At 38.7% G+C, this 72,089-nt stretch overlaps 2 long non-coding RNA genes across 2 annotated transcripts; both read left to right on the top strand.

Moving 5' to 3' along the window:
* The first annotated feature begins 25,338 nt into the window (after window positions 1-25,338).
* On the top strand, window positions 25,339-44,031 carry LOC107309555 (uncharacterized). The gene is made up of 5 exons (XR_001553228.3): window positions 25,339-25,399; window positions 27,858-27,956; window positions 28,828-28,925; window positions 31,704-31,803; window positions 43,886-44,031. It is a non-coding gene; the product is annotated as an uncharacterized LOC107309555 (long non-coding RNA).
* Window positions 44,032-45,778: 1,747 nt separating this feature from the next.
* On the top strand, window positions 45,779-49,910 carry LOC146761997 (uncharacterized). The gene is made up of 2 exons (XR_014942796.1): window positions 45,779-45,959; window positions 46,486-49,910. It is a non-coding gene; the product is annotated as an uncharacterized LOC146761997 (long non-coding RNA).
* The last annotated feature ends 22,179 nt before the right edge of the window (window positions 49,911-72,089 follow it).

The raw sequence follows: 72,089 nt of genomic DNA, 5'->3' as shown, positions 1-72,089 counted from the left end.
ACTCTTCTCAGAAAGGGATCTGGGCTATCTCTGTTCCCCTACCTGGGTGACTACTGTTGGCTGTATGTCAGTACTAGCTCCTGAGCAGTGTGCTGCTGTTTGAGAAGGCAGAATCAGGTCACCACCCCCAGGTGAACTGCTTCTTCCTACCATGGAGATGCAAGGAAGAAAGACAAGGAGACATGAGTTTCATAACCATTCTTGTATATACTGGTGTGTGTAGCTGGTGATAAAAGGCTGTTCATAAGGGTTTTGAAGTCTGGGCATTTTTTTTCTCTGTATAGGTTGCTGGCTCTTATCTTATAACTGCCTTCCTGTTGTCTTTTTCCCCTTGACATCTCCCCCCTTCCTTTTATCTTAATGGATATCCGCAATGGGAAGTCAGAGGAGGGTTTAACCTGGGGAAAAATGTGTCTTTTTCTTGTCTGTGCAGTTAAGGAATATCACAGAATGTCTTGGGTTGGAAGGGACCTCAAGGATCATCAGTCTCTAAACTCCCTACCACCAGCAGGGCCACCAACCTCCGTACCTAATACTAGACTAGGCTGCCCAGAGCCCCATCTAACCTGGCCTTGAACACCTTCAGGGATGGGACATCTGCAACCTCTCTGGACAGCACCTCACCACACTCTTGGTAAAGAACAACAGTCCTGCTACCCTCAAACTTCATTCCCATATCTTGTTGTTATAGCTTTAAAATACTACTCACTGTTTTAGAAATAAAAATGAATTTTAAAGCCACTATTTTCATTATTTATGCAGATACACATAGACAATATACCTTTTGATAATCGCCTTGTGTATTTCCAAGCTTCTGATGTACTAATTTTCTAATGAGACCTTGAAGAAAAGGATTGAGTTTAATCTGGGGAAGTATGTATATTTTGTTTGCATGTACTGATGAGGCATATAAAGCGTGAGAATGTGCAGAGCCACTGGAAGATGCTTAACACAAAGGATGATTTCCAGGTGCCTTTGCTGAGCATCTTTGTGAGGAGAAACAAAAATATCTCCCTTTACAGCTGCAAAAATTCACATGCTATCCTCAGCCTAGGTGTGCTCCTGAGGCCACTGGGGTATGAAATTTGTATGCTCTGCAAATGAGCTTTAACTGCTGGGAGAAGCAGCAGCAGATGTAGATATCTTTTTGGAAAGCAACCAATTCCAGGGGGACTAGATGTGCTCTTCCAGCACAAGCTCACTGATGCTGTCTCAGTGTGTCTTGGCACATTCTCTAATGCAAGCAGGGAGGCAGTAGAAATGCAGGACTCTTTTTTTTCCTTCCTTTCTTAAGAATAAAGTGTGCTTCCTCCCACTTAGGGAGGATGCTGATAGCAGTCTTTTCCTTCTATTTCTCAGATGGAGAAGGAATGAGGAAACTTGCTGAACACACAGAGCAAATACTTCCCTGTTAGTGTTGGCAAACATGAACTGCTTCTGAATAATTAGACTGCTAATAAACCTTAATTCTCCAATCTCAACAGGGCCAGTAAAAGATTGTGCTTGGTACTGGTCTCACTATATTGTCAGTATCACAGTGTACGTCTTACAATCCTGTTTCAGTTAAAGCCTTTCTAGTAAATGTAAAGCTCTTGCCCTAATATATTCTCATGTTTATCCTTATTGTTGGAAGTATTTGTCTGACAGCAGCAAATGTGCTTGCTTCAGCAGTGTGGCAATTGCTTCTTGTGACTTATGGAAGCCCTCTGATGTGCTGTGTGTCTGCCCTCTGTATGTAGGTCATAAATTCACTTTATACCTCATTCATGAAGAATAAATATGAACTCCCTGTTTTAGCTTCATGTACTGCCTTTTAAATGTTTGTCTGACTTTTTGGAATTCTGGTCAAAAGCACAGTATATCAGATTTCTGGGAGAAGGACTGATGAGTAGAAGGGTAGTGAGCTGTATTGGATAAAAAGCTGACTCCTGTTATGGCAGCTTGAAACGGGTAGACCAAAGTGGTCTGCAATAGCAAAACTGCCCAGAGATAATGTTCCAGACTTCCTATGTATATGGTGTTCCACAGATCCCAGTGAAAGAGTAATCCACAATATCTTTCCCTTGTCATACCACAGAGCATGAGGATCAAAGAGAAGGGATGGTTCCAGTTCCATGATACCTTGTTTCTCAAATGTAGGTCTTTCTGTTATTTGCTTTAAACATGCTTTCCCAGGTAATAGCTGTACTGGTTTAAAGAAATAAAAAACATATATAAACCCAGCAGAAATATGTACAAGCCTACTGAAATGAAGTAGAAACTCCAGGAAGGGGAGATGGGATGTGACATGAGGAAATAAATCAAACTCTATAACCACAGAGTAGTTACAAAGCAGGTATGTTTAATCAGCAGCATACACATACTGAATGCAGGGGAATATTTCCACCTAGCTTGCATAACAGAGGGCAAGAAAGGTATATACTTGAATAGCAAGTTGTCTATATATGCATTTGATGTCAAAGAAAAGGCTGGGTTATTACAATGAGTCCCCAAAATGATTTATGTTCCCCTTCTCATCCCAAGTCTCAGCTCTTTTACACGTGCATATCTCTTTGTGGTCTTTCTGATGAAGGTCATCATCTTATTTTCTTGGACTTGGGTTAGGATGGAGGTTGCTTGTCTGGCTCTAATTGGTCATCTCATCAGCCACAACTCTGATCACCAATCCGCTCCTGCTTTGTTAATTTGTGGTTTGCTCTTCTAGTCTACTGTCTCACATTCCATAGATAGGGGAGCTAACAGTGTTCTTTGGGAGCGAGAAGAGACCTGCTGTCTGCAATAATTGTCTAAGTCTGTAGCAAAGCATTTGTTATAAGTAGGGAGAACCTGGCTTAGAAGGGTCAAATCTGCAGCGGCCGATTCAATGCCTCACATAACTTTTAATCTAACATACATTCCTTAATTCAGATGTGACTATGGACTACATGCAACAAACTTGGATCAGTCAGATGGTTATTCAACAGGAATCTGAAGTGCTGACAAGGTGCTCTTCAAACACAGTAGGACACAAAGTATGCAGGCAGAGACATGGCTATTTGCCAAAATGAAGTGAAAAAGACAATTAGCTAAAAGCTAAGGGAGTGAATGATACTCTGGGAGGACTACTTCAAAATGGGAGAGAACAGTAAGCAAGTCTGGCTGTTATCACAGCACAGAGGAATAAAGCAAAGCTGAGCTTATCATAGAAGAAAAAGACTACCAGTTTTTGCATTTGGTCTCTAGAGGAGCATAGTGGTTGGGCTGATTTGTACTCAAATCTGTCTGTGATTTAATTACACACTGGTGAGAAGAGCTGGGTAGATATGAGGTTCATTTAGGAACCTGCAGCTTTCACAGTAAGAACTGTAGCATAATGCAGCTCTGCCAGGAATCAAAGCTGTTGGTTGAACTTCAGAGCACCTTCTATTACCTCAACCTTTGCTTGCTGATTTGTTTTAGATGGTAATTTGTAGGTGCCAGTGAGTCAGCTTATTGCAATTAAGGTATCAGTAAGCCCATAAATGTTTGTATCTTCATGTCAAATTGCTCTTCCTCTGTACCAAACAGATACAGAGTTGTCATCTGCACAGCTGCTGGTGTTCTTCCATTTTGCTGAAAATTGGTCTCTTGCCCTGATGGACCAATCTCAGTTTTCTGTTCTTAGGGCTCTTCACTTCAGCTGTCCCCATAAAAACTAATAAGCTCCCAGTTCTCTGCAGCTGAGTCATCTTTTACCTTACCTCATTCCCTGAAAGTGGACATCAAAATAGATACTTCAAGAAGATGTCATTGAAGTTGCTGTCTGCCTTTGATTTGAATTGCCAGCGTGTCTTTTGCTTTTATTTGTGACAAGCTGAGCACATTGCTGGATCCAGTCAAATAATTTTATTCTTAATCCTTTAAAATATTTGCTTTGTACAGTAGAAACTGCCTTTGAACTCTGACTGCTCTGAGTCCACTGAACTGTATCTTTTATATTCGCTTACGTTTGCAGTGTGGTTTGTCAAAGGATTTCTCTCCTAGTTGAGGGTTATGAGGGGCTGGGTACAAAGCCGCAAAGCAGTGCAGTTCATGTCTCACAGAGCTTATGATCTAGGCAATCAGATTCAACAAGGGGGTGTTAACAAGTGAACATAAAATGCTCTGCCCTTGAGTTATGGGCCTGCTGAGAACTGTGCAAAAGAGCATAATCTCCTGTGTTCTTGTCAGATCGTGCTAGGTGGCTGGCTAGCAAACTCTTCCAGTTTTCCTTCAGAAGAGTATGAAGACAGTGGTTGTTTGTGTCTCTCCGCAACTGCTGTTGCAGTTTCACACAATCATTAAGTTTGGAAGCAACCTTTAAATTCATCTTATCAGCCATCCACCTACCACCAGTATTGCCTACTGACCCATGTCCTATTCCGATCCCTGAAAGCAGGTTGGATGGGCAGCCTGATCTGGTGATTGGAAGCCCTGACAGTGGTAGGGGGATTGGAACTGGGTGGGCTTTAAGGTCCCATCCTGCCTAAGGCATTCTACGATCTACATGTTTCTTTTAAGGATGAGGACTCTATCACTTCCCTGGGCTGCCTGTTCCAGCACTTGATCACACTTTCAGAGAACTTTTTCCTACTATCCAATCTGAACCTCCCCTGGAGGTGCTGCTCTGCTGCAGCCAAGCAAAGGAGACAGCTCACTACTACAGCTTCTTAGGGAAATAGGACTTGGTGTTACTTCCAATGAGGGACCTGCCCCTAGGAAACACTCTCCTATTTTGAGTTAGGACATGAGCCTATGGAATCTTTCAGTCTGTTTCTGCTGCTACAGGAACAATGTTGATGTATTTGCGTTGAGACACCTTTCTATATGTTTACTTTTCTATATCTTTCACACATACTTCATTGCAGAGAGATGCAGTTTGTGCGTGTATATGCATGATCTTTAACCAGGTCAGCTCAGTGCTAGTCCCTGTCCATCCAGGTGGATTTAGAAGTCTGGCACTGGAGGGGGGAGGAAAAAAAAAAAGGCAATAGTAGGTCTGAGTGAGTCATCCTAACTCCTGTTCAAGTAACACTGAACCATTATTGTTATTTCAGATGGGTGTGTTGGGTGTATGCTGACACATAAATAAACCTGTGGTTCTAACTGCATGCTACTGAAAGCTTCAGTGGAGTCACCTGTCAGACAAGCCAAGAGTCAGGTAGATTAAAAGGAGAACATGGAGAGATGTATTTGTCTTTATTTTATGACAGTGTGAAATAGCATCTCTCATCTTTCTGAAACCTAGTTCATTAATAATCTTCACTGTTTCCTTCCTCGCCCCCTCCCTCTACCTTAATATTAACTGTGTCAAAGATTTCTAAACTTATCTGGGAAACAACCTCCCACTTCTTGCTTTTTGTTTCATGGCCTTTAGTTGAAAACAGCCATGAGGACAGCAGTAGCAGCTTGTCACCAGTGGTATCCCTTTTCTCTGCAGAATTGTCTCTGAGGGAAATCTGATTTAATGACAGCTGCTGGAGGGACTTGGTCACAGAGTCCTGGATTCTCTGGCTTATGGCAACACCACATGTAGGATTACATGTGTTGATTTATTTACTTCCAGCAACTGAGGAAAGCTCATCTCTGATAGAAGTCCCTGGTCTGATGATCTCAGTGGTAAGAGCATATGGACACTAAAGTTGGCCCTAACAGGAAGCTTGAGGTTTGTGAGCAATAAATGATTAAACACTCACAGACTCCATTGTTTCTACTCAGAGGTCCTCCTACCTGTCTGAAGGCAGTGTCTGCCTGCTGTGTTTCGCTGTTTCTATGTCTTACAAGCTTGCCTGTGCTATTTAGGTGAGCAGAGAAAATACCTGCTCTTCAGAATACCTGAAGTAAAATCATAGATAACGACTCACTTTCAATGAGAAAAGAGTTGTTTGTTTTAGAAAAAGATGAAATCTTGTTCTTTGACAAGGAAATACACTGCTAAAAAGCAGTTAGGCTTCCTTTGTACCTCTGCAGTGTTACACTCTTTTGGCAGACTGGAGACAATGAGCAAGACCAGGTGAATGAGGTAAATCATTTATTTCAGAGCACAGTCTAAAAGTAGACTTGCTTGAAAACTGGGGTGAAGTACATGGTAGGGTGTTATTTCCTTTTCAGCTCAACCATCTATGAGCCTGATTTCTTTCCCCTGCCGCTCTGTTGCTTTAAAGGTGGTACTGGCTGTTGCAAGAGAAATGAAAAAGGACAAGCTTGTTCATTATGATTCCTGATTAAAAAAGAGACTGGACAATTTCCACACGAGATTCTCTGTAACACAAATTGATCTTACAGTTCTCATGGTGCTTAAAACTTTCAGAGTGTATCAGGCAGTGAAATCAGTGTTTTGCTTGTGGGCTTATGAAATAGAAATGGGCCTGCTATTAAAACTGACACTGCCATCAGCTCACCCTCATATTTACAAGGCTGAAACTGAACTGTAATTTCTAATCGTATCTCCTTTTAGCAAATGATAGTAATATCCTGAGTTTCAGCTGCACGATGCCCAGGAAAAACATATGGACAAGGCACGATCTTCCCAGAGGTGTACTGAGACCGCTGCAAAATGCTCAGTCCAACAGCACCCTCTACATCCTATGAGTTTAAGCACGTCTCAGTGCATCCCTTATAGATGTGAGCTGTGTCAGGTGGTGATGTCACTGATAATGCATTTTCTGGGCAACTTTTTGTCTGATCTCAACAGCACACAAAGGTTAAAAGCAATTATTAAGCAGAAGAGTAATTAAAGCCTTGTTGAACAAAATGAATTCTGGAGGAATAAAGCTTCTTGAACTCTCTTGGATCTAGAAAACCAGTAATCCAGGCAAAAGAACAGAGACTGTGATGCATTGAAGAGTGCATTATATAGAGTCTGTGAACATTTGAGGGAAGAAAGACATTATACAGTGGTGCAGGCATTACATGGTGGGCACTACATGGAGGATAATTTACAGAAGTATTACACTGACCATATGTATGGCGCTATATTAGTCTAGATAACTGATTGTAATTCTTGTTGTAAATCTGCATGCCAGTTAATGTCTCAACAGCGTCATATACATATAAAGCATTATTCTGTAAATAATCCTTCTTGTAATGCTCACCTCAACATAACACTCAGTCCTCCCACCCTCTTCAATATAACTGTCCTCCATGTGGTGTCTGCACAGATCCATATAACACACTATTTATATAATAACTCCCTGATAATTGCCTTCATACAATCTCAGTAGCACAGAATAAATTATCTGGCAGTGCATGCTAAGATAATATAGATCTTAAGTTTCACATTACACAGTCCTATAATAAAAATGAGACAGAAAGCTTCGCTCTCAACAGAAAACAATGTTTTTCCATGTTCCAGTTCAATTTCTATCATTAAATAAATAAACAAACAAATAAATGAATAGACCATAACTGTCATTTCCGTCTCTAATTTATCATCTCTGTAACACCCATCTAAATATATTGCCTATCCCCCCATATTATGCATGCACCTCAATAAAATGCTTCCTCCAAATAACAATCCACTTTGTATAATACTTCATAAATAATCTGCCATGTAATACTTAAAATGCTCACCTCAGTATAGTGCTTGCCCCTCCATTTAACACACGAACCTCAGGATAGCACAACCTTCTATATAGCCTCAATATAATGGAAAAATTCATCAGGTTGTGCACTATAAGCTAATAGAAATATGAAGGTTCACATTTTACAGTCCAATAATTCACATTTTATGGTCCAATAAATAACTGAGACAGAGTTGTGGTTTAACTCAGTAGGCTGCCTGTGGGGTTTCTCCACACACGTAAAACTACATGGTGTTGCACGGTGTGTAGGCACTTTATCTGTTCTCTTGAGTAGAGAAATTCTTACTGCCAATAGCTGAGATACTGATCCAGACAGGTGAAGAGCAGCACATACTGTTTTTGAATTGCTGGAACTTGTCAAAGGGTTTGCCCACAGCTGAGACACAAGCACGTAGGGAGGAAGAAAGATCTTCATATTGTCTGTGTAGACTAGGCATTTCATTCACCATTGGATTTGCTTCATGTTTCCACCCCTGCCAGGAGCACAGCTAAATTACTCTCACCTGTGCTCCCACAGCTGACCTGACACTTGCCTCAGCTGATTAATCAGAGGTTCAGGCTGTGATTACCAATTTCCCATACGCTCTTAAAATATTGCCTAGCATACAAAGTACTTATGATCACTTATCCTTTTTTTAAAATATTTGTGAAATTGGAAATGAACAATAAGAGAGAAGAAGAATCACGGGAAAGATGCTCCAGAACCTTCACTCATTTTGCAAACCAATCTTCAAGTCTGATCCCTGTGCTTTTGACTGGGTCTTTCTTTCCAAGAGTATTTTTCAAGGAAGCTCACAAGGTGGTGCTGTATCATCTTCCATGTCAGAGCTAGGAAAATTGTTTCATATTGACCAAAATCAGAGTGGAATAGATTCACCCTTCCAGACTGATTTCAGCCCACCTGGTCTGATTTTGGTTTGGTGTTTTGGTGGGTTTTCTTTTAATTTTTTTTTTCTTCTTGTTTTCCTTCGTTTTCTTTGAGCCTCTGAGAACTGACTGCTGTACAGCTCAGCTCTGATGAAAGGGATTTACTCTTCTTGCTAACCTCTGAAGTGATGGTGTACAAGAAATTAAATCTGATTTTCCTTGGGATGCACTCAGAAAACTATGAAGGTTTTCCTATCTAGGCATACTCCTAAAGATTTGCTTACTACTCTCTTATTTTTGTTCCTTAAGGGAAATGCAGCATTGAATAACTGTGTGACAGAAAGTGACATTGCAGTCAATAGGAAAAAAATGCTGTGTACATTTGGATGGCAATAGGGTTGAAATTTTGGTGATGGGAAGAATGTGGACAGGCTATAGTTTAAAACTGTTTCTTCATTTCAAGATGTATTTGGCACATCCCAAAGTCTTCTACAAAGAACCTGCTTTGTCATTGAATGCTTTCAACACACAGGTTGTAGGCAAAGTATTCAATTCCTTGCAACACACTCATATCCCTCTCCTGGGGTAATTTCAAACTATTTCACTCCATGGGTTTCTTTCCATGTTACTTTTAGTATAATTTTACTCTTCTGTATGGGAAATTGGTAATCACAGCCTGAACCTCTGATTAATCAGCTGAGGTGAGTGTCGGGTCAGCTGTGTGAGCACAGGTGAGAGTAATTTAGCTGTGCTTCCAAAAGGGGTGAAGCTTGACTCCACCTCCTCTGGACCTCATTTAAGGGCTGACCACCACTAAGGCAGCATCTCTTGGAGATTGCTCCTTGGTGGAGATTGCTTCAGTGTTTCCTAGCAGACTGAAGGCTTCCATATGGGTGAGTTTTTTCTGTAAATAACCTTTTGGATTTTTGCTACCATCTTTACACTGTTGTCACCCCACAATAACCTTTTGGATATTTACTGCTATCTTTATGTTATTGTCACTGTACACACTTCTAACAGTTTTCTCTGTGCCCCTGATCCCCCACCCCACGTATATGCATTCTAACTCAGCTGATTTCTTATGTGCTACTAATTACTTTAAAAGAAAAAAAAATCAAGTGTTATGAGTGAGGCATACCTCTTACTCACTAAAAAAGGGAGTAGGCCATACATGCTCATAGAAGGCACTGAAATGCTTATATAATTACTGTTGTTTTAATGTAACTATTAATGTACTGCATCTCATGTCGTATCTTGCATTTTGGTGCTTTGAGGTTATAGGTAGAGTAGCTAAATAGCATGAGAGGAAAAACGATCTCTGTAAAGTCATTAGAAAAGGAGGAAACTGAGCCCTGAAATGTTTCTAGACTCATTCCTTTCTGAATGTGTTAATAGCTATTGTTTGGTTTGTGCTTTCTAAAGCAGCTATGGTTGACAAAATCCTTTCCAGCCTGGAGATGCTATGCAGCTTGCTCCTGTAGAGGTGTGGGCTAAATTTTGACACTAATAGTTCTTCTTTTCAACAGCATAAAGAAAATGCTTTAGTTAATGTTGTTAAATATTCTTTTGGAATGCTTTCTGTGTATGAAGAGTGTAGTTCCCAAGAAACACTAAGGGAAGAATGACTGTTTCCTACCAGGCAGCTCTGGGTACAAATGTGCCTACAGAACAACTTAAGTAAAATCATTTATGTCTAAAACCGTAAATCACCACAATCCACAGCTGTTGCTTAAGAATACCCTTCCTTGAGGACCTGCCATGTTTCTGTCCCTTGTTCTTATGAGAAATGCAGTCTGAGCTCCAAGAAACCTTCCCAGCAGGTTCTGGTTCCAGGTGTCTTCATCTTTTAATGTCAAGGCTTAGAAAGATTTTCCTTTAAGTCCTAAACTGTTTCTAATCATGATTTCAGGTGCATCACAAAGGCTCTAATTGAGATCAAAGAGGATCTACAAAACAGTGACTTTCTGATTTTGATTTGCAGTTTTCTTTCTCTGTTGCGCTTTTCTTCACATATTATTTTTTTAAAGTAATTCCCAGTGGGACATCATCTGTCCTTCCAGCATGCTCTAGAGCTCAGCAATTAAGATGGAGGGTGCAGTAGAATTGCCAAGTCACGGTCTGAACCAACGGTTGATCACCAGGTGAGAAGCTGTGGCTAATCCAGGGAGCTCAGATGCAAGTGATTGGAAGGGGTTAGCCAGGATACACCCCTCCTCACCTCTCATTTAAGGGTTAGCATCTAAGGGAGCCATGTCTTTCTGAATAGAGGTTATTCTTCTCTTGAGCTGTCACTGGTCATTGGAAGGGGTGAGCTGGTTTTGATTTGTTTTATTATGTGTTATTGCTCTGTAGTGCTGTACCCCATTTGAAGGTACTGCCATTGCTTTCTTTCCCTATATGGAAGAGAATGAGGCAAGAGCATGAACAGGGCCATTCAGTTCGACATTCCTCCTGGTGATGCTGTAGTCCTGTTCTGGCCTGGCCCATTTGCACCACTGGCCAAAAGATCAGTTGGTCTTGAGTCATTATCAGAGTAACTAAGGAAAGTAAAGATGTCACCTGCTTTAGGCTATAATAATTAACTGCTGATTTATTTTGTCACTTAATGAAGACCAAAGGCCCTGAAGAAATGTTCTGATCTCAATGAAAGTTCAGAGGAAATATATTCTTTTTAATAAAAACACTATCTGAGCAAGTTAAAGGTTGTGTTCAACAAATGAAATGTGGACTGCTTTTCTTTTTAAGTCAGTATTTACAGAAGGAAAAATATCATCTGAAAATGTGTCAGAAACCACTTTTTAAACAGTGAGTGAAACACGTTTGTGGCAGCAATTGAGTGTTTTGTTTCTACAGCTCTGTAGAGGTACATACTTTTATATTCTTTGAGTGTCTTTCAGTGGAGATTTACTAATGAGAAGGCTACAGCTGTTGATCAAAAACTAATATAGGAGACATTACTATAGCTGTTTTTTAATGGGGGGAGGGAGAGAAGAGAAGGGAGAAAGAAAACGTAAGCTATTAAAATGTTGCTGGAAGATAAATTTCTTTTAAAATGTCTGTTTTCAAACATTGAGCTATATTATACCAGTGTATTTCAGCTGTTGAAATATGATTGGGTTTTGATAATTAAGTAGGAGTTCATGGAAAAATAAGTCTTGATTTCTGCTATATCTTTTCTGCTGTTCTTTTTTTTTTTTCCTAACATTGTTTCTAGTATAGGGAATAATATTTTCACTCTGAGTTGATCGATGTTTTTAAGTAAGAAATTATTTCTGTTTAATATATTAAAGGAAAACAACAACCCTGATGGAAACTAATGATTGTATCTTTCCCATTTCGTAGGAAAACAAGAATTAAGCAACAAAGCTGTTTTCTAAGTAATGGCATGATTGATAAGCTGTAAAATTAAAAATGTGATTATTGAAATATAGTATTTTTGGTTTTGTTTTAGGTTCTTTTTCTTCTTTCTTCAAGCTAATTGCTTTCTTGCACTATTTCAGAAACCCGTTATTTGGTGATATGCAAAGACTACCTGATTCTCAGTTCCAGCTTCTGTTCAGAGCTTATTTCAAGCAAAATTGTTATGGTTATGGCATTATAGAAAGCTAAATATTTCACATGCACCCTTCTGAAGTCAGGCAGTTGAGTCCAACAAATGTTCTTGTGTTTATACATATGGAAAAATGTTTCACGATACTACTTAGGCTTGGAGTAGGAGGAGACCCCGTAATTGCTAGTGTATTGGCTTCATCCCACTGATTTATGTATGAATGCGTTCTCATCTCTATGCAGGCAGCTCTGAAAGTAATGTCTCCCTTTTATTTCTATGGAAGCTGCAACAGATAAAGAGTACAATAACACCATTTGATAGAGAAAATTCTCAGCTACAAACAGCTGCTTTTCAGCACAGTCACCACAGTGAGCTTTGAATTTTCTCCAGCAACAAACACAAGCCTCCATGCTGTGCCCATATAAACCTGCATCAGTGGTGGTGACCTACTGTCCCAACTGCTGAAATACACTTCTTGCTGTGCTCATGACCACTATTTGGTCTCCATAAACATTCACCAAATATTGATTAATGTCACTAGGTGCCATTTTTAACATGTGGAGGAATTGCATTACACCTTTTTGCTTCATACATGTTTCCATGTCAGAATCTAGACTGCCCCGCTGCTGCCACCTGTCAAATGGCAGCAAAATGTATGGTGGGAAGGTTCAACCTTTACTGCCATACACCATCATCTGCCACTGATGTTGTGGGCCAACATAATAAGATAGAAGGCATTTCTTTCAGAGCATTTTTTGTATGTGTGTGGGTGTATATATTTTTATAAACTGTAAGAATTTGGAGGCATGAGCAGTTTCTTTAAAATGCTGCAGAAGCTGTTAAACATTTGAGAACTGCCCCTTACAGGAAAATGTGCAGTCACTTCTTGCAGAAATGCTTTATCTTTTAGCTGTTTAATTTCTTTTTGGCTTTGGTCACTTTTAAGTTTGTATTGCCATAAAGCATGCAGATGGTGTTGTTTTTTTTTTTTAAATTTAGCTTTTATTAATGTCTGGTTAATGACATTGGTTTGTTGTTTCTGCTTGCTTGTACTTATATGCTGATTGAAATGGATTTAATTCATATACCTAGGAGAAAAATGCTCTGCACTGCTGTCCAGGATGCACGCTGTTTTTAATCAGTACAAGTTCTCCAAGTCAGTTTCATCACTCTCCAATGAACTTGCAGAAATTATGCTTTCTCCATCATACTTATCTCTAAGTTGTATTAGATTCAGCTGGGGACAGAATTGGTTTTTTTCATGTCTGATATGATGCTATGTTTTGGCTTTGTGTTGCTCAGTCAAAGAGCAATTCTCTATTACTTTTGCTTCTCTCCATGACCCATAGCATCAGCCAGGGCACTGGATTTGGGAGGGCTGGGCTGTGTCCCAGGATTCTCAAAACCCCAGGAGTAAAGGAGAGAAGACATATCCGTGGGTGAAAGCAGTCTCCTTTGCACTATTCTCTGCCCCTACCCACCAGCACAGGGTTGGGACAATGGCTTTCCCTGAGGAAAAGCAGGAATAGAATGAAATGGGGGAAGTCCCTGGGGTGTAAGCCTTGTCTGCAGGAACAAAGCCTGCATTTGGTTCCTAGTCTACAAACCGTAACTATTCTCCTTAAGATTTCTTTCAGAGCTGAGGCCTGTTATTACTAACCTGCGGGCGCTTTGAAATGGTTGGCATGCTTTAAGTCCTAGATGTTATCCTCTTGCATTTATAAAGTGGTGGTTTTCCTCATGGCTTATATATAAGAGTGTTCTTCCATTATTCGAACCTGTTCCCACTGTTTTGCCTTGCCTTTTCATGTTCATTTTGCCATCCTAATCTCGACTCCTTATTATCTGGGTAGGAAGCTTTGTCTAAATTACTCTGGTGTTCCATTTTCTCCCTTCCACCTCCCTTATCCCTTTGAAAACTTGTATTTTGTTTCTGGAACACTTCCCAGTGATTGCAACAGAAGCTATTTAATTTCTAGGTGAAGCAAATAGTTATTAGCCAACACAGGACTAATCCATCATACAAATGGGACAAATGCTTGCCCTCAGCAGGAAGACATTAAGAACTGTTCAACATTCTCCAGAGGATTTTGGGGATGACTTTGGAGAATTGCTTGTGAATCATATGCTAAGAACATCAATAACTGTAGCTTCCTTTTTGTTTTCCATATTTCATCCTTTCACTGATTACTGGCTTTTTGGTGTATGTTTGGTTTGAAGTAGCTTGCTGTAATACAGAGATGAAAGGTCCCCTTTTGTGATGTATTGAAACTGCATTTCCAATATCAGGGTGAAGTGTTCAAAAATGACTCATGCATGCTTTTAATCAAGGGCATAATTGTGTGAAGAGATTTGATCTCATAAAAGCTTGAAGGCCATATTTAAGTAATGAAAGGAACCTTTCCATCAATTTTGGTTGTTTTTTATTAGTTGGTTTATTTGCGGGTTTGTTGGTTATTTTTTGCACTTTGCTGCTAATGGCAATGTTGTGTTTTTGATAGTACTGTGAAAGGCAGTATAGCAAAACATCTCATGTGCAGGTTCAATTGTGACTCATTCTTACAGCTGAAAGCTACATGTGTGCTACCCAAATTTCTTCCTGAAGTTTTTCCCTTCTGAAACTTACTGTCTGCAATGCAGAAAATGAGAAGTCATGTTTGCAAACTAGGTCTTGAGGATTGAATCACTGTTATCTAGCAGCAGTTCTAGCTCCAAATTGGATACATGGGGAAATTAGTTTCTTTGCCCTGGAGATGAGGCTGTGTGCATGGCAACTTCAACACACACTGAATACTGGAAATTTTCAAGGTAGATTTGAAGCCTTTTTTCCAGTTAGCTAAAGAGAGACAACAGGAAATTCAGTCCTATGTGTCATAGAATCATAGAATTGCTGAGGTTGGAAAAGACCTTGAAGATCACCATGTCTAAAAAACAGTCTAAAACAGTGTGGACATTACTGCACAAGAAATCCTGCTGTGGATCACGTAGCTTATAACTCACAAATGCCTAGATATCAATGGTTATGGGCACTCATCTCAGAATTGTAGAGATTAGAAAGATCCCCTGACGATCATCTAGTCCAACACTCTGCGAAAGCAGTTTTCCTACAGTAGGCTGCATAGGAAAGAGTCTACCTTAGACTGTAGTTTCACTGTCACTTTAAAACAACAGAAATTGCTGCTGAAGCTGAGGAAGCAATCCTGTCCCTGTCCTATCTCTTTGCCTAAAAGGAACCCATTCATGGTGCTGTAACTACCTTCTTGTCAGTAAGAGGTGAGCAGGATTTGGGCAGTGATTTAGGTCCAGCATCTCTCGTGGCCTTCTGTAGAGTCCTGGGGTGGTAGCATAAGGAGAGAAGCAGAAAGATGCTGTTGACATAGCAGGGTGGATATTGCCTTAGGGTTCGTGCTGACCTGTTTGCAGTGTGGACACCTTTTGTCTTTGTAAGAGGAAGATCTGTGAAGACAGAAGCTTGAAGTAGTGTAAATGTTGGGGGGGGGCTGGAAGAGTCACCTTCTTGATGCCCAAGGAAAATCAGATATGGGTGCAATTACAATACTTCCTGGAAATACAGAGGAAGCAACCAAGTGAAGGTGATTCTCTGGTGGTAAAGTACATCAATTTTAGGTCCCAGCGTGGCAGTGCAAGTCGCTAAGGAGGATCAAGGGGAAAAAGTAACCCTCAGAAAATGTGTGTTCCACAAAGGTGTAGAGCCCTCTACAGCCGATTTCAGCAAACTAAGGAACAGAGCAATGAAAAGGGTGCCCTTTGTAAATATATATAATTTTTTAACTGTATTATTTTCTTACTCATTTTCAAGCCTTTTTAAAGCTGTATATTTCCAGGGAGTTAGTAATTACCCTCTTACTGTCCTTGATCTGTGTGAAGAGGGAACAGGAGCAAGCATTTCAGAAGCTGTAAAAGCTTTCTTTTGATTACCCTGGTTAAGAACATGATGTGTTCAAAGGAGTTTTTTAAAAGGCAAATGTAGTTTTTTTTCAGCTTCCATAATTGTTGTGACAGGCTTTTGTGTGGTCCTTGTCTTCTCTTGTTCTGAGGAAATAGAAAGTGAGAAGCCACTTAAAACCTCTTCTCTCGTTCTCTTCCTTCTTCCATATGTTAAATGGGGAAGCTGGCTAGGTTGCTGTCTAATCTGTCTGTTATGGCTGTTTTTCTCTATCCATCTCTAAGCTCTTTCCATACAAATGAATTCAGGGGGAATTTAAGCTTCTTATTGTTATTTTATGCATGCAGGTGCACTACTGATACATTACTTGCTGATTTCTACCAGCAAGTATTTTGTAAACCACGAAGAAAGCAGCTTATGTTATAGGTGGATGAAAGAGGCTTCATCCCACTTTAAAACAAACAAACGAAAAAAAACCCTTAGTACAGTATGTTTTTTTTATGCCTATTTTTATGCCTTTCTCTTTTCCCATGTTAGGCCGGCAGTGCTTACTTTTGACAAAATCCTTCTGCTTAGGGGAGTTAATGTATCTGTTTGTTTGGTGTTTTACTCAGACGTGTGAAGAAAGGGGTGTGCAGCACCTAACGTGGCAGTTTAGGATTAGATGAACTGCTGATTCTGTTGCTGCTTCTCTAGGCTAGCAAAGATATTGGCTGGCAGAAAGGATGCAAATACAGTGAAATTAACTTCAGAGTGGAGAACAAATTAGCTGGTTTATGAGGTTCTGGTCTGCCCTCTTGAGGTTCTGTCAAATACCAAAAGCAACAATAAGATCCAAAATTTCTAGAGATTCAAGAAAATGTGTGTGTGTAATATATACATATATATATATATGTATGTATGTATATATATTTGCACTCACATTAGCATGAAATGCAATTTCACTTGTTAATAGTCTCTACAGTCATTTAGTCCATAAATGGACAATAAGTAAACAAGAAGTCAAACATTTTCTAATGTCAGTGTCTGAAACTTGATGCTTTGTTATGTGTAGATCTTTATCTGCAGATGCTTTTGATTTGGGTTAGCCTTGTATAAAAATAAAAATTGACATTCAGAATGTTAATGTAGTATTTTTTTTGCTAAAGAGTAGTTGGCTTCTCATGTCTTTTGTTTCACTGAAACAGTAATTAAAATATAAATGTGAGATTCAGGAAGGCACGGCTTTATGATGATATAAAACTTGTATTAGAAGAAATTTATGGGAGTGCAGTTAACCACTGGCCTTTTTCTACGTTAAAGTTTAGTAAATTTTAATGATCTTAATTTTAGATTGCTGTTACAGGCAAATGCTTCATCTTTAAATTTTTATACCTATTTCCTGCTAAAAATAATGGAAATCAGGTAGAGCCGAGGGGTGGAATTTAAAAAAGAAAACTCTATAAAACTTGCCTGTATACGGTCCATGGGCTTAGAAATGTATGAATAATTCCTGCTAAACGGTATGCGTTTTTCATGGCCTATGTGATAAGAAGCATGTAGGTAGTTTCTTTATTTTTCTTGTGACAAAAAAAAAGAAGAAAAAAGCAGTATTCCTCTCTGCAGCTATATTTGGTTTTTAACGTTCTTGAGACGGCTGCTATCAAGTCAACTTTAGGAGGAAAACTGCAGCGTTTTGAAGAAGGAAAGAGAAGGGTGTGTGTGTATAGCAACTGCTGCTAGTAAATAATACTGGGGTGAAATAAATAACTGAATGTGCAGCTGTTGATATCCTTGTTTCTTTTGTAGTGATCATAGAATCATAGAATTACCCAGGTTGGAAGAGACCTTGAAGATCATCAAGTCTAACCACAGCCTAACCGTAGTGCCCTAAATCTAACAACCCTCTGCTGAATCATATCCCTGGAAACCACATCCAAATGGTGCTTAGACACATCCAGGGAGGGTGATTCAACCATCTCACTGGGGAACTGGTTGATGGAGGATGGTGCTGGTCATGGAGGATCTCTTACTGCTGTAAGACTATCATGAAGTTGACTACTCACATTGTGATGAATTTATGCAAAATATGGAATTTCAATTCCATTTCCAGTGTGTTTGGAAGTGAAGCCCTAATCTATAATGGGGTATATCAGCAAGATCTACCCCACCAAATGCTATTCTGAAGCAGCCTCTCCTGGCTCCTTTGTTACTTGATATCTAGATTCCACCACTGCCTTTTTCAACCTGGGATTTGTTAAAATAAAGGAAACTTCAAGCAGCTGTGTGTCTGCTGCCTGGGAGATAGCAAAGATGTCTCTGGTGAAACAAGCCTAGTGACTTAATTTGGGACTCCTAGAGATTGAGCGGGGCAAGTGGCAATGCTTCAGTAATCCCTGATTATAATGGAGAATAAGACAAGAAAAGCTCAATGTGAGAATATCTTCCGCTGGTGTAAAGGACTGAACTGTTTTGTTGTTTTTTTTTTTATTGTCTCAAAGCTTGCTTCATGAGGCCTTCCTGATGATAAGACTCTGACTGACAACTGTTAAGTATCCTGGAGGATGGATGGTGGGTGTCATTGTGCCATAGTGTTTCTGCTTACGACTGCAAAAATAAGCAGAAACGGGAAGAGCAGTCTTCCTCAGGGGTGCTGCTCGAAGGAGTGGACCACTGCAGAAGGTGATAACGCTTGTGTCCAGCAACAGAGACCCCCTCCCCCCTCCTCGCTGGCTCATCTGTGGGCCAGGAATGCCACAAAAGCTGGTTGTAAATCATCTTTCGAGAAGTGTTTGCCTGTTTGTTTGGAAGTTCAGTATTTCCCCCAAAAAATGCTGAGCTGTAATCCTCAAACTTCGAAGAGGAAAAAAAGCCCACCGAAATGAGGGATAAAAGGACTTCACTAAACTAGGGACTTGGGAGACAAACTCCTGAAGACACCTTTGACGGAGAATTCCCTGAGGGGAAAACCTCGTCGGAAGAACCCCCGAGACTGGCTTGCTGCGGAGCTCCCTGGCTCTCTCATCCCCTGCGGTGATCAGACGACTTCCTGAGATCATCGGACCTACTGTGTACCTTGCTGGACCCACGGTGGTGACTATCTCTTTTGCTCTCTGCAAAGACTCCTTGCTTATATTTCCTACTTTCCCTATCGCCTACCTTCCCTTCCCAGTCTTCCTTAAAACTGCTAGGACTTTAAACTGGTTGGACCAACACTTGAACCATTGCTTCTTAATCTCACGCCGGGTATATACACATATCAAAGAACCTTGCCTCCCTCCTACAAATTGGAGCGAGACATTTTTATTGGCGTAGTCGGCAGGATGCCCGCCGTGAGAGTGTTGTCCTTCCAAGAACTCCAAAATTTTTCTGTATGTACCTCCTGGAGCTGCAAGGACCAATAATTTTGGTAACTTAGATGTGAGCACCTCTCCAGGAAGACCGCTCCATATTCTGAAACTTTACTGCTTATGTGTTTACCTCTCGGGGACGTATGAATTAATTTTGACTATTTGCTCTTGTTTTATACGTGTGTGCCTCCTCGGGAAGACTATTCCGCATTTTTGTGGTTTAAGTATCTAGTAACGTATTTTGGAATTTGAAAGTTTTGTGTGTGCACCTCTTGGGGAAGTGAGGAAGTAATTTTTTGACGTTTGTGCCTCTCCAAGAAGTTTATTCCTTTCTGAGAAACCTAGAAGTGTTTTGTAACTTGTGTGGCTTTAAGCTTGAAGTTTTTCTGGCCTGACAGGGTAGCCAGGAGCGATTTAGGTGTTTACACTTTCTTTGTAAGTATTAATTGGGCTTCTTGGTCTTTTGTGAAAGGGAGGAATGATTGTAGCATTTGCATTTGTTTCATAGGTGCGTGTCTCCCTTGGGAGGGGTAAGGAGTTAAGTGTACCTTCTCTTCCCTTAGTGTAGATCTTTTAGGGTATTGAGAAATGAGTGAAAGTATTGCCACTATGAAAAGTGAAAATGTGCTATTTGACCTTTTAGAAAAGCATGGTGCTCGGCCCTCTTTATCAGGGGTGGATTGGGCACGACAAAACTGGTATAACTTGCAGAGTGTTTCCGACCGCATTAGTGTCTTACAAAATGAGGCTCGTACCCGAACCGGGAAAGGGAAATCGTTTATTTGTGCGGTACTCGGTGCTGCTTTAAAAGCTGTCGTGGAGTTCCGAGATGAAAAGCATTCGGCAGAAACCCAAACCATACAAGCATTACAAGAATCAGTTAAAGTAATGCAAGGATTGGTAAAAACTCTGCAGAATCAAATAGTGAACCTTGAGGAACAATTACAAAGAGAGCAACATAATACAGTTTTGTTGCAAATGGCTTTTAAGGAACTATTAACATATAAGAATACTAGCAATACTGTTGTTCATAATTTGCCTCAAGAAAAAACTTTTCCTCAGAAGGAACCACAAGGAATGAAGGAAAGGCTTGACAAATTTGAGGTCTTGCCAACCCAATTGCGTCCTTTGATAAAAACCAAATATATATTTGATAACAGTGAGGATCTGGACCCTCAAATGAATGTTAAAGAAATTCCTTTTTCTGCCACTGAATTAGCAAAACTGAAAAAGGATTTTAGCCGCTCTCCAAAGGAATCAGAGACGGAATATGTGTGGAGGGTTAGTCTCACTGGTGGAGACCAAATACTGTTAACTGAAAAGGAAGCTGAAGGTTATTGGGGGCCTGGGGTATTTTTAAATACTGGTAACAACCGTGCTCCCTGGTCCCTAACACAGAGGGCTGACTATTGGGCAGGTGGTCTTAACCCTTTAGAAAGGGGTTTAGAAAGGTAACCCTCTTGCCATTACTGGAACAGTTGACCAATTAGTGGAAAGTGTTCAAAAAGCTGCTTGTCTCCAAATGATGTATGATAGAAAGCTGCAGCCACATCATGAATCACCTGTGATGATGCCTGTTGATCCTGAAAGAATGACTCCTTTAATCAGGGGGCTTCCAGAATCACTGAAACCTATAGGTATACAACTACAAGGAAAAATACAAGTTATGCCTCAGGGAGAAAGAACCCTGGCAGCATTAGAAGGAACTGGCACCTCAGGCCATTTGCAGTCGGGATATAAAGTATGGACATGGGGGGAGGTTGCCCAAAAGTTGATTAATTATGAAAGGAAATATGGGCCTGTGGCTTCTTCCAGTATATCTGAGCCAGGGGAAGTAAGGCTCGCAGCAACCACCCTTGCTCCTAGGCCACCTAGTCCAAAGCACAGTAGAACTGGAAGGGTCTCATTGCCAGTAAGAACAGGCAGGTGAAATATTGATCATAAACGTAATCGTCTCTGGACACTGGGCTGGCAAAAGGGTGTTCCACGAGACCTGATGAATGGATTACCCACAGTCAGGTTAGAGAAATTAGTTAACTTGTGGCCAGAACAAAAGCTCAAGGAAAGCTGATGCTTTCGCCCCCTCCCCCAGATGAGTGGGAGGTGGGGGGAGGGGAAGGCAGGGAAGGGTGGATGTTTATTAGAAAGCTCACAACAAAAGGAGATCCTCGATTTAACACCTTCTGTCCCAAGGCCTCCCCACTCCTGCCAATTGCCCCTGTGAGTCACGATCCAGTTGCTGATAAGCTAGGGAAACACTTATCTCCCTGGCCAGCCTGTGTCCACTGACTCAGCTAACATGAGGCCAGTTTCCCTAACCTTAATGAAATCCTATAACGAATATCCTTGGAAGGCTAAGGACACCCCGATAAAGAAATGTAAAATTAACTCTCACTGGTTTGTACCATCATTTTTAATTGTATTAACAAAGCCCCAGAAGGGCAAGTTGTTGTCTTGTTTTATTTTTCAGAAGATCCCTGTGGGACCTTTACTGAACAAAGAATGACTGATAGCTGACTTTTACCATTTGTGTTTTGTGACAGAAAAATTAAAGATGTGATCTTGCTAGAATACTGATATAACACGTTACATATTTTGGTTGCAATAGTATTATGGTTTTGTTTGTTGTTGTGGATTGTGATTGATATCAGTCCTTGGATCTGTTAAAACTTCACAATTTGGTTCAGAGTTTTTCCAGGTCATTCTGACTTTCTGGTACTTTCTGCACAGTGATAACCATTCCTTCTGATCCCTTCTTTTACCCCTTTTTGTCAAACTGATTATGATTTGCATGTAATTCCTCCATAGTGTTTCCAAATTCCTAACAAACTGGGAAATGAGCCAAGGGACCCATCTAGTAGATGTGGTCAAAAAAGAAATCTATCATAAAACCCTTTGCAGTGATGTTTTTCAGTGTCACATAAGTTCAGGAGTTCCATACAAAACATGGTTGTTGAAAAATGTCTAAGTTTTGATAAGATCCCTCTTATGGTTTATACTGTGGGGTATCCCACACACTGTCCTGTGAAAAGTTATTCGGTAGACTATAACAGTATTTTAACTTGCCAAACTAGTATTTATATCTCTCAGCAATTGAACTGCTTTGGAAATGCTCAAGTGGACAGCAGCTGACACAAATACCCCTATTTATTTGTTTTACTTGTTTATTTGATACTATTAGTTATTGTCACTGTCTTTGTGATTGTTAAATGTTTATGGTATATATAAGCATGGATTGCTAAAGGAAAGTTATATGGTATTAAGGGTGTTAATTTCTATTTTAAAGAGATCTGATATAGTGGTTTGTTTGGTGGTTTGCTAAAATACATGCCTGTATACTGAATGTAATTATGACCTTACAAGTAACTTTATGTTTAATGTGTTACCAATCAAGGTTTTGATTGAATGATGATGATTGTTAACATTTAATTCCCCCATATCACCTATCCCTCTTTTCCATTATGCTTACTTTTTTTTTTTCCTTTCCTCACCACCGTGAATGGTCATTTGTGCATCAGTTTCAAGCAACCTTTGAGCCACAGGGTGGTGTAAAGGACTGAACTTTTTTTTTTATTGTCTCAAAGCTTGCTTCATGAGGCCTTCCTGATGATAAGACTCTGACTGACAACTGTTGAGTATCCTGGAGGACGGATGGTGGGTGTCATTGTGCCATAGTGTTTCTGCTTACGACTGCAAAGATAAGCAGAAACGGGAAGAGCAGTCTTCCTCAGGGGTGCTGCTCGAAGGAGTGGACCACTGCAGAAGGTGATAACGCTTGTGTCCAGCAACAGAGACCCCCTCCCCCCTCCTCGCTGGCTCATCTGTGGGCCAGGAATGCCACAAAAGCTGGTTGTAAATCATCTTTCGAGAAGTGTTTGCCTGTTTGTTTGGAAGTTCAGTATTTCCCCCAAAAAATGCTGAGCTGTAATCCTCAAACTTCGAAGAGGAAAAAAAATCCACTGAAATGGGGGATAAAAGGCCCTCGCTAAACTGGGGACTGGGGAGACAAACTCCCAAAGACACCTTTGACGGAGAATTCCCTGAGGGGAAAACCTCGTCGGAAGAACCCCCGAGACCGGCTTGCTGCAGAGCTCCCTGGCTGTCTCCCATCCCCTGCGGTGATCAGACGAGTTCCTGAGATCATCGGACCTACTGTGTACCTCGCTGGACCCACGGTGGTGACTATCTCTTTTGCTCTCTGCAAAGACTCCTTGCTTATATTTACTACTTTCCCTATCGCCTACCTTCCCTTCCCAGTCTCCCTAAAAAAGGCTAGGACTTTAATAAACTGGTTGGACCAACATTTGAACCGTTGCTTCTTAATCTCACGCCGGGTATATGCACATATCAAAGAACCTTGCCTCCCTCCTACAAATTGGAGTGAGACAACTGGAAAACCCAAGCAGACCTCAGAAGCATTTATGACACCAGCATACAGATATCTCCACAAGGTAGGAAATGGTTGCAAAAGGAACAATTATGATCTTGTCTGTGTGTATGTTGTAACTTGCATAGCCAGAGTAGAAGCCTGCAAACATTTTTCTCTCCCTTCCTCCCTGCACTGTGGAAGAACACTCATTCCAGGTGGACTTGATAACATTTGACAAATTGATGAGAAAGTGAATAATATGTCTATAATATATCCAGAAACCAGTGAGATGTAAATGATTAGTGCCTTACATTTTTCAGTGAGAAATCTTTCTCACCAAAAGACTCAACAAAGGAAAAAACCAGCCTTTTTTTGTCAAGTCTCAGTTTATATTTTCATGACTAACAAGTGAAACAGAGCTTAGCCAATATAATCCTTATTTTGAATTTGTGAAATACTAATCCTACCTCTCAGCAGTACATTTATTTTGATAGCAGCCATTGCTTTTTATTTTGAAAAAATGACGGGCAAAAGCTGATTTTACTGAATTGCAGTGCCTGGAATCTGACGTTCTGTTTCTATGGCTTAGCAGTAAATCTGGCTCTATTAATACCTACCTGATAATGCATCTCATTAATGCTGTGGGTACATTAAAATCTAGCATGTAGAGAAACGCGTTGGTCTTGTACACAAAACCAAACAACAGGTATTTTACAAGTGTAAGATGATTCATCAAATCCATAATGACAGAAGAAATTTCAGGGGCTCACAGGAGTTTTATCTTTGATGCTTATGTAAATCTCTATCTCATCTCTTCACTCAGTCTGTAGACCTTTTGTGACGATTGTAAGGATAAAAATTATCTCTTACCGAGACAGGCCTGTTTGAGAAGTGAGGTATTTCAGATGTCTCATCCTATTTCCAGTTACCTTATTTGGTTTTCCACATATCGTTTGGTTTTGGGGGGTTATGCCAGCAGAGGCATAATTTTTTTTCTTGCACATTAAATATTTGGCACTTAAGTCAGCTCTAAGGATTGCTTTTGGGTAATCAAAGAAGAAAAGTGATGCAGTGCTAACTGAGGTGGTTAATCCAACTGATCATGCTTGAGACCTAGGGAGCTGTGCTGATGGAACAGATTTATTGTGACTTTCATTGATATTTCTCTTTGCAGGGCCAGATCCTAAAATCTCCTGAATGCTATCAGCCTGTAAAAACTGGCTGGGTTCAACCAGAGTGAAAAAGAAAAAATAACAGACCCAGTCCATTTTGCTCCCAGCAGTAACTCAGAGTTCCTATTAGTCTGGAAAAGTGTAATTCTGCACATAACGGATCTACAGGTATACACAGGCCTGCAGCTAACATTCCCTCCTTGCCCCTCATTTATAACTGTAAACACAACTCCTATATTTTCCTGTTCTGCACTGTTACCCAGAGAAGCACGGGTTTGAATAGCAAGGCAAATATAAATAACATGAGAAAGCTTAAAAATGCCATAATATTTCTAGAACCTACTTAGTATTTAACACCTTTTAAAAAGTAATGACCACCATTTATAGCACTTGAGGTCAAGTAGGAAAGTAATGAGGCTTATTACTTTTTAAAATGACTTAAACTGTCTGCAGGTAGTGGGTTATTTTTTGCATCATCTATTTTGTTTGAGTAAAAGCGATTCCCTCCATTTAAGTTAATAGAATCCTCACAACTCTTCTGAACTTAGTTTTTTTAATTTGCATTCTGATCCAGTGAAAGGATGTAGAGATGAAGTAGCAGGAATAAGCTGGTAATAAAGTACAGGTGTGTGATATTTTTGATATATTTCTTTACTGTGGTCAGAAACAGACAAATTCTATTACAAGCAAACAAGAAACCAACCAAATGGTAACAAGTGTACTTCTCCTTATTGCAGAAATTCATTAAAATGTCTTCAGTAGAATGTGCTTCTGAAAGTTCTATCTACTAGATCATTGTTTGAAACTACTCTCTGGGAATTCAAATACTGCCCTTGTGTTCACAGAGTTGTTTTTTTTTTTTGTTTAGATCATAAGTTCAATTATGTATTTAATCTCTTCCTAAAACTCTGCATCTGCTTTGCTTTCAAGACTTGATTTTCAGTTTGAGGCCAAAAAGTCTCTTAAAAAAAAATTAAAATAACTGAATTTCTCTGGAAAATGCCTCAACTTTATTAAACAATGTAATATTCTGATTGGAATCAATGTAAGAAATGCCCTAACTAAATCACTAAAAAGAGAAGATCTCCAGTGTTCCTGTTGGTGGCTCCCCTGCAGATTCAATAGTAACTCCCACAAGAATGCTGTAGTTACACTGGATTAAATTTGTAAAATTAGCGTACTGATTGATAATACATGGAGCAAAGCTCTTCCCTCCTTTGGAGTATGTGGATTAAGCCTAACTTTGTGTCTCAGGTGCTTTGATTTGTGAAAGGTCCACTGCTTTTAAGAGCATGACTTATTAAATTATGAAAATAAGTTGAATTAAGGTTAAATTATGTAAAATATTGCCCTTCCAGATTTTTTTTTTTAGCAGTGCAGGTGAGAGGTCAATGTTTCCAAGTCAAAGCATCAGTGTTTTTACAAAGGTCATGACTTATGAGTAAATTATGGTGTGATCTCCATCGCTGTGCAGCCTAGGAACCCTGCTCATAAACCAAGCCCTCTGCTGTACAAAGGGAAGAAACCAGACTCTGTGCTTTGACACCAGGGTATGCCATGAAGAGAATATTTTATGAAAGCTGGCACATGCAGTAGCCAGTCTGTGGAGCAATTTCCTTTGATTTACATCGTGTAATTTATAGCACAAGAAATACCATTTAATTTTTTTCAGATTATCAATAGGAAAACAGTTTAATCATTTTGAAAGTAAAGTGATAACTTATTATTCCTGATTAGTTCCGAGTATTCAAAGACTTTATCTTACCTAAGTTATTAAGTAGAGAGTCCAGAGAATGAAAAATACTGTTGAAAATAATAGGGAACTGAGGTGAAGTTATTTAATCTTGAAAACTGTATCTATGTTCTTCCCTGCTGCAATGAGAGTACAAGTTAGCATTTGGCTAAAGCTGATTGAAGTCTCTGCTGTTGAAAGATTGGCATGCCTTCTTCATCCTCTCCTCAGCCTGTTTCAGCAGAGTCACTGTGTTGGGTGCACAGTACGTGTACATGTACCTTGAAACAAGTCTGACAGCGATAGGGAGCCTATAGCTCCCTATCAGATTTTACCCAGTTTTACCCAATCTGATGAATATCTCATTAACATGACAAAAACAAATGGCATAGTTCTAAATTAAGCTGGCAAGTTTAAGGCCTCTGCTATAAAGGCTGTTATCTCTGGATTAAGCTTGCTGCCAAATACACATGTAAAGCAACAACTATTATGTTATTCTCATAGACATCTAAGCTGTCAATAACAGTATCTGTAGTATCTGTTTTCTCACTTAAGAATGCCTGTCAGATATGGCATGAAGTGGATGTGGCAAAGAAGAGTGCTAAGATAAGTTTTAATAACAAATGCCCAGGCAGTTATAGCTGCAAGAGCAGTACACTGGTTCACTGCCCTTTGAAGACCAGTCCTTGATTTGACATTTTGAAGAGCATGATCTTTCTTTTCTTACTTCCCTTCCCAAATGATTCATCCCTTGCTTAGCTGTAAGGCAAAGATAAGCTTTGAAAATGGGTCTTCTGCCGACTGCTCACTGAAATACCAAATAAAGGAAAGATGCCACCAATTTTCTGCTCTGAGCTGGTCACAACCTTTTTCCTTTTAGGGAAAAAAAAAATAAAATAGTTACCTTTGTCTAGAAAGGAGTTAGTGGTTTTTTTTTTTTGGTTTTTTTTTTTTTTTTTTCTAGGGGAATGTGTTACTGAAGTCCATAGGATGGGGCTGTGGGGGGAGAACTTACTGAATCATTTTTCCTGGTTATTCTGAAAAGCTCTGTGTATGAATTGTCTGGGACACTTTGGGTGCTTGAACCTTAGTGCTAGCAGTTGTATAGAAAACCTAGCAGTGTGGGCTCTGATTTGTGAGGGAAGATACTGTTATGTTCTGTGCTGAAAACTCTTTTGTGGGCTTCACTCTCTAAAGGCTGTGTTTTCCAATTAGTGTTTCTAAGTTTTCACAGCAAATAGAACAGTTAATTGGCTATCAGATGCTAAAAGCATATGGCAGCTTGTCTATAAGCTGGTAAAACAAACATCTGTATGTCTCATTTTAGGGAGATGTTTTGTTTGCTTTTCAGAATGAGTCATCAAATATAGCTGATGCTCTTTTCAGCGTCAGTGCTTTATGAGACCAAAAAGTATCATCAAGCAATGGATCCTGTCTTCAGTTGGGTCAGGTAAAGAGCTAACCTTAAGGTACTGAAATTCAACAAGTAACCATGTTGTTTAGTGTTGTTTTTTTTTTCTTATCCTCCCTCTCTCCTGGTGGTATTTCTGTATATGAAGTAATTCTTTCTAAACTTAGAGACACGAAGAAAATGTTTGCAGTCTCTATCAAGATTGTGAGGAGAAGGGAAAAGAGGAGCTTGCAAGGAGAGCTTCTTGAGTTTTTCAAATATCTGTGTTGGGTAAGGTTAATTTAAGTTATATCTTGATTTGTTATCATTACATCATTTCTTGAATGTTACTGAGAATTTCCATTCTTTGTCTTTACTCTGAGGAAGATCTTCACACTGTGAAGCTACTCAGGCAGATTCTTTAGTGACTGGCTTCACATTTGATCACAGGTGAAGGGTGAAGGACATCAAACATCAAAACCTCTTTTGCCAGCCTCTGTGCACTGTTGCTTTTTGCAAATTGTCTGGGTCTCTCTTTGGCTATGGAGGAGGACCAACAGAGAGCTACTGCTTGCTTTTTCACCCCTGTTAGTTTTACCTGCTGGAAGATGGCCACTGAGCAATTTGACCCTTGCTCATGGGCCAGGGTTGTACTCTGTGGCACTACTTATGCCAGAAGCAAGAAGTGTAGCCTACCTGTATGTGTTGCAAAAACAGCCATGTTTGAAGGCTCTACCTTTGTTTTTTCTTATTGTTTTGTTATATCCCCATTCCTATTTGACTGTCTCTGAAATGAATGTACAAGAAGAAACTCTGCAAGATGCTGTTGCTGGAACAGTCATTAACTAGCCTTGCTGAGCGCTGTTAAAGCTGAACTCTTCCTGCATACTTCTGTCTCACAGGTTCGCATGTTTTTCTCACTTCTGTGTAGATTTGTTTCCGGAGAAGAATGACAAAGACTTCCACAGAGAACTTCTTCCTTGAGCTGACAGAGATTTTGAGCTACATAATCAGAGCTTAAAATGGAATGTAAGTCATTGACTTCCACTGCATCCACTAGCTTCCAGAAGGCTTGGAAGGGTTCAGCCTGGTCTGTCTGACCAGAGACCCTGGAACAAATACTTCTTGATTCTAAGTAAGCCTTAAAATGTGGAGTGCAGACAAGTAATGAAGCAAAAAATGTGCACATCTCTGTTGTGTGATTTCACAGATAGTCGAAACACTACTCCATCTGTGTCTGAATTCTAGTTGCGTGAAGAATCTGATGTTGCATATTATGTATCTTGTTATTTTCAGTAATATTCCTAATGTTTCGAAAAGGCTTTGTACCTATGGTTGCATTTCAATGGAAGAGATGTAGTAGCGCAGTTCTGTTTTGCGATTTTGGTATGGTCATTGAAGGAAAGTGAAGAATGTGTCAGTTGGTTTTTTCAAGAAATTCAAGGCTGTCTCAAGTTCTAGCTGTAAAGATGTTTCTCAACATCAGCCAAAATGAATGTTCAGGAAATGCTTATGTGATGTAGAAAAAAAAAATTCCAATATAAGTTTTGAAGATATTTGACCTAATTTCTTTTTCTTTTCTTTTTTTATTTCTTTTTTAACTACATGGAGTGGTCACAAATAAAGGTAATTTTTTGCCAAAGGGCTCGAGAACTTGGTAGGTTTAAGGGCTGAAATACAGTTATTGAGAAGTGGGGGAAAGCTAAGTATGGAGCAAGAGCATTCTTGAGAGAATTAGCAGAGATGTTCTACTTGAAGAAAAAGAAATAGTTCTGTTAAAATGCATAAATAAAAGGAAGTGTTACATTGAAGTCTTTAAGAAATCATGAGGTTAAGGAGAAGCACTTCTGCAGTTACTAATGGAAACTTTTGATGGCTGCAGGCTTAGCTTTGGATGTTCTGTCCCACCTGTAATTATCTCGTGTCTTCTCAGACACGTAACTTAGTGGTGGTTTGTAAGGTACTGGAGCGGAAGGCAGTGATTTTTTATTTTTTTAATTTTTTTATTTTTTTACTTTTGAGGAGATACTCTTTGAGATATTGGAATAAAGCTGTATTTTCACTGAAGTAGCTAGTACTTTTTTGGCTTCAATAATAGTCCTACTCCTATTTCCTAATCAGAAAATCCCTTTTTATCCTTAGTATGTGTAAGAATAAATTAGCACAGAGAAGCTTCTCCAATTTGGATAGGTGGGAAAAAAAGTGAGCAGTATATCACTGATAATTCTATCTTCTTTAAGACAGTGACTTAGTCTTTTTTTCTCTAGCCAAGTTACCTTGTCTGCAAAAATTCCCTAGTGTCAGACATACATAGTTAATGTTTGGAGAAAGACTACTTTGTACTTTGCTTGTAGTTTTTGTTGCTAAGGACTAAAAATATCTGTCAGCCTCCTTTGATAAGCTTTGATAAGCTCTGCTATAATTTGCAGGGGAGAAATGTGAGTAGCGTCTTATGGTATGTGAGCCCCCATTTTTCATTCCTGATGTTTGTGATTAAATTTTTAATGTATTTGGCTGCATCAGAGATAGCAAAGCTGTTCTTTATAATTAATTTGAGGACCATTTAGACAGTCTGACATGCAAACATTTCATTGCTTATTAGCCTATATTTTTGCACTGTGATCAAACTTGGCCATGGAGCTCAGAACAGGTGGGGAGAGTACAATCACCCAGAATTCTGCCTGCAGTGTCAGAGTTCTTTCTTGCATTAAAAAAATCAGCATCTGATTTCTGTTCTCCAAGAAAAGAATGATATTGCTTCTTGTTGCCTAAAGGTTGGGATTATTCTGGTCTGGTTTACAGTTCAGGTCAAGGTCCAATATATTAACCAAGCCTGGTGAGGTGATAATAATTGACTTTGGGCAAAAGTGAGTTACCCAACATGTAAAAACTTTGCATCTATTGATAGCTTGCATACAATGTTCATCATCTTTACATGGCTGACGCTGCTCTATCAGGTGAGAAAAATACAGATTTTTACCTGAAAACAGATCTATGACAAAAGTGCTTGTAAGTTATAGTTATGCACTTTTGCTTAATACTAGAGCCCAAGTCCTGTAAACTTAATTCAGTGTGGTGTATTGTTCACTCCATTAACAGAGACAGAAAACTGCCTGTAAACCTTTCTCAGTCATGTACCTATGTGACTCGATGTCACTGAGCCAGCGTATATAGAAATCTATGGTGAAGTGGGCTTTTACTGTACAGCATTGCACAGGTCTGAAATGGGCTCTATTGGTCCCGCCTGTCTCACAAATCAGTTTAGGTTAAAGAATTCATAATTCTCTCTGTAAGAGGCATCAGGTAGCTGTTAAATGTCCTAGCTTCACATAATTTGTCAGGATTGCAATTTTTTCCTTAAATCACCAAGTGATGCTTTAGGGGTATGATAGCTATGCAGTATAAGAGGAATCCATTCAGAATGTCTTGAATGCAGTGATGCAGAACAAAGACTGTGCTACAGTCCAGTGTTATCTTACAGCATGTATAACTTCAGGTATGATGAAACTGTGGAATGCTCATGGTCCTGTGGTATAGAGATCACTCGTGCACAGATCAAGTAAGTCTAGTAACAAAAATCAGAACATGAACCACAGATTTTAGAAGCAATGCATTCATCACTGACTGGACAGTAAACACTTTGTATTTTTAGCTATTAGAAATGTGGCACCTTTGCCTTGCTACTGAAAGGCAAATGCTAGTGCTCCGTGGTCTTTAAAATCTCCATTTAATTTTCTCTTGTGTCAGGGAATATTTTTAACATAAGCTGTTCCTTTCTCAAAATGTTTGTATGTTTATACTTACAAGTGAAATAGCTCCTCTGCTCCCTAACATGGAATGAATTATTCTGGAGGAAGTGAATGAAAATGTTGCATGGATGGGATTTGAAGAAGATGCTTATCTTCTGGTAAGTAGAGCGAAGTAATGATCCTGTTTGTAGGCTGTGTCAGCCTATAAAGTCTTGAGGAGGGTGTGCCTTTGGAGAGCGCAAAAGAGCTTGTACAAATAAGCGGTAACTTGAACTTTAATCTTAATCCCAATGCAAACAGCGATGGAACTGTGTTGATGTCAGGTAATTCAGATTATATATTTTCAAAAATGTGGCTTATTTTAACACCTAAATGATAACCACTGAAATATACCTGAAAATGTGGTAAAATAATTACATCAGTCTATATATAATATATACATCAGAAATGTTTCCAGGTTTGGTGGTACTAGAATGAAATGTTTCTCCAAACTAATTATCAGGGAAGCAACCTCAGTTTTTAAAAAACAAACAAAAAAAACCCCCTAGTATACTGTGAGAAAGATGTAAATAGCAGGCATGATGTATTTTGTGGAGGAGGAGGGTACAGAGTAGTCCTCCTCCACAGTTCTTCCAATTTGTTTATTCCCTATGTCTGGAGATCAGTTTTGTAGTATTATCAAAAATATGAGGTAGAGAATGGGCTGAACAGCAAAGAGGAAACCCTCTGCTCTGAGGTCAGCTGGTAGATCGAACAGGCAGCCAATAGGCAATGTGAGACCTCTCAAAGAATTTGTGTATGGCAGGAGATCTGAGTATTGTGTCCTCATTCTGGCCTGTGATTGAGAACATGATATTCAGATTGATGATATTCTGTGCAAAGAGCAATAGACTACTTAACCGTTTCAGGAAATGTGAAGAGGAATAAAACATGTGAGAGAAGGGATTTCTCTTTTCTTGCTCCAGCCTTTCTAGGGTTCTGTTAGTTTTCTAGCTTCTCTTACCTGCAACACATTGGTTTTGAGAGATGGAAGAAGCCCAAGGATTTGGGGTGGGGTGAGAAGCCATTGCTCATATCACAGGCCTCCTCTATGTTGTGCAGATGGGAGTGCAAGACTTGTCCCTGCTTCCCCAGCCACCTCAGCCCAAGCAAATGGATCTGGATACCCTGGAGCAGATGATGGGGAAATGGCCTCTTGGATGGCTGTGGCTGGAATCTCTCATCTGAACTTCTGTCCAAGCATACACTGTCATTTTCAGTTTGTTTGAATGGCTGTTACTTTAGACATCTGCTGTACTGTTTGCAAGGCCTAGAAGTAGGTACCTAGAGGTAGAATCTGATACTTGATCTCTGGTATATTTAAAGAGAAATCAGAAGAATAACAGTTCTATTCCTTGTTCTTTTTGCTTTTTATCAAATGTAGATAAAAAAAAATATTCTATCTGATTTGGAGACATGAATACTGAAAATCAAAAGAGAGGTTGTTGCTTTCACTTATTTTTAATGTTAATGTTGAGTTGACTTTGGCAGTACTATCTGAAGTCTGGCAGTGTTAACTCACATCAAATTGTCATTGATAATGATTCTAAAAGGCAAAGCAGGATGTATGTGCATATACATACACTCCCCCAGGAAATAATAAAATAGCTGAAAATCTATTTTTGAAGGCAGTGCGTATTACCTGCTAATTCATGTCAAATTCTGGCCTGTGTTTTAGCCATTTTTCTCCAAATTGAAGAAAATATGAAATGCTTCACTTTAATAGTTTAGTGTGTGGTTTTTCTTTTGTTTTGTTTTTAAAGTATTTTGACTCTGGCTTACAGCTAAACTATTTCAAAAAATGGCTTCATAATTATGATGTTACTTGATGCTTAAATATTTCACTCTGGGTAGATATGAAATGAGGATTTCTGTTGTTATTGTTAAATTGTTTTCTCCATTACTGAAACACTTCCTTATGTGTTTGGAGGAAGAGCCAAGAAAGCTCAGAATAAGCTTTTTTGTTACGTTACCACCACAGCAGGAAATAGGATCTACATCAACTTATGGGTTTTTTATTAGATTCTGGTAAAAATAATAATAATAATGGAAGTTTTCTGGTGGATAATACTTGAGTTGTGTGTCCTATGGGTGCTACTTTGGCAGTCCTGTAGATAAACTGCCATGTGTTTTCATTCTGATTCCGTTTTGGAAGACAGCTCTTTTTTTTTTCCAGTCTACTCTGAAGTGAAATAAGAATAGCAGAAATAGGAAGAGAAAAAATTACTTAATTATAGAAGTTTTGCTAGAGATGCTTGAAAGCTGAATTCTTTGAAGATCTTTTATGCTCACGTGTATAATCTTGTACCACTTTCATGGTTACATCAAATATAGTCGGTGCTACGGTTGGCACCACAGCTGATGGAGCCTTCAGTCCCTTTCTGGCATTGCAAACATGTGAGAAGCAAAGCTTAATGTTCAGCCTAGCATCAAGGCAGAGAAGAATCAGTTCTTCAGTATTCTTTCAAGATTTCTACTAGTTTGTATAATTGGCCTCATCTTCTGCTGTAAAGCTTAAGTACCTCTAGTGTTGTTTCCATCATAGTTGAGGAGCTTTCCTCCTCTGCTCTTGTCAAGCAAGTGAAGAGAGATGTGCTCCTGGGAACCTCCTTGAGACCAATTTCAAAAACACAAAATACTCAAAAAGAGTGTAAGATGGATATCTTATTAGGAAATACCTAAAAAGTTTATGCTTTTGAGCCTGGTTCTAGATTTCAGAGAAATTCTGGGGAAAAAAAAAAAAACCACAACAAAAAACTGCTGTTCTTTTCATAGCAAAGCTTGCTTGCCACATGAAAGCCCAACAGGTAAAGTCTAACTAGTAAAAATTATATCCTCCCTTGTGCTGCTATAAGGCATCTTAGTACAATTTGTAAAGTTGAGTTTGTCTGAGGGTTTTTTAAGGGAGAAGTCAATACGCAGCAGAAAGGTATAAATTTAGAGCATGTTATTTACTTTTCAGTATTTTCTATGTGAATAATTCTTCCAGTACTCAAAATGAAGTAGCTTTCAAAATGCAGCAAGCAGTTTCTCATGCAGATCCTTGGAGGCCACACAGGAAACATGCCTTCCCTTGTTTTGATTAATTAGCAGTTGGGATTTTGAACTCTAAACTGATACTGACTGTGATATGCTGTCTGTGACAGGCATGTAAAGTTGGTCAGTTAATGCTCTTTAAAACCTGTGTTGTTATTGCTTTGTGCTACCTGTATAAGTTCATGTGACTGATGCTGAGTTCTTTCAGCTTCTAATTTTCTCAGCTTTATGTCAACAGTAGTACACATTTCTAGTCGTACGGCCTTGTTTTCTAAACACTTCCACCCTCTGAAGTTTAAAACATGTCCCTTTCCTTGAGAAGGTGTTGCTGGTTTTCCTTTTTCTGTATGGAATTTGTATTTTATTTAGAATACAATAGCCACACTTTTCAAATTAGATAAATACATGTCAGATATGAAGTAGTGTATGCTTACAAAGAGGCTGACATGGTAAATGTAAGATGTAAAATGTGCATGCTTGCTTTTTTGTACTTAATCACAATGACAACTGTTGTGACAAAGTACATTTAGAAAAAAAAATGTAGTTCTGATCTAGTCTTCCTTTTTCTACACTGAAGAGACAAGCAATCATGTTGTATTGTGATATATAGTAAGATCAAACTACTTTGAAATTTCCCATTTTTTGATTTATATTTCATGAAAACAAGTTCGATAAGTAGAAGAAACAAGAAGTCCTTCAAGCAAGGAATAAGGCCAAGTTCTAAAACCCTAAAATCTAACAGTACTGTACTAGCAAATGAAGTAGACTTGTATTAATCATTAAATGGGAAATCGTGTTATTATTTTAAAAGCAAAAGTAAAGTGGATGTACATCACTGGCAATCTAGGGTGGCTGGATTCCTTATGAATTTTGTGCTGTTTCAATTACAACAGTAATGATTCTTAAAGAAAAAGTATTATTTCATAACAGCTTCATACTTTCATAAAGCTATGGTTGGCATATTCTGCACAACTCAGACCAGTATAACCTATAATTTTCTATCAATGAATTTATCTCTGTGTAATATACAGTTGATGTTTTTCATTGCTCTAGCCACTTGTAAGGTGGAATGATACAAAGATGGTAGCAGATATTCAAAAGGTTATTTATAAGGAAAAAATCACCAATATGGATGCCTTTGCTGGGAAATGCTGAGGCTATCTCCACCAGGGAGCAATCTCGAAGAGACGCTGCCTTAGTGGTGGTCAGCCCTTAAATGAGGTCTAGAGGAGGTGGAGTCAAGCTTTACCCCTTTTGGAAGCACAGCTAAATTACTCTCACCTGTGCTCCCACAGCTTGACCTGACACTTGCCTCAGCTGATTAATCAGAGGTTCAGGCTGTGATTACCAATTTCCCATACACCACTGCTCTAAATGTGTTGATACTCAGCAGGGAACAGCAGGCTTTGGGAGTCTGATCAACAGGTTCATTGAACTTGCTTTGTACCTTTGCTGGGATCCATATTCAAGAGAACTTTAAGCTTGAGCTTGTGTTTTAGTAAAAGGTAAATATGGATCAATTAAATATCATTCTAATCTCTGCTCCCAAATACTCATTTTTCTTTGTTCTTACTTTCTCATTTCTTGTTTAATAGAAGCAGGAATTTTCTAGTTAATATCAGTCATACTATCACCATTGAGAAGACTCCTGCTGGTAGCATGTATTTCTTGAAGAAAGAAAATGTTGTTAACTTTTTTTTTTTTTTCTGGAAACATCCTTAGAAATGCAACTATAGGTAGCAAATCAGACTAGAATATTAATCGCTTTGAGTGCCTAGCTGGGAGACATGAGTTCATTGAGCGCAGCTTAGGAATTAATCTGATAGGGAGTTGACCAGAACCTCTCGTAGTTATCTGTCAAAGCAGTATAAAGCCAAATAATTTGTTAGCATTTACTTATTTGGAAAGGATTGAATTGACAAGAAAATGTTAAAAATTTTGTCTTGTTTTCATTGGTGTTCTGAATGATTTGTTTTTATAATGTTGGCATTGAATAAATAATGGAGGTTCAGACTGCTTTCTGTGTGGCATTATGCTCTTGGGCCTACAGCCTCATGGCAGGTAGTGACAGAACAGCTAAACATTTGCTTTAATGTTCCTCTATGTAAAGGATATGTACTCAGTATTTTCCATGAAAAAGTTCTAATAGATGAAAAGAAACGAGCACAGTGAGGGTAATGGGTAGTACTGATCAGCTGTAATTATTATCTTTGGTCAGTATGCAAGCTTTCTAGATACAGAGTAGAATTCCCGGAAAATGCTTGTTACTGAGCTTGCATTGTGTAGGTATTACTCAACATATGGTCAAGTATCTGAGTTCAGACAGAAGAGCAGAAGCTTTTTTATATGATTTGGGCTTTCCTAAGCGTGGAAAGATACTTCTTTACTTTTTGAAGCCTGAACTCCCTGATGTGTGTCTCTGGTACATCCTAGCAGATCTGAAAGGAAGGCCAAATGGACCAGAATTTAATAAATTACTTTATCAGGCAATGTTTCTAACGTTATTCTGTCAACCGGAAGGATGCTAGGGAAGTTAGTTGTAATTCTAAACAGATTGACTTCTTTTTTTGCTTAAATGTAACCAGCCTTCAAATGTGTTTAAGTTAAATGTGAAGAGCAAGTGTCAGAAGCAGGATAGGCAAATCCAAAAACAATCTAAATTAAAAACACATACACTTATATTCTAAAGAAAATGGTAAAACAGCTTTTAAAGTTTTTATGATAGTGGAGAGGTCTGCTTTAGTACACAGATGTAGCACAAATCTGAGTGTTAGATCAACTTTAACAAAACTGTGTGTTGATACAACTAGTCTTCTGTAACTTGTCCTATGTTGCTGACTGACTCACCTGACCATTACCATGCTGAGTCTGTGGCACTATTATCACTCCTAGAGCAGTCATAATGATACCAGAGTGAGCTATATCTTCCTGCAGTGGTCTGCAAATGCAGAATTAGGGCAATCTATGACCATCTTCTGTAGTGCTTGGGGATCTTCATAGCTTCTACATTGGTGGGATCGGGAGAAGTCTGTCTGTAAGACCAGGAAGGAAAGTAGAGGTAGTACTGGAGAAAATACTCTTACTGCAGTGGGTGGGGATAGCATCCCTATTTCTGTGGTGCCTACCTTATTTATTTAGCCAATATGAAAACTTCTTATTGGGGTTTGGAACTAGTATGCAAACAAGTATTAATCTGACTAGTCATAGGACTGTAATATTGAAATATTACTACTGAAAACATTAGTCACATCAAATACTCATCAGATAATCCTCAGAATGAAGCACTTGCATTAATCTTTTATCAAATGATTTCAAATCCAGGGGCTTGCTGTCTTTCTGTGTCATGATTATTCCATCCCTTTCTCCCACTTTCTTCAAACAGAAGTCTTTCTGGCTTCTGTAAAAACCACATGATATTGGTAGCTACAGTGTAAGTAATGCATTGATCTTCTCCCAACAAATCCTTCCTTCAATTGGACACTTTCCTGTGAAATATTCTGATCTGGGTTGAACTCCATGCTAGATTATATTGTGAAGCCAGATACAGAAGAGAGGGAAAAGGAAGCTTTTGTCTTGTTTGTTTGTGTGTTTAATGCCATTCCACCCCCACACCCAACCCGCCCCCCTCCCCCCCCCCAAAAAAATTAAAAAAAATAAAAAATGAAATCATTCTGATTCTGTATTAAGATTGCTCCCAAGATCAATCCACAGATAATAGAAGAACTAATGACAGTAGTTAGCTACCAGCCTTAAGGTCACAAAGCTGATTTTTTTCAGAGTGGTTTTCTCTAGACCAGCAATGAGGAAAACAGATTATGGCTTCTTCCTTGAAGAAGCTGATATATTTGGCAGAATGTCCAGTAATCATTCTTCTGATGTCGAAACATCTAAATATAGAAGAAAATTTGTGTCTTGTATTAGCTGCATCACTAATTTTAAGATTAGAAGTTGCCATTGGTATATGCTAGAAGAAGCACTGAGATTTTCACATGTCATGGTTTAATAATTTTGTAATTTTACTATCAGTATTCCACATCATAACATCGTATAAGGCATGAATAATTTTACTGAATCTGCAACTTATAGAAAAGACTACATCTCCCAGAGAACAACACGATAGGTCACGGGACCTGGACTATATATTAACTTGGTCGCAGAACAGACTGACATCTTTTGAGTTCTGGCGTTCAGGGGAGTGCGTGGGAGCCTTCACCATTTTGCCTAGATTCACAGTAGGCCTCTCAGTTTCGGGACTCATTCTCTCTCTTATTTTGCTTGATTCGTTAGCTCAATTTTCAATTATATTGTGTTATCCTGTATTTCAATATAGTATTTAGTAAATAATTGTGCCTCCTTAGATCATTGCCACTGTTTCCTTTCGGCCTAGGGCCCCCGCAGGGTCCACGGCCCCCCCTGTCACGGACGCAGGTAGATTTTCGTTAAAACCGTGACATCACAGCGTTGGTTTATGTGTGAAATTCTTTACTATTTCACAAAGCCCAAATCTTGTTGCATGTTGCCTTCTTAACTCAGTTTTCTCATTTTAGGAGAAGAGTTTTGTCAATTCAAAAGAGTTAAAGTTTAAAGCCTATTCACAGCAGTGTGTCCTTGCAGTCCAGAAGGCCAGCAGTGTCCTGGATTGCATCAGAAGAGGGGAAGTGAATAAGCTTAAAGATCCCTTTCAACCTGAATCTTTCTGTGATTCTCCTTGGGACTGAGATTTAGTTTCTTGTTTTATTTGGGTCCGCTAGCTGGAATAGAGTGCTCTAGAAATGACATTCCTCCCCTCTAAGCAAAGTAGGTAGAACAGGGTCATAGCCTGAGAGGTCTTGCCATGTGCAGCTTTCTTTTTTAAGGTCAAAAGAAAGCTTTGAAGCTATGCTTGGCAGTCTGATTGTTTTAGTGCTCTTGGTTGCTTTCTGCTGCACTGCATCACATCTTTGTGGGAAATGTTGATGCACCTCCGTAAGCCGTTTGAGTACTTAATTCTGCTGTGTTTTGTCATAAATTCATATGCTCTCATTTGTATTTTATGTCTGCAGCACTGACTGAGTTCTGTAGCTTGTTGTATATATGCATTCCTGCATAAAAAAATCTTCAGACTTCCCTTCACGGTTCTTCAGTTTGTTGTCTGTTTTCCAGGAGGTCTCAGCTTTGTCTATTATGTAGGTGAGCAAAAGTATACCATTTCAAAGCTCCTAAGGGGAATGGGACTTATTCCACAGGTTTTAGGGATTTTACTGTTATCTTTATGTAGCATTAGAAAGACCAAAGGTAGCTGCAGGTCCCCTTTTGCATATTTCCTTTCAAGACAGATGAGGGCCACCTGGAGACAACTCAGTGAAGGCAAGAGGAAAAAATAAATTAATCAAGCTCCTCAAGCTTGCATATTTCACTTCTTTAGGTTCATCAGAGAAGAATACAATGACTGCTCTATAGAGCATTCCATGTATTTCCAGTATTGCCTCTCCAAAGAGATGCAAATTATTGTTATTTCTAATGAAATCTGTTAGGTAAATATTGAAGTACAGTGTGTTCTACTGTACTGTGATGTGACTATTGGATTGCTGCTTTGAATCTCCTAATATTGAAGTTATTAAAAATGCTATTATTTCTCTTTCAAACTTGTTTCTATTCTCGTAAGCAGTGGTGTGTGTATGGTCCTGTAGAATGCAGACACTGTTTAAATTACAAAATGTTCTGTAAACAAATAGTAAAACTGCATGTTAACATGATGGTAACAATTACAACCTGGAATAACTTACCCCCTTCCCTGAGCACTGTTGTAACTGTTCTTCAAATTGGTTTTCTAGGCTTATTTTAGCTTATTTTAACTTATTTAATCAATGCAGCTTTTACTGCATCCTTTGGGACATGATACCAGCACGATGTGGTTCTCACCCATTAGGTGCTATTTTTATTTTAGCTTCTTGAGATTGGTGCAATTTCTGGTCCTACCCCTACCTTCTTTTTATTAATCTACTTATTTGTGCTTTAAGAGAAAGAGAACAAATTCAATTTACTCAAATAAACATACAAAACAAAGCTAATTTAAGTTAGAATCCTTAATAAGAGATGCCTGAATGCACAAAGAGACAGATCACTCAAGAACCAGAAAAATGTTATGACATCTCTTCACAAAGTGAGGCAAAGGATTTTTCAGGGGTCACTTCAATTTCTACATTACAATTTGCTCATTAATTTGTATATTCAGAATGCAAAGAAAAATACTGTGTGTGTGATGTGGGTTAGCAACAGTAATGAAAGATCACTGAAGTTATTTTAAAACTGCTGACTCTCTTTTAAAAACGGGTAATGATTTGTGAAAATTGTAGCAAAGGGTAATAGTATTAAGTAAAGTCTTTTAGTACCCTTTCATCTGTCATTCTTAGGTTATTCAAACTGCAGTAGTGAATAGTAAAAGGAAAAGAAGAGAAGCTTTATAGCCTCACGGCAGTTTTTAATACTGTATATGGAGAGAATTGTATGGTCTTTAAAAGTTACTCCTGTCTTGACCCAGCTTCATCTCTGTCAGGATGCTATCAGCTTTCCTTCTCTTTCAGCATTTCCTCTTCAGTAGTAGCATCTGCCTCTCTGCATCACTATTTCCTTCCCTCTCTGTCTCTGTTTCTGTCTTTTCCTTCCCACCTTCTCCACCTGATACTCCTGCCCAACACAAGTGTTTGTGCCTCAGTTGAACCCCAGTGCCACTTTCTATGCTGTCAGTGAAGACAGACCCCAACTGCCCCATGATGCTTCTGGGTGGGGAAAGATCCTCTTATCTCACTGCTTTGAAAAGACTATCTCCTTTTCGGCACCATTGTGGTCTGGAGGGAGATTGCTGTATTGAAGTGTGTTTATTTTACCATGCACATTCGTATTCTGTCCTTGAAAAGCTGTTTAGCATTTTTAAGCCCTCCCCATACTTTGTAAGAGATTATTCTGAGCAGCTTTAGTTACCACTGTTTGGCATTCCAGAATATGCAAGACAAAATTGGCTATTCAGAGAACTATCCAATGAGTGCCGCCATCACCATAGCAGATTTTATTACTGTGCATTATTAAGATGTGAAAAGCTGGCAAGCCATTACATTATTCCTTGAATTAGCATCCAAGTAGATTTCATTTGTTCCCAGATGCTAACTGGAAAACAGTAAGTGGATCCCATTTAATCTCCGCCTCTAAGTAGGCTCATTAATTTCAGCAGAGTCGGACTACGAAATGTCCTGTTCAAAAGAGTGATGCTGTTTAAAAACCTGTGAACGATTTTGTCTACTCACTCGAGAGTCTTAACATAATTATTCTTCTTTTGGTCCATTTATATGAAAAGTTGCACTGCATCTTGAAAGAACACTAATTCAGCTCTCCTGTAATTCAGTGCATTGATCTAATTTATTTTTTCTCAAAACCCTGCATTGTCAGTAATATCTTAAGTTTATACTGTGATTTTTCTGCTTGGTTAAATTAGTCTAACAATAAAAATGGGAACCTGTCATTTAATACTCATTTCAAGTGGGGGAAAAAAAAGAGAAAAGAAGAAGAAAAGTAATTGGAGCTATTGGCAGAATATATGCCATGACTTCAGATGAATAGAAACACTTGTTTTCAATCACTGAAAGCAGTCATGAAACTAGATTGCAACTCAGGCATCAAAAGTAAATGACAGTTTTAGGTACTTTTGATTTGGGATATCTTTGAAGCTTAATTCTCAGCACATTTGAAAAAGAAAGGTGTCTTAGAACATATCAACTTTGATGCTCTGTATGTGGAAGTGTCTTGCATGATTATAGGAAATGTATGTTTATATTATCAAGGGAGAAGTTTTTGAGCAATTAATTGCCAAGAGAATTTCTGCTTGTAATTGTGGGCAGTGCCAAGGGATGTGAAGATAGTAGGCCATAAGCTGCTGTGGGGAGGTAGGGGATCCTGGCTGTCAAATGTAAGTCATCCTGGTTCCCAAAATGATACTGTCATTACGTAAAGCTGCCTAGAGGCAATTTTGAACTAAGCAATAAACTCTTGCTCTCACCAGACTAGCCAACAGGCAGTCAGTCATTCCTCAGTCCTTCAAATGGAGGCTCTCATCTCTTGTATTTCACAGCAGTTTCTGCTGAGTTGCAGGGAGAGAGATTGCAATTATGGAAACTTTGTGTTTGATTCCTCAGAAACATAGAAAATAAGATTAGAAAGATCGATAAGCTCTGTCCTTTCATTCAATTGTCTTATGGCAATTGTTCCCATGTAACCATTGAGCTCTCTAGTTTCACTTGCCTCAAGCTTATGCTTTTATAGCTGAATAACAGGAAACCCCAGGGACTTTATTAGAAACTACTTTTGTATATCTTGGCTTTCAGAATTATTTTTTGAGAAGAATTTACCCCTGTTTCAGAATTTCTGGAAAACTAACTTAAGTTTAATACATATTTTCTCCGCTGAGATTCCTGTAAGTACTTTCCAATGTTTCTGGAGTAAATGTCTACCTGACTTTATTATTACAGGCTTCCTGGCAGTTGGGGATCTTGCTGGAAATGGAGTGTAGGGACCATAGTTGATGAAGCAGTTCTGAAAATCCCACTGTTGTTTCTAATGATTATTTGTTTTAAAGAAAGATAGTAAGCATGACTTGGAAGTTTTAATATAGGTATACAGTTTTCTCTGCTATTGTAAAGTAGTTAGAGAACAATTTCCAATGAGTGGTTTAATTTTGCTGGCCTGTTCATCAGTAACGACTCTCTGCTTCCACACTGATGATCTAACCATCTGATAGTAATTAAATTACTCTGCATAGCAGTCTCTAAGACTCTGCAATACTACTCTCGGAGGCTGAAACAAGGCAGTTCTGGAATAAAATTGTAACTGTGACATAAAACGTTAATGGAGATAGAGAACTTTTCTCTGGTGTTTCTCATATGTCTCCAGAAAGGCCTTGGATTATGAAACAAAATGAAGCTGTTTGTGAGTTTGTTTAACTTTCAATGAGTCTGTTTTAGTAGACGTGTTGTTTAAATAATAATAAAAAGCAATGTAATCAGCTCACATAGCTGTAAATGTCTTCTACTTTATTTAATCCTTGCTAGAATTATCTTGAAAAGAAAAGGGGCAGCTTTCTGAACTCCCTAGTCTATTGCTGCATGTGCAGATATTATTTCTTCTCTCCTTATTTAGCAACTATTTCTTCTGTTGGACTCATCAGCTCATTGACAGCATGATGGAGCCATTAATGTGGTGCTTCTGACAATCTTCATTTCTTCCTGGAACCTCATATTTGAGAGAGCATATTCTGTCTTCAACTACTTTGCTGGACAAGGCAGGAGAGGTGAGAAATCCTTCCCCATCCCATTGGTGCACATTACATCGAGCTGCACTAGCCAACTTCCGCATGCAGAGACTAAGGACCTCTTTGGCCTTCACTGCAGTCAGAAAGGATGATAGCAGCAACTGATGGCTCTCATGCCAAATAGGTGACTCACTTGTCAATGTGTTTCATAAGCATAGTGAGGCATGACACTAAGCTTAACTTCATTTGCTTGTTTCTGTGCGAGCCCAGAGATTTTTTAGGTGGTAAGAAGTGTGGGAGGTAAGAGCAGTAACAGCCTTTGGTGGATCAAGAAATGAAGTCTGGATCTTCCTGACCTCTAGCTCAGTGCATCAGGCTCCATAGGCCTGCAGGGTCCCATAATGCTACAGCTACTACATGGCAGTAGCATCCTGTGGTGATCACTGACAAGGGCAACTTGTGTTCATACTGGAGAAACTACAGGATCACAGTCCTGCAAAATGCTCCATTTTCTATGCAAGCTGCTTAAAGCTGTTGACTCCTACAGCTGATTTTTAATTATGATCTTTATGTCTGTCTGTAGCTAATGAGATATTCTCAAATGCTGCACAGAAAGAGCTCAGTCAGCACATAAAGGTTAGTCAGATAAAGATGGGCTACTGCATAGTAAGTCAGACTTAGAAGAAGGTTAACAGAATTACTTAAAAGTCACCCAAATTAAGTAAGACATAATGGTGGCTACAATGTAGTGATTTTCATGCACATCTAAAACTTTGCAATACATATATGACTCATATGGAGACAGTGAGCCTGTTATTTCAGGAATAATCAAATTGAATTTCACAGAACCTTGTTTAACCCGAGTCTGGATAAAACTGATGGAAAACATCAGGACAGTGTCATTATCATTGACCAGGTTGGGTGCTGAAGACTTCGCCTCTAACAGACAATGTTCCCAATGGTGTTTAGTCTCAGTCTCCATGGGAATGCCCTCCAGTACTCCTGTTAGCAGGCATTAGAACAACAGTTCTTCCCACAGGAAGCTAAGATCATCTTGTATTGTCTCCCTTTGTCCTGTGTGTAAAGAACGGTGGATGCAAATGTATAATCATTTATATATTCACACATACACATCTGCGCATATGTGTGTGTGTGAATATACAGAACAAGGAACACTTCTTAACAAAACTGGTGATTTTTTTTTTTCTCCCCCCAAAGTTTTACATCATTACATTAATCTTTATGATCAGCTTCAGATTTTCTTTGCTTTCTTTTAATGCATTAAAATGACCTATGTTTTGGGTGGGATAGAGGATAAAATGAGAAAGCAATGATGGTTATGTTAAGAGGCACACAGCTCTGTTCTAAACTCATTTCTTTTCCACGTACCTCCTTTTGTGTGTGTGAATGTGATAGATGCAGAAAACTTCCTGCTCGCTTAAACAAACATATGGCAACCACATATTTTTGGGGTGGTACTCATGACAAGTTCTCTCTCCTCCATCATGTTTTAGCAATACCCTGTATATTGTCTAGGAACGTTCCATAACAGCTTTAGGATATAGGCTGCTGAAAAGATTTGCAGTGTACTCAGGGCCAAGATGCTCATTTCTGTTCTGCATTAGTAGTGCAATCTGTGCAAAATAATCTATTTATTTTAGTATCTGTGTTATATTTTTGTAAATCCACCTACATCTGTTCCTGTGGGGTTTTTATACTAATCCACCGGCAAATCAGACTGAAGAATTCTAAGCATCTTCCTGACCATGTATTATTTGTAGGAAATCACCCCAGGCAGAATGTGGCTGGTATAGCACATGCCACTGCCTTTTCTTAAGGGAAGGCTCAGCGCAGAAATGCTCCGAAGACTGGGTGCTGTTCTTCTTGCAAGCTTCCACATGGGGGCACAGACGGTTCACTCTTGCAAACCTCTCCGTCGGGCTGCAGGAGGAAGAAAACCTGGTAAGTTTAGTTTTGGCAACTACTGCAAAGTAGCTGTGGGGCTGAAAGGTGTGCAAGGGAGCACGGCTATTGAATTCCTGCCTGTGCTTTTTGGACACTCCAACTTCTACCTGCAGATTCAGCACACTGATGCTTCCTTTCTTGAGGAAAATGGGGTTTCAAAAAGTATTCTTAGTATTGGTTTGTATGTAGGCGAATTTTTGCATCCTCTTGTTAAAGTGTTTGGTTGTGATTTAATCTGGCAGGTGGCTGAGCACCACACAGTTGTTTGCTCACTTGCAAACTCCCAGTGGCATTGAGGAGAGAACTGGGGGGTGGGGGGTGGAGGGAAAGCAAAGTAGAACTCATGGCTGAATATGAAACTATTTATGAAGGCAGAGAAAAGGATAATAGATAAACTTCATCTTTTTCCCATTACTAATTCTGACAATTCTATTTAAAATGTTTTGGTAGCAGATATCTGACCAGCTCTTCTTAACTGACACTGAGTCAATTCAAGATTCCCTTGTATTTCTGATCCTTACAGAGCCTTAACAAGCACAGATGTTTCTGGCACCTCTCTATGTGTGGGATGTGTTGCACCTCCAGAGCATGCTGTTCTGCCCAGTGCCTTGGTACCCAGAAGGAACTGCAACTTACCTGAATGTGTATGCCCAGCTTCATTTTATTTTTTCTTTGACTGGTGAGCAGATGAATTACAGCATGTATCCACTTTATAGAGACACAGTAGTCCTTGATAAATTGGAAGGAAGACCTTGGATTTCCTCACTTTGCCCACCACAGTGCACGATAAAAATTACACCCCTTGAACCTTCATGAACATAAGTTTGCATCCAGAAATCTGAGTGAAGGAATCCCTTGGACGTGATCTGCCTCTGGCTGCACAGCCCCAGGGGGTAGGTCTTGCTCCCATTGCAGGTTGGAAGACCCCTAAGAGCGACTGAGCTCCCATCACACTTGTTGGGTATTCCCCTGGCATGCACTTAGAAAATCTAAAGAACTCAAAGAAAATAATCCATAAACTGTGAGCAGTTTGAAGAGGTTTGTCTTCAAGCCTGGAGCAAGTTTCTATCATCAAGATAACCTGTTCAACCTCCTCTGGTTCCTGAAATGCCCTTGTGGGAAAGTGCTGCCAATGTTAGTGTTTTCCTGCTGAGACTGATAGCGTTGGAGAAAGCATCTGTGAAATGAAATTACAGCTCTCAATGCCTTCTACTTCATCTTGAGGAGATTTCAAGAGATACCATGTAGCCACTCTCAGTAATTTTTAATCCACTTGCTACTGTGGAAATTAATTAAGAGATTATGAAAACAGCGGTGTTTAGGGGTGTCAGCTTAAGTCATGCTTTCAGCATGAGTTCATGCTCAGACTAACAAAAGCAATGAGATCCACTGTACCTTCTGAAATGAAGAACTCGGTATTAAACAGTTGGAAGGTTTTAATAAGAGAACTGTAATGATGTCCTGAGTCTCTATATGCACAACTGAAATGTTTGGAATTAGCGCTGTGATAAGAGTTCGGACAACACTGTTAGGTTTGGAGTTGTCATGAAAGAGAGGCAAGTTGAATCACCTCATGGTTCACATTTTATGGCATATATAATTCACTTAGGGACCTGGATTCCAGCTGTTAAGAAATGTAAAATAACCAAAGATAACCTTTTTTTTTTTTAAACTGAAGTAGTCCAAGAGAACAGAGTGCCTCACCCTTGAAGAGTAGGTTCAAGTTAGTTGGACAGAAGAGTCTCAGGGTGTATTATGGTCCAATACCCAACCTAAAGGGCTGGCTGGTTGGTGCTAGATTTTATACAACTGCTCTTCTTGAAACTGCTATAACAAATGAATATTTTCTGGTGGCAATTCCACCAATGAGAGAAGTCAGGAGAATATTGATTTAAAATAAAAGCAACAAAGCTGTGAAGAGCCTGGAGCACAAGCCTTACGGAGAACAGCTGAGGGAACTGGGATTGTTCAGTCTGGAGAAGAGGAGGATCAGAGGATACCTTATAACTCTCTATGATCATGTGAAAGGAAGTTGTGTTGATGTGAGTGTTGGCCTCTTCTCCCACGTAACAGCAATAGGATGAGAGGGAATAGGTTTAAGTTGCACCAGGGGAGGCTCAGGTGGATAGTTGGAAATTTTCTTCTCAGAAAGAGTGGTGAGGCGTTGGAGCAGGCTGCCTAAGGAGGTGGTGGAGTCATTATCCCTGGAGGTGCTCAAGAAACGTGTAGATGTGACACTGAGAGACATGGTCTAAGGCATTTATAGGCAGGGGTTTATGTGTTGATGGTTGGAATCGACTGTCTTATTGGTCTTTCTAGCATTAATGATTCTGTGATTTAAACTCTACTACTGTCTGAGTGTCCACAGAAAGAGGGCAGGAAAGCAAGCGATGTGAATGGTTAAACTGACTAGGTGAGAATACTGTTTCAAGAACTAAGAAATTTTGCTTCTACACAGCTTTTACTGTTGTCAATCAGTTTACTTGATGTGAACGAGTTTACTTGATGGAAGTATGGAAATGATCAAATACAGGGTATTTATCATGCAGATACTGCAACGTTGTACTCAGGCTTTATAGTGTATGTTGAAACACAGATAGTCACTTGACAGGAAAAGAAACAGCAAATATTAAAGAGCACCCACCAGAACCTTTGAATTTTTAGTTCAGGATAAGTGTAAAGACAAAAATCAAGTCTCTAAGCACAGGTTTAAATCCAACCTCAATGGCTAATGCAGAGGAGATAAACGTTTTATAACCTGTGCAATGCAGCTGTTCACAAAACCTCATTCACCTACTGGGAGTGCTTTGGGGGAAATGATCAGTTACCAAGTAGCAAGGATTAAAATGTTCATTTCAAAGTAGATATTTCTGCTCGTGTAAGGAAAAGGTGTTGTTTTTTTTCTTGAGGCTTCTAAGTTCCCTTAAAAACCAACAAAAACTGTTCATTAAATCAGTTAAAATTTGACCTTTAGTTTCAGTGAAAAGGAGAGTTGAAAAACATTTGGAAAATGCAGATTTGTAAATGTTAAATTAAGAGCTTGAAGTTCACATGCAACTAAATTTAACACACAAATTAAAAGCAGAAGAGATATTGAAATGTTGCATTCGACTTACGCTATAAAATGAAGGCTAAAGATTCAGGAAAAATTCAATCCTTTTTGAAGGAGAGGAGTATCCTGAGTAAATTGCTAAGAATTCCTTTTTCTTTCAACAACTGAATTAAAACTCACCAATGGCCACTAGGAAGCCAATCAGTCTGACACTGTGGTTCTGTTCAGAGGGGAAAAAAAAGGGGAAACGTTTAAAACTTTGGTGTAGAGAGGTGTCAGGAAAAGAAAAGGATTAAAGAGAAATAGTTAATGGATTCACTTCTGAATTATTTTGTGGCCAATATTATTGGCATGTCTCTGTCAGTGCTTTTGACATGGCACATAGCCAATGCATAGGCATTGTTCTGTGCCTCAGAAGGGGATGAAAACTTCTGCACGGTGAAAGAATAAGGGAAAGAAAAAAGACCAAGATGGAGCAGAATGCAAATACAAAATGACCTTGTTCTATATACGGGATGGGACTTTGAGCACATGGCTATTGACACGATGACTGCTTGGTTATTGCTGCTGCCTAGGTGCAGGCAAACATCTGGTTTGAAGGGATGCCAAAGTTTAATAGTGCTTTGTGTGCTTTTATGTGCTTTGAAAGTCAGGTTCATCCAGGATCACCAAGGATCCTCCAGTTTTTGCTGTAAGTATTTATATGTAATCAAACTGCTTATTTTGTATGAAAGGTAATTTTAGGACATATATAGAAGATACCTACTAAAAAAACATACTTTGTAATTATGTATCAGGGAATTATTGAAAATAATTAGTAGATGTGTAAAATATCAAGTTTCTGATTATTTTGAATTTCTAAGTAGAAAAAGAGAAGTAAAATTATTCCTACTATACATATTTGTAATGGTCTGTCATCTTTTATGCTCACCCCTATCCTCATAGAGTGCTGCATACCATTTCAGGAAATTGGGACTGATGTGTACAATGGATCTGTACTGCAAATGAATGGAAATTTTAGTCATTTCACACAGTGACTGGTTTCACAGCATGTCTGTAATAACAGTGCCAGGTATTTCATGAAATACCTTAATAATGTAGGCATTTCACGTAAGGCCCAGATAGAGCAGTCAAATGATGCTGCAAGAATACCTGTCGTGTCAGTCATTGTGCTGAGTGACTGAAACTCAATAACTTCACAGAACAACAGGTTACACAAGACAAGATGCATATTTATCTTCACGCCTATGCAATTTGCAAAGGTGGATCCACCGAAGTTTATGCTTGCTTATGTCTAACCTGCTGAGCCCTGCCCTAGTTTCCTAGTCCCACTATCAGCCTCATGAATTTGGTGAGCACTCTTGGGGAGAGGAAAGCTGCTCCAGCAGCACCCAGTCCTGACAAGTCACATGGTGAGGTTCTGCTCAGCCTTGCTGGGAGTGAGGGGATATAAGAAAAGCGAAGGGGACCCCAGCACTCATGCACTATCAGGAAACTTTTGTTTCTACCTGAAGAACTTTATATGTCTGAACCCATTGGTCTGACTGAAAAGTGCAAGGCTGAGTGGACCTGCATGGCTTGGCCACCTATCCGAACAAAAAGTGACCCAGACCTGCTGGGCTCTTGCACAAAATAACATCCATACTTCTAGTCCATGTCTGCTTACAGAGTAAAATACTGTACCTGCTCCTGTGACTAACATGTAGTGGAAATAATATCTGAGACAGAAGATGATACGTGCAAACAACAAATGTTGCTTTTCTCTGATGGCTTCAGTGTTTTTCTCCTCTCAGAATGAAACAGCCAACAGAAGCCACTTACCACTTTATTATTTTCCACCATCTCTTAATTATATGAAAACGTCAGAGCTTTATTTAATTTTTAATTAGCATAATCCAAATACAAAGTTCAGCCTCAGCAAGGACACAAAAATATTGATTACCTGTCCTTTCCACCACAGAGCCAAAAATCACTTCTGTGCTGTGCTTATTAATATATGCTCATAGCAATGGCATTGAAATCTATCACAGCGATCAACCTTTATTTTCAGTCAGTCAATGGCCATTGACCCATGTAGATAAATTACCATGGTGAATTTTGCAGCTGCTTGCTCAGACTCTTCTATCAATAGTTTACCTACTGAATGCTTATTCTTATTTTTCTCCTCTTCTTCCTACCAACAAAGCACAAACTATGCACAGAGATTCAAACAGATATATTATCAAGAAGCAGTTTTCAGATTGTTTTCCTGTTCTCTGCAAAGATGTGTGATTCCTTTCTTATTTTTACCTGCTGGTGTCAGTAGAACACCCATTTTGCCAACCGGAAAGGGAGACTGACATAGTAATAGAGGGCACTTCAGAAAAGGAGTGTGTTGTCCTGTTGGCTACAAAACGTATTTCTCAGATTTAGTAGATAAAAATAGTCTTCCTAAGTGATTGTTAGACTGTAACATACACTACAACATTTTGGTCTTGATTTGAATTCAAAAATCCCAGTGTTCAAATGGATAATATTAGATTTTCTCTGTTGTGCCTGGAGACCTTCTCCAAGTATGGGGCCTGACTCTGGACTCTATCATGGATTTTGAGATTTCAGAAGCAAAATCTTATTCTGGCTCATCATTTAAATAATTTTCAACTTGGAAAATAATATAATTTCTGAGGCTGGCTTTAAGTTTCCCTTTTTGCAATACAAAAATTGACAAGAAAGAAATGCATGGCAAAAAACAACAAGTCACCTTATTTGTGTCATTCGTGTTTTTGGTTCAAAAAGGACATGCTTTTATGCATCTTCAAAACTGTTTTCTGGACTCATGTTAGGAAGTAAAGAGAAGTGCTATCAAGCAGATTGTTGTACAGAGCAACGCAAAGTTAAGGGATGTAATATCAGTGCAAGTCATGTGCCACTGAACTGGAAAATCTTTGAGATTTAGTTTTAGCCTATTCACCCTAAAGTTATTGTTTGAGGCAGAATGTGAGTTCAACAGATAAGTATTGTGCTTGTTGTGTCTGATGAAATTACTATTAAATTACATGATTCGATAGAGGGTTTTCGGAGTGTGCTGGTGTTTTTTTTTCTCTACTTCCATTAATATATATATATATATAATACATAATATTATATATATATTCCATTAATATAATATATATATATTATATAATATTATATATTTGATAAATATATGAAAGCAGTAGCATGGTTTGGGGGTTAATCCCTTGTTTGTCAGGGCCTTGAGAACACCAATGGACCTTAATGCCATGACAAGCTTCACTTGGGGCCTATACCTGAGCCCAGCAGCTCCATTTCAACTCAGCTGGAAACAATTAATCCTGGCCGAGGCTGCCCTGTGAATGTACCTGTTTGTTTCCTTCTACTTCTTGAGACCTTTAAAAAGATTTTGAATTAGAAGCCTTTCCAGTGGTAGAGAACTCTGCAAAAGAGTCAGAAGGCTCTTAATTTTACCATTGCTACTAGGTAGAAGAAAACTTGCAAGCAATGCTAGGGATGTGAGGAGGTGAAGATCATTTAGATACCTGTACTAGCTATGCTGTGTATGGGATGCAGTAGGTTTGCTCCATTACAGAGACCTGCAACTGCCATTTAGATGGACACATGCTATCTAACCTACCAGATGCTTGAACTCTCTGGACCCCAGGGCTGCTCTATTGGTTAGTTCAGAGGAGCCTGTATGTGGTGGGACCCAGTAGAAGACCACTATGCAGGGGTGGTCTTCTGGCCTAGTTTCTTCTCCAATCAAAGCTGTGTGTTTCCCATGAAGATCTGCGCTGCAATCCTGGTAGCAAATATGCTATTCTTTAAATGATTTATGGAAGAAACAAAGGATGCATATGAGTGGCCTGTTGCTGTTAGGATATAGGATTCAGAGGAGAGATTACATATATTCTTCACAAAATCAGTGTAAATTTTCACAGTAATCTTGATAGAAATTGCTATCTTTGCTACCTTTGTTTGCTCCTTTGTTTTTCTTATTTTTACCCACCAGAACTCTCACCTACCAGACTTCTGCAATGTTCAATATTAGATCAGTTATGTCAGTTTCCTCATTCATTCTCTTTATGAATGAAGTATTACTTTTTTGTCATATAAAATCTACACAGATGCCTTGATCAATGATTTTATTGTGTGGTTTGTTTGTAGACTGCACACCTGTGTAAATCATTTCTTGACACACCAATCTGTTAAATCATGAAGTGCTATTTCCAACGAATCTTGCTCGTTGGAGTGATTTATGTCATTAAGTAACCCAGCACTTAGACATAAGCATAATGTAGGCTTTTTCCACTTTGGTGCAATCTGAGTCAGGATTGTCCTTTCAGTGAGTATTTCTGGTAGGAAACAACCACGTTCATACAAAGTAAACATGGTATGGTGATTGGCACAGTACAAGCTTATTTTATACATCACTCAAGTATTTATGGAAGAAAAAGAGTTGCTAGACTGAGCAAATAGATGAGAAGAAATCCTAGTAGGATACAAGTTTATGCTGCTATCCTTGCAAACGTACTATGCCATTTCAAGACATCAGAGGTCTTGATCACTTGTAGTGTAGAGTGCTTCACCTGAAGGGCTTACTAGTAGTTGAGTACATCTGTGTGTAAGATGTTGACTCAGTAGGTCTGAAAGGCAGAGTAAAAGAGATTGAATTTAAAAAGGAAGGCATTTCCTACACTGCGACAACTGTTTTTGTCTGTACTTAGTTTTCTTTGGAGATTTCCTGGGGAGAGGGGAGGAAATAAAGTAACATTAATTCTCACCGCTAACTTAATATAATTCAAGATGATTTCATTGCAAAGAGTATAAAGTACAACTGGGTATTCTAATCATAGTAACTACTGTATAATTAGTCTTCCAAATGAATGTTTTCCACTCATCAGAATGACTAAATAACTTGTTGAGTAAAATTCTTAATTTACATAACTAAAAGCCAATAACAGCTTCATCTTCCTTCATCTGATTATATTCCGGTTTTATATCTACATTTCATTGGCCACCTGCCACTCTCTCAAGAATAGGAGGTAATTAGAACCAGTGATAGTGCACTATTGTTTCACTTTTTACTGCACAGATGCAGTTGGGTGCTATTATCATATCTGGTATAATTTTGTGGATAATGTCATTATGTCTTTGCTGCCCATAAATTTAATGGGAAATGTGAATCAATTGAAAATGCATTTTAATCTCTGCATTATGCTACATTTTGCTTAACGTAATGGTATTTCAAAGTTATAACAAAAGTGTTACACCATGCAGACAGCAAATCTACTGTTGCCTCTAACTGTTCTCTATACGTATACGTACACAGAAAATGTTTTACTGTGATAAAATAATCTACTATGCAAAACACAATAGAAAGTATACTGAAGTAATGAAACTTGATGTTTAAGAATGACTAGTATTATTATGCTTTCTATATTGCATTGTCACCTGAAGTGACCACACAGTACCATAATAAATTATAAATTACTGCAAGTAATGAAATTGTTACATGTTTATCTCTTTTGAAAATGAATTGCAGTCTCCCTTACTTAAAAGATTTTTATTTCACCAAAGCAGTGTGTTATTTCTTATTCAGCTGCTACAAAACAAAAATTAAAAGCAGGTTGTTCTGCAGAGAGAATTGCTGAAGTGTTTTAGCAGAGAGACTGGAAAAAATAAACACCTCCTTTGGATGGCCACTAACCGGAGGAACAATTTCCCTGATATATTTAACACAAGGAACCTGTGAAGGTAGCTGTGCCAACTGCTCCATCAATCCCCCTCCAGGGATGAAACTCATCTGCTACCATATTCTGCAATATAAATTTTGTCAACCAATTCTTTCCACCTCTAGAAGTGGAATCTTATACTCAACAACTTGAAACAAAGAGAATCAGAAAATAACCAAAATGCCCAGTTGACCCCATCCATCCTTAAATTTATTCTAGATAGTGTTCTATTATCTCAGATGCATTGGCTATTGATAATTATTATTTTTTAATCTGGCATTTGTTCATCCTGAGGTTATGGCACTTCTCTGCTTTAAGTATATTTTATCTTCTTTTTTTTTCCCTCTAATCAGTCTGAAAGAAGTCCAAGTTACCTATGAAATTACCTTACACCATCTTAAATCAGTTCATGGCTGGGTTCCATTGGCTTTAGAATGCAATATCACAAAAAATGTCATAACCTTTTCCCTTGCTTTTTTTTTCTTCCCTCTGCATCAGCATTTTAAAACTCTGTTGCATTCATTACCAGCATGTATTTTCTGTGTTTTGATTGGCCTTTCATGACTCTGAAGACATGAAAAATGGAGAGAAAATGTCCGTGCTATGAACCACGCATCAAAGGCATTTCCTTCCTACCAGATTCATTGCAATTTGCTTCTCAACTCTCAAAGAGTTAACAAGTCAATCATTAAAATGGCAAGTGTATACTTTAAAATATTTTCTAACTTCTTAGCCATTTGGGATTACTACATTGGGAAATAAAAATATTTTTAAAACTTTCAGCTACTGGAAAAGGGATGTAGGCCAATTATCAGATCAGTGTAAAGTAGAAAGTATTGAATGTTTGACTGTTTTGTGGGGGTTAGAAGCTAAACTTGGACTATTTTCATCCTTGTTTACATCAAGGTTAGAAAAAGTAGGATTACCGTTTTATAACATTATTTCTTCAGTGAGCATAGATATAGGTATGTCTGTTAATAATGAAGCTGATGAACAGTAGGAACAAATTTTGCACTATGTTAAGAAAATGCAGAAACAAGAAATGGGAACTGGAAGTAGGATTGTTCCTCATGAACAAGAGCTGTGTCTATCATGAGGTTGAGATGTTATGGCAAACAGGTATCACGTCATTTGATCAGATTTGCAGGATACAATGCCAGCACTAGCGTTTTCCTCAAGTGTAGCACAAAACTTGCAGAAGGATGAGTGTTTGATAATAGAAATATCTCGTACAGGAGGAAACTTGAACTGAAATCTACCTGATATATGGCCCAGGAAGTTACATGATAGACAAATTCAGAGGGAGTTTTGTTGCTGTGAACAGAAGAAAAGTGAACTGCACATGGAGAAGCTGCATAGAAGCTTTGATGTTCTTTTGAAGCAGGAATTTATATTTTAAATTATCAGCTTACTTGAGGCTTGTTAGGAAATGATCATTTGAACCATGGTAAGCTGATGCTGCTGATTTATTCATCTAATTGAGGAAAGTGATTGAACCAGCTTCTGGGAGGAAGGTGCAAGGTGGAGAACAGCAACACAAGAATCTGATCTGAGTGGATTTGACCTGGAAAAGGTACATAAACAAACAAAAATTTGCATCGGTTGAAGGGACTTTTCTGCAAGGTTTCCTATGGAAGCATATTCCATGACTAACTCATGCTAGTTTAAATAGTGAAATACAACAGAAAATGATCATTTATCCTGAGAAGATAACATATGGTTTCAGGAAAGCAGCTTCACTTTTTCTAGTTGATTTTTGGGGAGGAGATGTCAATTAGTGCTTATTTACTTGGCTGCGTGTCAGAGATATCAAACAAGGCTAGAATGGATTTTCCCTTCCCTTTTCCACAGTAGAGGGGAAACTTCACCCATGTAGTTTGTTCAGCTGCTGTTCTAATTGAACAACTGCCCTAGACATACTCATAAACAAGGAATTATTCCTTTTTCTTTACTATGAAGAGACTTTGTAATTAGTGGAGATTTACTGAAATATTTCTGTGTATTTTTTCTCTGCTTATCTCAGTTAAACATGTCTATACAGATATACCTGCTGAAGTACAATATTTCCTCTAATTTATTTATACAAATCACCTGGCTTCACTTTGAAATACCTTAGGACTTTAGAAATTTCTTATTAATTTGCATTTGGATATATTGTCAACTTCTCTTTTCCACTTCACAATCTTTTTAATTTCATTCTTATATATATATATTTTATTGGTCTCTCATTTTTCTTCTTGTTCTATAACAGAATCAAAGCATAGTATACTCTCTATATCATCACTTACTTGCTTAGTACTCTTTAACAGTGCATGCCCTTCCTTTGAACATCTCTAGTTGATATTCATTGCCTTTAAAAGGTTTCTCTATGCCAAGATTGTCTAATTTCTTTCCTTGATTGTAGATGAAATATTCCTCTTGTCTTTTTTCACTTCCTTACACATATATTATGCTTGTACAGTTACACGTCATCCTTCAAGTTAGTATTTAAATTGTCTTCTCTTCCATTTGGTCTTCTTCCAGCTGAACATCTTAGTCCTTTTTTCTCTTTTTCCAGCAGTCTAGCATTATCTACTATTTAGCACTACAGCACGACTAATTAATTTGCTCCTTACAGGTTTATGCCCTCTTATGGCTGAAATTTTTGCTGGATGCCTACATCTCTGTGGTTCTCTGTATGTAGACTTTTGAATATTAGATAAGCAACATGTTTGATATATACATCCCATTTTAGCTTTTGCATGCAAATATTCTTATTTAATGCAATGAAGTACAAATGCTTTTTGTATATACCTTCATCCAACTTGCTTTAGCTGTTTTTGTATGCAGAATAACTGTACGTGCTATATGAAGTTTTCCCTCTACTCCAAAGTTTAAGTGCAGTCTTCTTTATAATTCACATCCCTGAACAGATGAAGACTTCCTTTCTTTCTAATTATATGGGGAAAGTCCTAGCGTGATACAGAGCTTCTTTAATGACTTTACACTCAGATCTTTCATTCTGCATTTGTGATGGAGGATGTTTCATGATAAGGGTCATAACCACGATTTTCTTAAAATGGATAAATCTCAGATTTCTTCTGGAAACTGATGTTTGATAACTAACACAACCAGGGCAGATGAGACTTCCTGAAATTTTGGTGACTTTGAGATTGGCAGATTACAGTAACTGTTAAACACTATCTTTTGTGCCTTTACAATTCAAAAGCGGGATATTTAGATGCCTCAGTGTTTCCAGTTTCAACAGTGTTTCCACTTTTCAACAACACAGGAATTTGACCTTCTTAGTAGCAAAAAAAATGCTGTTCAAAATGCCACCTTGACTAATAGCATAAGAAAATACCTGACATTTTCAACCATTGTTGATCTGTCTTTCTTAATTGGTGTTTGATTTGGTTTGGTTCTGGGGGGGTTGGGGATGTTTTTGGACTTATGCATGTCACTTCACATACTTTCCTTTGATTACTGAAAGTTTTTGATTTTAAAGATGTGGTGAATGGTGATGCAAACCCTTTTACTTCTCAGAAGTGGTGGTCAGGCACTGGAATGGACTACCCAGGGAGGTGGTGGAGTCACCAACCCTGGGGGTGTTCAAGGAATGTTTGGATGTTGTGTTGAGGGACATGGTTTAGTGGGAGCTATTGGTAATAGGTGAATGGTTGGACTGGATGATCTTTTAGGTCTTTTCCAACCTTGGTGATTCTGTGATTCTGTGAAATGGGAGTTTTGAGAATGCCATCAGACTTTGTGATTTTTTCTGTTGAGTAGACAGTTCTGAAAGAAATTATTGGCTTATTCTGATTATGTTGGTGTGCTCCAGAATTCTGGTGTAAAACATATAATATATCCAACTTACAAAATATTGAGACGCCTTTTGATTATTTCCTCTGCTGTATTTGAGAACCCAGTTTGCAGAACTTCATGCTTTCATGGAGACCAGTAAATTGCTATCTGGTTATATCCTTTATCACATCAAATTGACCCAATCTTCCTCATCTACAGCTCTCAACCCATCCTTTAAGTTGGGCTTAAACTCCCTATAAAGACCAGTGAACTTGCCTGTATTTCTTACTGGTCTGAGCAGGTCATGTGAGGATCCAAGGAAAAGCATTAAGAAATTGGAGGGGAAAAAGAAGGCAGCAGCTTAAGAAAAGCTCTGAAAGACTTCTCAAAATTGATAGTATGATGGTAGTGTGCCTTCTGCACTAGCTACTGTTTTTAAGTTAATCCTATAGAAGAACTTCCACTGATGAGTCTGCCTGTGTGACAAGATCTGATTAAAGCAGGCGATAATACTTGCTTACATCTCATCTTCCTACATGCTTACATCTTCATCTTATCATATTGAGCATCATCACTTCAGAAAATTACTGTATCAAACATTGTTTTCAATGATTCTGCTCAGTTAAAGAGCTCTGCTAAATGAGGAAAGTATTTTTTGTTGTTGTTTTAGTGCCATCCTGATGATGTGTTGGTTTTCTCTACAAGAGGGATACCTTAAGTTGGCCTATATATTCTCTGGGGTTGTTTTGCCAAGTAACATGTTATGACCTTCTCATTACATCTGGTGAATGCTTTAAGAAAAATACTGAACCTGCTTCTGGTTTCTGAACACAAGAAGAGATGTTCTTTGTTGTCTCAGGAGGTAATCTACTGATGCTTTCAACCGTGGTAGGAAATAATTTTGTTTGCAAACTTTTGTATGGCATTAATGAGATCACCTAATTATCAAGTGTCTCTTAACTTGCAGAGTACTGCTGCTTAAAAGAATTTTGCAACCACACATGAGCTATATAAATAAATCTGTATTTTATCTTCTGTAAATGTAATTCAAGGTTAACAACATACATTCACCAGCACCGTAAAAGGAAGGGACCTAACTCTGCCACTCCTTCTTACATGATCTCATAGTAAAGTCCTTCTTCGAGTTTTCACACAGTGCTCATGCCTAATGAAGGCCTTCTCTAATGATATGCTGGTGGTTTTGTAACAAGTCACTTCTACTCCCCATCTTAACAGTTTTCTTACCTGTGGTATATTTTGGTTAGAAAAGCCACAATTCCAAAATAGCTAGTGAAGGTTTGTTATTCAACAGCAAAATAATGCTTTCTATAGTTTACCTTCTTTACTAAAACACTAGAAAAGTGAATTTAGCTGTAAAGTGAACAATCTGGAACATGCACCATGAGTGAGTCACAACTCCTAAAACTTATTTGTTGGTATAGCGTAAAAAATTTTACCTTGTCCCACAAATGAGCTTAGGCTGCTGTTTTCAAAGAACATGTGGGAGGTGTGCATAGATATCACATTAATTTCCTAAGAGTCCATTGTATACTGCTGCCATGGTACTCATGTTTTCAAAGAATTCAGCTCTGTAAAGCTCTTGCTAGGAGTACATTTTTCATTAGTATGCCCTTTTCCTTTACCACATCAACATTAAATCAATAATGAACATCTTCAGTTTGTGTTAGTCTGGTTCAAAACCACAAAACTCTCAGAAATAAAGTGCACTGAAAGTGGGCAATATATTGATGTAACCAGTCTAACCTGTGGAAGTTTACAATGCATCTTAATGGCAGAGCTGTAAATTCTATGACTGGTTCTAATGAAAAAGAATTAGGAGTCATGAGAGATAGTTAGAGGAAATACAGAATGTAAAAACGAAGTAAAAGACTTCTGTATACCAAATCCCAAAGCAAATTTCAGAATAAAATATGAGCTGGTGGCTTGAAAGGCTGACATACCAGTGGTAAACACTGCCAGTTAAAATACAGCATAATGTAAAACTCCATCAGGCAGAGCAGGTAATGTTTGGCAGAAAATTTGAGTGTGAAATGACCACAGCTGATTTTCTCCTTAGGGCCTAACTTTGAGTCCAGGATTTCGGGAATGTGTTTTTAATTTTTCATTAGTAATAGCACTGTACTATGCGGTTTGAGCCAGGAAGCCCTAGGGGGGTGTGTTGTGTTGAGTGACAAGGAGAGTCACATGGTGGTGGTGGGAGCTGCAGAAGGAACTCAACGTTTAATGTTTTCCATAGGAACTGTATGCTCAGAATAGTTTATTGATTATTGAGCCTGTTTCTTAAAGTGAATATCTTTCAACTTGCTGTGAGAGAAATCTGGATTTAGCAGAAGTTAAATATTGTACGTTGATGAGGTAGAAGAGTCATAAATAATATTCCGGAAGAAAACTAAATCTACTGGGATAATTCTTTGATATAAATAATATGATTTAATATGACTGAAAACCATTGGCGTTCCTCCAGCAATGCAGATGGGTGTTGCTGGTTGCTTACCCCACTGAGCTTTGAAGAAACCTAACTAAAATGTCTGAGTAACAGGTTGGTTATTACTGTGATCCCTCTGTGGTACAAACATGAACTGCTTTTTGTGTGACTCAGACAGCAAGATTGCAGTTACCTCATGTGACAATAGGAAAAAGATTGATTTCTGGTGTGTTCAGGACCTGTTTATTTTCTGCAGAACACGAATAGGTGTTGATGCTTCAGCTGTGTAGGCTGGAATTGGTTCATAGCTGCCTGAGGGGCCTGGAGATGTGATTTTTATCAAAAGTAAATGGTATTTGGTTTCGCAAATCCTTAAGGTGAGATTGAAAACTTCAGCTTTGGCCCACCTGCATCTCTGCTTTCTTAATAAGAAAAAAACAGACTTGCAGCACTTAACATTTGATGTTAGGACAGAAAGCTTTCCTCCTTTAGAATCTACAGAAGACACTGGGGTAACAATGTAGGGCAGTTGTGCAGGGGGATAAATAATCTCTCGGAGCAATAGCTGAGTTGGTGCACTGGTTTGGAAGACCCCTTTATCATCTTCATATTGCTGATCTTCTGGGAAGGGCTGTGCAAAGGAATTTTCCAGTGTGTATTCTCATGGTGCCAGATCTCATAGCAGAAACACTGTCGTCTCACTGCCATGACTACTGAGAATGCAGCACTTATTCCTCCTGTTTCAAGATGCTGAGAAGACTTAAGATAGCATTAACATTTTTTCTTTATATGATATTATCTTCAACATATATAACAAATGTTAAAACAAGTGCTCATATTTCATTATTAATAGGCGAAGAGATAAAACTGCGGGTTTTTAATTCATTTGTGTAACTTATGTATTCACTTTGATTACAGAGACGTAATTAAGATGGGTAATTACAAACCCCGCGTTTCCTAGTTACTATTGCATGAATATGTCACTACGGTGCAAGCTCACATGTAAAGCAAATTATCTATTTAGTTTGAATGATATCACTAGAGCCAATTTAAATTCTCTGATAAGCTCAGTTATTCATTAGCTGGCTTCACACTATCTAAAAGCCACTTGCATTTTGGTAAAAAGTTGGAGCATTATCCTACTCTAGATACATCTGCTCTCAAAAGCCAAATACACAAGTTTAACAAGTTCAGCCGAGACCGTTCCATTTTTGCAGTTTCTAATTAACTGGAATTAAATTGCTGCTGACACATCTGTCTTAGACTGCGTTTCACTGTGAGCTTCTGACCTGCTGCAAAATCCCTTTCAGAAAGTGGCTCTTTAGGCGTGCTGAGGTCTCCTTCTGAAACGACAAAAAGGAAAAAGCAGTTTTCAATAGGCAGCTGGGTGAGTTCCCCTGAATTGATTGTTTTATGCTGCTGAATTTTAAAACACACTGTTATTAGTATATTAGGCTCTGAACATGCTGGAGGGATGTCTTCAGGTATTTAAATCAAAATAAATAAAATATTGACTAAGCTGAGCTCAGTAGCTCACTGAATTAAACAGGAGCATTATATTCCAGTTTTAAACGATGCTTTTGTAGGGATTTATTCCACTTTAAATCAATGCTTACAACTCTCCATTCTGAATTGATGTGGTACAAACTTTCGTGCGTAGACAAAATCTGAGAGGTACAATAGCACTCACTTGAAACTTACAGGAAGATTCATTTTCCCTTTCCTTGAATGTTGTTATTTCCCTCATCACAGAATCATAGAATATCCCAAGTTGGAAGGGATCCATAAGGATCATCAAGTCTAGCACCTGGCTCCACACAGCAAAGTCCAATCCCTGTGTCCGAGAATGCTGTCCAAATGCTTATTGACCTTTGTCAGGACTGTTGATGTGCCCGTTCCCCTGGGCAGCCTCTTCCAGCACCCGACCACTTCTAGTGCAGACCCTTTCCCTAACAGCTCCTCCCCTGGCACAACCCCATACCGTTCCCTCGGGCCCTGCCGCTATCACACACAGCAGAGCTCAGCTCTGCCCCTCTGCTCCCTGTAAGGAGCTGCAGCCACCACGAGGCGCTCTGGGCTGAGCAAACCCAAGGACCTCAGCCACACCTCACAAACCGTGCTCTCCAGACCCTACCCCATCTTTCTGTCTCTCCTTTGGATGGTCTAAAGTAGTTTAACGTTCTTTATGTCACCTTCCAGATTCTTAGTACCCTGTAATTTTTCACATATGTCAGGCCCTGGGGGTGTCAGAAAAGGTGGAACAGTAAAACGTTGTCTCCATGCTCTTCTCAGTGCATCTCTTCACAACACAAAGGTAGGATCCTGAACACCTTGTGCCTATCCTGTAAGTGTGGCTTTTGCCTGGAAATTTCAAAACTATTAGAGAAAGAGTGGAGGATATCTATATGTATATTTTTTCCCTCAGTTAGAGAATTCCTAGTGATGGTCTGCACTACCCACTGACACAGAGTTCTAGATTGGAAGGACAATACAGTATTCAAGGCCTCTGCTGGGAAGCTCTAAGCAAAAAGCTTTAACCAGAGGACACTAAATCCTTGAAATCTGGTAGTTAATATACATATATATTTGGCTTTTAACAGCTGCAGTTTGCCTTATATACTGAGCACTCATTTCCTTCACGTCATATATTACTGACCTATTTTGTAATAAGCTACCATTCTGCATTTTTGTATTGTGACCTTTTTGATAGACTATTATCTGTATCTGGTAAACTGCTGATTTGAATGTTATTATTACTCTATATTTCAATGGGAAACAGCATATAAGTGATTTAAGGAAAAGTTTAAGACATTTAAGCTGACATTATAAGAAATAAACAATCCAGGTGTGACTTCATGACGTTTTTGGCTTTTAAGTTTTAAAGTTATTCTCTTCCATTAGTTGAAGTATGCATGAAGATAAATATATATCAATCTATTGAATATGATATGCTTCTGAGTCTCAGATCTGAATCTCAGAAAACTCAGGGCAATGTAATACAAAGAATCTGGGGAGTAGATTCAGCTCCTGGTCTAGGTTGTTCTGTAGTAAATAAAAAAATTATTGTAACTGACAGCCTGCCCAGAGAGGTGGTGGATGCCCCATCCCTGGAGACACTCAAAGTCAGGCTGGATGGGACTCTGAGCAACCTGATCGCACTGTAGGTGTCCCTGTTCATTACAGGGGAGTTGGACTAAATGGTCTTTAAGGGTCTCTTCCAGTTCGAATATTTCTATAAATGAAGCTTCTGCAGTAATAAACAGAAAGAACAGAGAAACTCCTCCATGGTGGTTCAGATTTTTTATGGAATAAGTAGCACTGGCATATAAATGTATTAAAATATGTGTATGCCCTGGTTTCAGCCAAGACTGTGTTAACAGCACACTGATGTTTGGTTGTTTCTGAGTGATGGGAGCACAGCTGGGGTTGAACAGACCCTCAGCAGCAGTTGGTGGTGCAGAGCTAAGACAGGTGGCCTGAATTAGCCCATGGATTTTTCCATACCAGGTGCCACCATGTGCAAGGTTATAAAGCTGTGGGCAGTTGGCTGAGGGCTGACACTTTCTGGGTGGTTGTGAGTTCGGTAGGTGGTGAGTAATTTTATTGCAGCTATCTGTATTGCTATTGTTGTGTTTTTATTTCCTTTTTTTCTATTCTGTCTTAGTTTTTATCTCAACCTGAGTTCTATTTTGTTTCTAATGCTCCCTCCTCCCTTGTAGGGGTGAATGAGTAAATGACTGTGTGGTGCTGAGTTGCTGCTGGGTTAAACTGTAGTAAAGTGTCACTGTTAGGATACTCCAGGAGTATGGAGATTTGAGCTGCACCTTTTAAAAAGTCAAGTTCCTAATTACTTAGATAAAATATAAGCTAGAAAATGACTTCTTTAAAGGTGAAGAAAATACAAGCTGAGGTGGAAATTAAATGTTTCTAAACCTGAATCTTCCTCTTATTCTGTGTTTTTTCAGGGTCTCTTCACATTCCTACCCTTAAGTTCCTTGGTTTCTGGCAATGTGCCAGTCAGACCATAACCGCTGGAACTTGTGATGTGGGTGATTCTAGGAACATAAATATTCTAAGATCAAATAAATACTTGCGAGTACAAGTGATGCTTATAGATCTTAACTGAGGTACAAACCCATAGCATGATTAGCATCTGTTTCCAAACGTAAGTCTTGATAATGCCAGACCATATGTTGGTTAGCCTGATCTAGTAGAAGCTGTTTCCACCTGTGGCAAGGAGATTAGAACTAAGTGACTTTTCAGGCTCCTCCCAATCCAAGCTGTTCTTTGATAAATACCAAAATCTCACATGAAAGAGCACCAGAACAGACGATAGCTGGATTTTTCAGAACACTCTCCTGAGAACTGGAAACCTAAGACTTTGGACTGTCCCTGTATATCCAGTCCCATCTGCAAAAAGCAGCATGAGAGTAAATAAGACCATGTCATTGTGACCTTCCCTGCTGTTTGTAGTAAACTGTCCTTTAGCTTCTCTGCTTTTCTTCCTCCTCTTCACTTGTGCACTAGTCTGACAGTAACAGCAAGGAACAGTTATTGTGAAGCAGGCTGCAAGGAGAGTGTTTTTACCATTACAGACATCAACATATAGCCCAAATATTTCCCAAGGGAGATGAAAACAAAATGTCTGTGTCTCAGTGCAGGAAATATTTTTGCCTCGTTTGTAATAAATAAAACTAACAGCAGCAATTGCTATGCCTGAAAGAAGCAATTTCCTACCTTAATAATACTGGAATTTTTCACTCTCTCTTTAAAATTAAATCTTGTAATTAAAATGCAAATCAATGCCATCATGATATAATAATCGGCAGGTTGATCTGAACCATAACGCTTATCTGTTGGAGAAGTGGTAAATAGAATAAACAATAAATATTTAGATTTGTGCCTTTCAATTACAGCAAAATGTCAACTCAGTTTCCTTTCTGTTGGTGCAGTATTTGGCATGTGAACAGCTATGGTGAGAGATGATGCTGCTAAGGAGGAGATGTCAACTGAAAGTTTCTAAGGGATGTGGTGAGTGAAATACTATAAGTTATTTACTTTTGAGCTGTTCCCCCATTAATGTCGACTAATCACACTTATAACACAGCTACAATTTGTTTAAACTTTGTGAATGTGTTTGATGTTTTGAAACCTTGTCAGAAAGAACAGAGGGTGCTTCCACCAGGATTCATAAGTATGGCTGCATGCACTTAAAACTTTAGGTAGATAACCTTGAACGTTTTTCAAGGTTCTTACCAACACCAATTTACACAATACGGCAGCATTCCAATTTAATGAGATCAACTTAACGCTTCAGCTAATATCATGCAAATGAAATGTGATTTGCTAGAACATATTCCACATGTCAAGTGTTATACAGGAGTAAGATTTATTAGTAAATAGTGAGCAATTCCCATCACTGGCTTCATTAAAGAAAAAAATGTTTTCAGCTTGGAGGATATAGTCAAGAAAGACAGCTAAAAAAGCAAAAGTGTTTGGAATCTAGATGATTCATTTTAGTCTAGTTGCACACTAAGCAGACAGTTGCTTATGAATTTTTACTTTCATAGAAGTTAAGAAATAAATGATTCTCCAGTTAGGTATTGTTAAATGTTCTCTTTGCTCTGGTCAGCAGGACCTAAAAATCACTTGAGATGGAAGTTGAAACTGTTCTTTGCATATGTTGACTAACTTAGAAAGTCTTGAATGTGTAGAGACAATTGATATAATAAAAAAGGAGAGGCTGACACATGATGATAATATTTCAGTGAACAGTGCTGCATTAATAGATGCTCCATATCCTACTGTGCTGAGCTCAGGTTTCAGGTAAGGAATGATGAAAGGAGATGGTGACCCACTCCAGGGAAGGATTCTGCAGATGTCATGTCTCCTTAATATTGCTTTGGTAGTTTTAAAGACAGGATACTTCTGAAACCTGGTAGAGAATTCTAGACAGTGTATTGGTTACTACAACTAAATGGAGGAACATTTTTTTCGGGTTGCAAGTTGATTAGTGTTTTTGATTCTTTTGCTGTCCAAGGCTTTGCCAAATAGACTGATCAAGCAATTTTCAGACTTGCAGGTCTCTTTAGTCTGTTCTGATCAGAGTCTTTTCTTTGCATCCAGTGTTTATTGTTGGTTCAGCTTGCACTTGTGCAACTTGTAAAGCATTGCCGTGAGAGGTAGGTAATGAGAGTAACAAATATCCCTGTTCCCAGGTGAAAAGGAGCCAAGAGTGTCTGTATAAAAACATTACTACAAATAAATCTCTATTTATATAGAGAACGTTGGAACATTCAGATACAGAGAACACACATTTATAGAACACTTCAAATTAAGTGGTTGGGGTTATCCTTGTACTAGAACTTGGGTCTATTGGGTTGGGATAAGGAATCTCACAATGGTGGCTTTGAATTGATCTTAGTTGTTCTGTCTATTAGTATTTTTAAATCTTGCTGTCTTTCTCAAGTGAAACCAGAGGTGACTTGCACTGTATTATTCTTTTGGGAAATGGATTGAGGGGAAGCTCATACTGAAAGAATCCAAGATGATTAGCGTGTAAGACAAATAAGATGCTGTGAGTTCTTTCTGATTATACATTCTTCTTTGCTAAGCTGGAGTGCAGGCTACGCAGATTTAGATGCTTTTTAATTATTAGTTTGAGTTGTATGTGCCTATGTCCCTATGGGTAGCATTTATAAAAGTTCTTTAGTTTTTCTACACCTCCACAATAATTTAATGCATGAGAGTGCTGCCTTTTACGCAATTTACGCCAGTGTGTGTCAGCTGAGATTTTTGGCCTGTTCTTGACGCTGCCTCTAAGAAGGCTGTATTAATTATACTGGAAAACTGCATGACATTAAAACAATTTTTAAAAATGAAAAAAAAAAAAAAAAGAAAAAGAAAGAAAGAAACCATGAGGCTTCGCTTCATTTTCTCAGATTTGCTCTTCCTATGTCTTCCATACCTCCACGACAATGCCTGCTTTTCATCTCTGTCACAACCAGTGGTAGTTTCAGTTGAAAATATTGGTTTGGATTTCAGATCTCTGGAGCCAGTGTGTGGGGACCCATCCTGAGATGGGGAGCATCAAGGAAGGATTACTTGAATTATTTCACGTAATCACCCTTCCAATTCACTGCTAGTAATTGATAGCACATAGAGTAAAATTAGACTGAGAGGAAGATTTTGTATTCAGCATGTAATGACTTTTACTGTATTCTCACTGAATTACTCACAGAAATTTGATATAGTTAAGCTTTGGGTTGTTGAGATTTTCTGAGGGATTTTATTTGCTGACAAAAGGTGGCAGACTGGTTGAATCAAAAGGAATTTTTTTATTTTTTTGTTTTTTTTTTTCCTCCCTTCTGTGTGAGGTTTGGTCAGTCTTCTTGGCATTTCAGAGAGAGTGAGAATATATTGAGGTTGAATACGCCATAACACACCTCTTTCTGAGAAGACCATTTGTTCACTTCTCCCAGCATATAAAATCAGTGGGAAGGAAATGCCACTTCAACTAGCTATCTTCACACATTTTTCTTTCTTTTTCCCCCTCCACATCTCAGTTCGAGGATACCAAAATTTGCTCCTCAAGGCTTCATGATGCTGTATGCTCATGCCTCGTTGTATCACGTCAGTGATTCTGCAGTTGCAGAGTGGTCTGGAACTGCTTCCCATCAAGATGTTTAGTTATGTTAATGCCTTTTGTGCCCTGAGAGGGTTCAGTGCTGTGGAAGTACGTTTTCCCACCCCTATTGAAATCCAGGATGAAAACAAATCGATCTGGCTATGATTAATTATCTATTTCTTTTAAAATAAAGAGAGAGCTCAAGTGCAATTGATTTGTATCAATTGTTTTCTTGAACGGTACAGATGATACTGTATATCCAAATTAAATACCATTGTTACTATTGGCTTTCTCATTTAAAAATGTAATAACAAAAAAGAAGAGTGGACTTTGTGTGTGCAAAGAAATCCTGTTGTGTTTTTTTTTTTTAATGTGTATTGCTGCTGCAACAGCTGAACTACATACTCACTGTTGCTCTCTGTCTCTTCTGAAAGATTGAGATGCACTTGAACCTGGCACTGATTCTCTTGTCTGGCCATCAGCTTTGCTATACCAAGCACTTTGATGCTGAACGCTTGCTTCACACCCTCTTGGAGGCAAGGCACATGTGATTGAGTTTCATTCACAGCGTGATTTGTTCCTGGGAGTGAATATATACCCTGGGGACTGTAGGAATGAGAGGATTTTAAGTGAGCCTCGGGAAGAGGAAGGAATAGTGTTGCCCTGCGTGTTTGATAAGCTTTAATTTTATTTTATTTTTTCCCCCACAACGCATCAATCTGTAATTAAATTTTTGTGCTAATTGGTAATAAGTAAATTTCCCAGAGTTGAAATTGTTTTACTTGCAGCACTGGTTTCATTTGAATTCAGAGTCAACTCCCTGTGCATGCTGAGGTGCTTGAATGTCTTCCATTCATTCCTATTTCTTCTGTCCACATGAAAGATGCGTCCCCAGTCTGTTGGCCAAAACTAGCAGGGGTGAAAGTGAAGTGTACAAGTGCTGGTCCCTTGATTTGCTGGATTTTAAATTTTTTTAGGCTTTTGAGCTGGAGTCTGGAGTTCCCCAGTGTGTGGGGCTCCCACCCTAACAGCCTTCCTGGTGGCTGGCTGTTTGGGGACACAGCCTGCAGAACGATGCTTTGATGGGCATGTTGCCCTGGAGGTACTTAGAGTTGTTATGGAAGCTTCAGATTAAACAGGAGGCTTTGGAGCACATCACATGGGTGGCAGCTCCTTGTTTTCAAGGATTGTGTGCTGCTGCTGCTAGTCAAGACACAAGTGAAGGATGGGAGCTGAGAGTGGTTTTCACCCTTCACGGATGTGATAAGAGACCAATATCAGAGATATGCAAGAAATGTTTGTATTGTGGCAATTCTTTTTTTCTGTTTTTTTTGTTTTGTTTTGTTGTTGTTGTTTTTGGGGGTTTTTTGTTGTTTTTTTTTGTTGTTGTTGTTGAAGGTATGTCTTATAGTCATGTGAAGAAGGGGATAATACATAGGTTTTCAGCTGAGGTATAATAAGATTACTTTTCTATTAGGAGACTGGTAGTAGAGATTTTGATAGAGAACATGCTTTCAGTAAAAAAATACAAAAGAAACAAAAAAAACCTGTGTGGATCCTATTCAGTACTTAGAAATCAGACTTAGAAATAATAATGGTAGATCCTGAAGTAGTAAATAATGAGATTAGTGAATCCATCTGGAGCAGTGGTCAAAGGATCTACTTTAAACAGCATAAACTTTGATGCTGGCAAATGTGGTATCTGCAATTGAGGGAAAAAATCAGATTTAGTAATAGTATTCTAATGTTCATTAAAACTGAAAAGAGTTCAAGAATTTTGTGAGCTAAATGGGAAAACAAGGCAATTATACAATCATACAATATCCCAAGTCGTAAGGCACTTGCAAGGATCATTGAGTCCAACTCCTGGCACTACAAAGAACCACCCCAAAATCAGACCATATTTTTGAGGGCACTGAGCAGGCACTTCCTGAACTCCAACATGCTCGGTTCCATGCAGTATGGGAGATAATGTAAAATGGTTAGGTAATGATTGATAAATTTAAATGGTTAGATGAGAATACGTCAACAGAAAAGCAAAGCATACTTTTTGGAGAGTGTAATTATGTTGGAAGAACTTATCTGGATAGATCATGACTCCATTCCATGGAGGTTCTTTTTTTTTTTCTAGAAGATAGGCTGTCACTCAAACAGGAATTTTGTGCATGGGCCTAATGCAGAAATTGCTCCATAGGGTTTTGTATTAGAGGCTGTTAATCGTAATACTCACTGTTCCAACTCTTGCCCTTCAACCAGTGCAAATCCTAGATCTCAGCTCTTCTGAGGTTGATTTTCATTTAAAAATCAGGGGGGGGGGGGAGAAAAAGTTGAAGAAATTAGAAACAGTAATTCTGCAGAAGTACAGCCAAGGATTTATAAACTCATTGTTATTCCAAGTTGGAATGAAATCCAGATCAGTCTGGACTGAGTGAAACAAATGGCTGTGGTCTGTTTGCATTCTTTTGAACTTGTATTTTATAGCTTTTAAATTCAGAATAAGCTGCCTCCCTCTCAAAGTGGCAGAGCAGTCCTGGCTTTATTGGAATTATTTTCCAAGTGTCTTCCAAAATAAAATTTGAACAACAAACCTGAATTTAGAGTCTTTGAGATAATATATTGCTAAGATTCATACTTTGCGAGGTTGAAAATTCCAGGCAGCTTTGGTTCTTTTTTATTTTGTACTCATCACATCTGCAACTCAGATTTTCCTCCATAACTTTTTTTCATTTATTAAGGAGAAAATGAAACAGTGGCATTCTGTCAAACTGCAATAACTGTATCACTGTTTTTAACTTTTTTTTAACAAAAAGATCTGTTAGTAGCTGTGCTACTACTTTTGGTGTTGCTTTATGTTGTCACAATCACTTCTCGCATATAAATAGCATGATCTAGATTCCTCCATTAAGTTACTGCATTACTTTGAAAAGCAGTATTAATGAGTCAAGCCCAACCTGTATGTGTGCTTGGATCAAGTTGTCAGTGGAACCCTCTAAGACAAAAAGGCTGAACCTCAAAGGTAATTTTTCCATTCATTACAGCAGCTTTATGTTAATGAAAATCCGATAACTTTAATAGATTTCCTCTTAGTTTACACCAGAGCAAATGAAAGGGAAACCAGACCCCAAGCATTTTAAAGAGAAGAATGACAATCAAATTTGTCTTTCTCGGGTCATTTCCAAAGGCAGTTATAGTGAAGGCACCACAAGCTGTAATTTTGATCTGCAGCTAATGTGCGAGCTCTGACCATGCCTATATGTGTGGCCATACTTGTGTTCCTCAGTGTGTGCAGGGTTACCTTGAAGAGTGCTGTAAGGACCAGGCAGTATTTTCTTCCCTAGCATTAGTGTTTTTATAGGAAAAAGTGTCTTTAAAATATATGCCTCACACAGTTGTGTATTCCTCTTTTGTAAGTGGAAACAGGATTTTGGCATATAAGTGTATGACCTCAAATATTAGGGGTGGTCACACCTGCAGGAAGGTGCGGTTTTGT

This window comes from Coturnix japonica, chromosome 2, assembly GCF_054131305.1.
Source record: "Coturnix japonica strain WE chromosome 2, WE-NBRP24, whole genome shotgun sequence".
Taxonomy (NCBI): Eukaryota; Metazoa; Chordata; class Aves; order Galliformes; family Phasianidae; genus Coturnix; species Coturnix japonica.
Note: the sequence above shows the minus strand (reverse complement) of the source record. Positions and strands in the feature narration are given on the sequence as shown.